At 41.3% G+C, this 72,089-nt stretch overlaps 4 protein-coding genes across 4 annotated transcripts in view; 3 read left to right on the top strand and 1 right to left on the bottom strand.

Annotated features, from left to right (window-relative positions):
• The first annotated feature begins 21,239 nt into the window (after positions 1-21,239).
• On the top strand, positions 21,240-29,167 carry wbp4 (WW domain binding protein 4). The gene is made up of 11 exons (XM_080720596.1): positions 21,240-21,344; positions 21,524-21,596; positions 21,690-21,752; positions 22,667-22,790; positions 24,348-24,575; positions 25,031-25,101; positions 25,439-25,514; positions 26,217-26,398; positions 27,527-27,619; positions 27,671-27,801; positions 28,842-29,167. Coding segments are annotated over exons 1-11 (1,248 nt in total). The 5' UTR covers positions 21,240-21,342; the 3' UTR covers positions 29,047-29,167.
• Positions 29,168-37,415: 8,248 nt separating this feature from the next.
• mtrf1 (mitochondrial translational release factor 1) lies at positions 37,416-43,240 on the top strand. Its single transcript, XM_080720292.1, has 6 exons — positions 37,416-37,516; positions 38,114-38,286; positions 40,102-40,219; positions 40,987-41,123; positions 42,251-42,349; positions 43,130-43,240. The coding sequence occupies exons 1-6, from the start codon at positions 37,438-37,440 to the stop codon at positions 43,229-43,231; spliced, it is 708 nt and encodes a 235-aa protein (XP_080576418.1). The 5' UTR covers positions 37,416-37,437; the 3' UTR covers positions 43,232-43,240.
• Positions 43,241-47,793: 4,553 nt separating this feature from the next.
• On the top strand, positions 47,794-58,440 carry rtraf (RNA transcription, translation and transport factor). The gene is made up of 8 exons (XM_080720186.1): positions 47,794-47,951; positions 48,556-48,680; positions 50,709-50,808; positions 53,437-53,520; positions 55,175-55,263; positions 56,045-56,113; positions 56,887-56,935; positions 57,633-58,440. Exons 1-8 carry the CDS (start codon positions 47,891-47,893, stop codon positions 57,785-57,787), a joined length of 732 nt encoding a protein of 243 aa, XP_080576312.1. The 5' UTR covers positions 47,794-47,890; the 3' UTR covers positions 57,788-58,440.
• Positions 58,441-65,708: 7,268 nt separating this feature from the next.
• Positions 65,709-72,089, bottom strand: part of nid2a (nidogen 2a (osteonidogen)) — a 99,126-nt gene continuing 92,745 nt past the window's right edge. Inside the window, exons 35-36 of the mRNA XM_080720865.1 lie at positions 71,280-71,392; positions 65,709-67,100 (exon numbers count right to left, since the gene is read on the bottom strand). Coding sequence (XP_080576991.1) covers positions 71,281-71,392 — 112 coding nt within the window. The 3' untranslated portion in view covers positions 65,709-67,100; position 71,280. The remainder of the gene's footprint in view (positions 67,101-71,279; positions 71,393-72,089) is intronic.

The following is a 72,089-nucleotide window of genomic DNA, read 5'->3' on the forward strand; positions in this document are numbered from 1 at the left end:
CTAGCGAGACCTACGGTCGCTTATCTCCCGATTAGGGAGTCTTACTGGTAAGATTGTTCTACTATACTCCATCCGCAGTCGCTCTGCTGCCCCTCATGCTCTGCAGCAAGTCCAAGTTCCAGTTGTCGACAACAAATCCTGCAACCATATCCATGAAGGATCACAGAAAACATGATCTGTGCTGGTTTGCTGGAGGGAGGCAAAGACTCATGTCAGGTATAATATGTATTTCAGATCCCAATCCAAATATAGTCAGGGGATATTAACCAGTAAGACTCCCTAATCGGGAGATAAGCGACCGTAGATCACTTATCTCCACAAATAGGGCAAAAATGTGTTTTTCCAAAATCTTCCTGATCCATGTTGATGACATGAGTGTAGACATAGTGTGTAGTGAGTTTCGTGATTTTAGGGCACAATGTGTAGGAGCAGTGTCCAAAAATGTGTTTTAAAAATCGGCCTGAAGGTGGCGCTAGAAGAGGGGCATGTGAGAAATGAGGGGTGGGGTCTCCGCGTTGCCTTGGCGGACGAATAGGTACCGGGCCCGGCTCTCCCGGACGCTCCTAGCCCGAGTTACGGCATTTTATGTGAGCTGCAGTGGAGGGGGTCCTCCACTGGGGGCTCCACCACTTTTGCATCCGTTCTGGAGCAGCAGGAGTGGGTGGTCCCCAGGAATTCCCCGTGAGCAGCCCCGTTGGGGTGGTCATTTGGTCATTTTTGCACATGTGGTCATTTTTTACACCTGGGGGTCCCCCAGGGACCTGGGGGTCCCTGGAGCTCTGGGGGTCCTTGGAGGTTGTAGTTTGGCAGGTAAGGAGTGTGTGTGCAAAATTTGGCATGGATGGGGGCAACGGTTGTGGAGATATGAGCAAGACAAAAGTGTGACGTGTGACTGACTGACGGACTGACTGACTCACTCACGGACAGCCCGTGGAGGTTTCGGTAGTAAATGCGACCTACGGTCGCAATAAAACCTGGGAATAAATTCCTTACCAAACAATTTCTTCACCAATGTGTTCCTAAAGGTGTCTAGTAACTTATCTAACGAAGTTTGAAATTCAAAATCCCTAGGAGAATCTTTGACAGCTTGGCTAACTTAGGGTCTTTTTCACTTAGGGTCTCTTTCACGATACATAAGCATCCCATGCACCACCAACAGGATGCTCAACAGTTTTTTTCCACACGTTTGTGAGATTGCTAAATAAGCAGTAGCGTAGGATGGCTGGATACATTGGACTCGAGTAGTGTATATTTATTTATTACTGTATCTTTTATCCTTTTATGGTTGTTAGGCTTAAATTAAGGTTTCGGGAGGTTTTGCACTGTTTTCATTTTAACTGCTGTTGTTGTTTTAAGCTGCACTACAATGTTTTTCACCCACTGTTTTACCTGTAATTCATGTGATAAAGCTCTATTCTATTCTATTCTATTCTATTCTATTCTATTCTATCTATACACTATACTATAAAGGAAAAAAATGACTCCCAAAAAATCTGCTTTAAGTAGGATGTGAGGGGTCAAACTAGGGTTTTTTAATTATTCTGAATCCATTGCAAGCATTTGTTTTGCACAAAAAACATTCCTGGTTAAAAACGACGGTTGGTTTAGTGATGAGTTAGTGATGAATCATCACTTTTCACAGTTTCGTGGGATCCATATTTAGCCCAATGCAATGGATTCAGAATAATTATAAACACCTAGTTTAAGCAGATTTTTTTTGAGTCATTTTTGCCTTTATAGTAATAGTAGTGAATGAATAAGTGAATGAGTAAGTGAATGAGACCAAAAGTTACCCTAGCTGTCAAAGATTTTGAATTTCAAACTTTGTTAAATATGTCACTAGACACCTTTACGAACACATTGGTGAAGAAATCGTTTGGTAAGGAATTTATTCCCATCTTTGACAGGTATTCTGATTGTATTCACTGACTAATAACCGAGTAGAACTGAAGAACATTTTTAATTTCTGTCTTATCAGGGCGATTCTGGAGGTCCAATGGTCAGCTGCAAGCAACCGGGGGAGGAATGGGTCCAGTCTGGAGTTGTGAGCTGGGGTTATGGCTGTGCTCGTCCCAGACTGCCCTGCGTCTACGCCAGAGTGGACCGGGTCGAGGAGTGGATCAGATCCAGGGACATGCTGGGCCCCTGATACAGCCCGGGAAAAAGAGTTGGAGAGGAGCTCATTGCGCGCTATAGAGAGAGATCTCTCTCTATAGCGCTGCTGCTACTCAAAGATTTGCCATTTCAGATCATGACAAGTGACAAGCCAGTGGGCCAATTACTGTACATGAGTTGTTTTGTATTTATCATTTTAAAAATGATTTAAACTAATGAAAACAGACGATCTACCAGCACACAACGCCTCGCACCTTGGAGATATGAGGTTTCAGTGACGATTTACTTTGTTGGCCGCCCAGCCCCCAAAATGGAACGAAGGCCGACATTTTATTTTTATTTTTTTTCCTAATGGCTGGCCTGGACCGGCCGGGAATGAACCGGCCGTTCAGGAGTTGTCCCGCTTTTCCCAATGGCCAGCAGGTCCCTGATCAGATCCATCGACGAAACTGGCCTGTGCTTCGTCCAGTTTGGTGGGAGCAACTCTACTCGCCCCGGCCTGCCAGTTGCCGTTGGCTCAGAGCCAGAAGGTGGGTTTGGAAAAATACAGTCCTAGACCAATGGTTCTCAAACCTTTTTAAACTGCAAGTGTAGGCCTACAAATGGAAAGTTTATTTGACACTCTCAGTGTACCTGATAAAGGTCAATTTGGATGCGATTTCAGTCTTTAACTCTCCCCACGCTTTGAACGATAACGCTCGCCCCATTTTTTACAGAACCTCGATGCCAATACGGCGCTCGTTCGGTTCGTTCGTCTGATGACTGTAAGCTGATGAGGGGTCGCGCGGCCGTTTACTGTAAACACATTTTCCGCTGTGATGGTGTAAAAAATCCATTATGCGTTAGATCAACGGAGAACAATTCACTTCCTTGTTGATTTCCTCTGGCCCGGAGGCTCTGTAGCCAGTGACTGCTCTGAATGTACGGCAACACATAGCAGGACAATTCACATTCATTCTCGCATGAGGCCGCCCTCTGCTGCCTGGCAGACCAAAGTGCACTATTGCACAACCAAAAAAAATAAAAATAAATAAATAAATGTCTGTCTGTCTATCTACTATAACGTCGCAAAGGTAAGCCGCTTTTTGATGGCGCCAGACCCAATAAATAAATAAATAATCTGGCAGTAGGAGAGTTAAAGAGGCGGTGCCATAGTTTTGTACTTTTTCTTGTTTTCATGTGTCTAGGAGTACTTCATTAGACCCCCTGGTGTGGTTGTTATGAGCAATTATGTATTCCTTTTGTATTTGGGGTTTCTTCCTGGAGGCTGACACCTTGTGGGTCAAAGAAGCGCCGATCCCAAAAACGCAGACAAAATGACATCATATAATGATCCCCTCCCCTTTTACCATTCACCAACAGTGTGGGTGTGGCTAATTTCAGCTGGATCACCACCCACCATGACAACCAGGCATACTTAATGAACTGGTGGGTGTGGCCACATAAAAAACGAATTTTAACTCTTTCTGTACACTTTTTTTTGGAAAAAATCTTCCTCCTAGTATAATCATAATACCTGATAATCATGGGGGGGGGGGGGCATGGGGGGCATTTCATCTTTAATAAACTCTGTCTGTAGTAATCTGCAGGACCATTATAGTGTTGTTTGTCTGTATGGTTTAAAGATCAAGCACAGTCAGTGAATCTCTGTACTTTTCTCTCGTCCTCAGAGCTGGCTGACCTTGATCCCCGGTATCTGGCGGACAGTGTGGAGGGGTAAATGGTGGGAGGCAAGGTAACCTTTTGCAATCTCATTCAATGTGTACACTTTCAGAGTAGGACTAACACTGATTCCAACCACACACACACACACACACACACACACACACACACACACACACACACAGCCCCCACCCAAATGGGTATTTTTTTCAATACATTTGTCTTGTTTTTCTGTTTCCAGATCATGGAGGAGAAGAGCCCGGCTTGACTAGTGCATATCTAGTCTCACGTGGCCAGACTGTTGACTCCACGATTTGGGAAATGCTACCGTCAATAGTCTGGGACACGTCAATAGAAACGATGAGTGCAAGATAAAGCGGATGTGACGCAACCGCTCCCTTGGTGCAGTAGCAATAACATGTCCTACTGGAAGCGTTATGTCTCCTTTCAATATTTCTGGGTGTATTTCTCTGGTGTTATTGGTGTTACCTCCATGATGTTTTCAAACGTTTTCTTAAACTATACACCCATAACAAGAATATGCCGCTCGAATGACTTTGTCTGAGCTATTGTGTTTCTGTTATGTTTCCAATGGGACTACAGTTCAGTGCAGCACTGGCTACTTCCGATACTCGCCGTTCGGGAGCTGCCGTTCCAGACTCTATGTAGCATTCGGAGATTGTGGAATAGTTATCTGGCTACGCGAGACTAGTGCATCTTCTCCAACATGTTCAGCACCAGGGATGTGCTGGCCATTGGGAAAAGCGGGACAACTCCCGAACGGCCGGTTCATTCCATTAGGAAAAAATTAAACTGTTTGCACAAAAGTAAAAATTAAACTGTTTTCACAAAAGTAGTGAAAACAGCCGATCTACAAGCACACAACGCCTCGCACCGCGAGCCGTTGTGTGCTTGTAGATCTGCTGTTTTCACTAGTTTAAATCATTTTTAAAATGATAAATACAAAAAAAAAAACGGTTTTGGACATACAAGGTTTCCACCCGACAACGACGAAATATAACTAATGTAATTGGCCCACTGGCTTGTCACTTGTCATGATCTGAAATGGCAAATCTTTGCAGCTACTATATCTCTCTCTATAGCGCGCCATGAGGGCCTCTCCAATTCTTTTTCCCGGGCTGAATCAGGGGCCCAGCACGTCCCTGTTCAGCACTCACTCCTCTGCTTGCTTTACATCAGCACCGGCTCCAAAGACCACAACCCAGTCCTCCAAGACCCTCAATGGCTTCCGCTCAAGAAACCTACAAGACCCTCAACAGCCTCCTCTCCCCTAACTACTTCTCCACCAGCATGTTAGCTGTTGCAAGCAGTGGTGCAAGTAATGAGATTTTTACTTGTAAATGTAGCAATGATACCACGTTGTAGACATACTCTGTTACAAATTCAAGTCCTGTTTTCAAAATATACCTAAAGTACCAAAAGTAAAAGTATGTAGTGACTCTCTTAATAATTCACCATGGTTCTTTAAGGGGATTGGAGCTTTGGGGGGGAAGAGGGGTGTGTGTGTTATGTCAGTGTTGGGGCGAGGTCGCGCCATCTGTCTTCGCCATATATGGATTATGTTAGTGTGGTTCCCCTAACAAGGAATACCCATATATGGAGTTTTTATTTATTTATGCTTCCTTCTATGCATGAACAATCCAAGTTACTTCTTTTCACCTGACAGGGGGGAGTTTCCCCAGCTGGATGTAGCGTGTGAAGGAACACCTTATTCCAACCAGTTCCTTTCCCCTCCATCAGGCGCCCCGGCTGGCCAGGAGGAGGCAGTATAGACACCAGGTTTACTGTATGTTTTTGGTGAGGGTACCTAACTTAGGAGAGATGGGGAGAACATGCAAACTCCACATAGAAAGGCCCTTTTGCCAACCCCACCTAGGGTATGGGCACTGATGACACGGAGGAGAGAACACGCCCCCAGCGCCCACAGTGTCCCCCGGTGGGAATCGAACCCAGGACCTTTTAGCTGTGAGGCGTCAGTGCTACCGACTCATCCACCGTAACCCCTATTTTATGATATTTTATAACTTCTTTTACTTTTTTTTTTATCCCACAATTTTGTAACCCATTTTCTCACCCAGTGCTAATTGCCTATGTATTCCTGGACTCTGCTCTCCCTCTGCCGCGCCTGGGGAGACAACGGACAGACCTCATGCTTCCTTCTATGCATGAGGAGTCCAAGTTGCTTCTTTTCACCTGACAGTGGAGATTTCCCTGGTTTGGACGTAGCGCGTGGAAGGAACACGTTATTCCATCCAGTTCCTTTCCCCTCCATCAGGCGCCCCGGCTGGCCAGGGGGAGGCATTATTAAGACCAGGATTATGTGCATGTTTTTGTGAGGGTATCAACCCTAGGAGACACGGGGAGAACATGCAAACTCCACACAGAAAAGCCCTATCGCCAACCCCACCTAGGGTGTGGGCGCTGATGACGCGGAGGAGGAACACGCCGCCAGCACCCAGAGCGTCCCCCGGCGGGAATCGAACCCAGGACCTTCTAGCTGTGAGGCGAAGCACTAACCACTGCGCCAAGGCCATCGCGTGTTTGTCGAGGTCGCGGCGACAGAAAATGATACGCTCCGCCAATCATAGTAAACCACACACACCGGACATTAAGATCGAGTCCAGACAGAGCCTTTATACCATAACGTACCATAACACATTAACATGAACGTGACATGAAGTAATACTGCCCTGTCCCTGTGATTCTTATATGCAAACTGCTATTAAAGTATTCAATCAAAAGAACGAGAGATGTATCTGGGTGACTTACAGTCCGTGCGCCACGGTGCGTGCATGAACGCTTCTTTCTGACAACCACCTAAATATTGTCCGGTTACCGTGTTAGCAGACGCAATTTATATCCGACATCAATTGATTAGACGTTTTCCTGGCCGGGACCCAAACTAGTGAAAACAGCAGATCTACAAGCTCACAATGCGTCTCGACTTGCTGTGAGCTGCTTGTAGATTGGCTATTTTCACTAGGCCTAGCTTACTTATTATTATTCTTTTTATATGTAATTTCTATGTGTTTGCTTGTTTGAAAAACATATGAATAGGCACATAATCATATAGGCTAGGCTATAGGATATGCGGTGACCATATAGCCTAAGCTTTTTATAGTCTTGAAATAAAATATATTTTGACAGACAACACTATAGCCTGCATGTAGGCCTACTGACCACTGTTATTGCTATCGGGGTTATATTTCTTGCAAAGGTTTATAAAAACAATGTCCATGGCGCGCCAGAGCGCCACAGCCACATAGGCGTGATGTTTAATTGATAGCATAAATAGAAAGGGACTAAGGGAGATACATACAAGAAAATAAATAGAGAGTTCACAGAATAAATACAAATTTGACTAAGAGTAGCCTAATTGTTTGAGAAATGACCATATAGGGTCTGGGAATTGAAGCAGCTCGGGCGATCAACATTAACCTCCAACCCACCTTTACTCTAGTTTTTTATTGTCTTGGTAGGCTGTCAGCCTATATTTTTCTTTATAGACTATAGACCTACTGTTACATTTCATAATGAAATGTTTGGCTATTTATAGGATATGGTTAAACCATGCGTGATCATTTGCATTTGTTGCGTTGCCTAATAGCCTAATAAAAACATTATTTCTGTTAAAAGCCGTTGTCATTGATTGTTCTTTAGATTCAGGAAACATCTATGAAGTGTCTTACTAGCTCAGAAATAAATCAAATAGTCTATGAAGTGTTTTGTAGCCTTATTCTATAGGTATTATTAACCGCAATCTACTTGCGTTCTGGAGTCACCGAAATGTCGGGTTGATGCGCTGCCGTCTCCAAATCTCTCCATGACCATGTGTCCAAAATAACAGATGTATAAGCTGTCGACACGCCATGACGCAATGCGTTGATATCTTGTAACTCTGTTTTTTTGTGTGTGGCGCGCCGCGCATTACGCATAGGGGGAGCAACACCGTCTATTCAATCATGCCTTGGTCAAGTAGCCTAAGTTGGTCGTTATGAAGCGATTTAAACAAAATTTAAACAAAATTCTCCTCATTTCTTTGAAAGCAGAGCATGACCAATGACTGTATTGTGTCCCTATTAAATCTGTAAATATTGAAACGTTGACATTTGAAAATAGCCATCTACCAGCTCTGCATGCAGTGTTGCGCTCCAAATGGAAATTCCCCGACATTGATTCTCAAAGCTCTGAGCTTTGCTTGCCTTTATATAAAACCATAATTGATATAATATAAATTATAACTATCTTCTAACAAATACTTGTTATAGAAAACGTTTGTAATCAGGTCTTTATTTGCTGTGCAATGAATTAATCAAACTGAAAGAGTGAAGGAATCAATCAATGGCAATGCTTTGCTAATCATTTCTTTGAATAGAATTGACACAAGGAGGAACTGACACTATCACTTCTGCTAATTACAGTATATAGGTATTCTAGGTAGGCTATTATTATTAACTGAATGAGTGGTTGGTTTGATTTATTTATTTGTAATGAAATTGAAGGCAAAAACAAGCATTAATTAATGAATTAATCATTTAATCATGCACCAGCCGAAATCGCGCAATAAAGGAAACCCGGCATGTGGAGTTATTAATCTATAAATAAAGTGTTTGTGCTTCTTCTCAAACAGACTACACAAATAAAATAACTGGAGCATTTATAAGCAGCAGGAATGATTAATTCCAGGGGTGATGTTTCAACCAGACAGTGTTTTAGATGCAATACGCGACATGCAGCAGCAGCAGCAGTCCATAATCAAAGCGATCGGCTGTAAGCCTGTAACATTAATGATCAGTCAATCAAATTGAATATTAAAATGATTCCCACGCAGTCTGTGTAGTTTGGCAGGTCCGGTGCATCACATAGGCCTACTGTTGCAGGCCATGACAACAAATGAGAATTGGCTTGTAAATAACATTTCCTCGTTGCAATGAACAGCCAAATGATTTCTAAATAGGGTCACGTTAAAAACCACAGTAACTAGACCATAGAATGACAAAAGAACAAGCTGACAAAGTGTAAAAATCTATCAAAATCAAACGTTATCTTGTATTTATTCCTTGGCTGGCTTCTGCGTCCAGGAACGCAGAAGAATGGCTGTCTGAGTGAGTGTCTGTTGATTCTGGAGGTGGAGGGGCTTGCTTGATTGCTGGTAATCCCGCAGCTGGTCCGTTTTCCAGCAAAGTCCAGGGAAACAACGATCGCGCAGCCGAGATTGGCCGTTTTGTCAGACGCGCGAGAGATTTGACTGGTCCGTTTTACAGCACATTCCAGGGAAACGGGGACCGCGATTGGCCCGCCAACAGTCACAGCAGGCGCCACCGTGCCCCCAATATATTTTATAACTTCTACTGCAAATATTATGCTTTTTACTCCACTACATATGATAACTTTAGCTACTAGAGCTACTTTGTGGATTTGTATCATTATTTAATATGAAACATAAATGAATAACCACTTAAGCCCTCTTTTATACTTTGGCCATTTGAAAAGTATTTCTGCATTGCGGTATTAATACTTTTACTTACTGTACTGTAAGTCAGTGGTTCTCAAACCTTTTCATGACAAGGACCCTCAAAATGTACACATATTAAGGGTTATTAATTGAAGGGGATGGGAGTGGATGGTAGCGTCCATTGTGGACACTACGATCCGCTTCTTCTCTTTTTAACATCTGTTTATTGTTTTTTTTTTTTTTTTTTTTTCATTTTTTACAAGTACTGGAATATCAAAAGTATAGAATTATCACTACCATCCGCTTCTATTGAGAAATGTCACTAATGATGATGACATGAGTTAGCTAGACCAATGAAACACTTCTATTCTGTTGATTTGTCCATGATGTCATAGGCACAGAGGCACCCAATTGGTTCACCCTGATTTAGAACGCGTTTAGGCCGGAGAGAATACGTCATAAAAAACGATGTCATAGACACGGAGGCACCCGATTGGTTCACCCTTTAGGCCAGAGAAAATAATCAAATGCTTACTTGTGATTATGAATTGACCAAACTGAACAGACCAATGAATTTGAATTTCAAAATTGTATTAAATGAATATCACCATAAGCAGAGAAAATAACCACACTTTTAGACAGACTGTGGATAATTTCACAGGTTATAAATGATAGGCAGCTAATACAAGTTTAAAATACAAATAAACAGCCTTTGAAAAACCTCTTCGGTGTTAGTCTTGGCTTTGAGCTCTAGAGGCAAATAAGGTCACATATCGTTGTGACTTGGTTGTCTAACTGACAACAAGGACCACCAGAGTCCTCAGGCTCTGGTAGCAGAGCTGGTCCAAACCTCTTATAAGGTCTCGGTGTAGATGCGATATTACTAATATATTCATCTTCTGGCCTCTTTGGTTCTCGAATGGTTTTGCCTTCAAATACTTCGGCTTTGCCGAAATAATTAGTATAGTGTCATAAACAAAATAAATACACTTTTAGATAGACTGTAGATAACTTCACAGGTTATATATGACAGGCAGCTAATACAGGTTTAAAATACAAATAAAGAGCCTTTGAAAAACCTCTTAGGCCTTGGTTTTGGTGTTGAGCTCAAGAGGTATGGCTCAAAGTATCTAATTATCCATCCATCCATCTTCAACTGTTTATCCGGAATCGGGTTGCGGCCTCGCGTGGATAACAGTTCCAACTGTGACTTCCAAAACCGGTCATGTTATAAATTGACCAAACTGAAAGACCATTGAATTTGAATTTCAAAATTTATTTATTAGATGAATATCACTCATAAGCAGAGAAAATAACCACACTTTTAAATGACAGGCAGCTAATACAAGTTTAAAATACAAATGAACAGCCTTTGAAAAACCTCTTGCTCTTGGCCTTAAGCTCTAGAAGCAAATAAGGTCATTTATTGTTGTGACCTGGTCGCCTAACTGACGACAAGACCACCAGAGCCTGAGCTGGTCCAAACTCAGGCTCTGGTCTCAAGCCAGACATTCCTTTCTGGCTTGGTTAAACGGTTGTAGGCCTACCACAGCTTGACGAAAAGGTCCTCGTGATATTACGTTTCTTCTCCTGTTCTGAGAAAGAGAGAGTGATGTCTTCTAAGACAGTTTCTGTATATCCTTCATAGTGATCTGCTGGAACAGGTTCCAATTCTCTTGTATTCCTCTGTACAGGTGGGTCTCTCCTTAGGTCCTGAAGTGATAGGTGCATCTTTTCTGTCGGTCAGACAGACATCTTTTCTGTCTGTCTGACCGTATGTCTGTAACTCCACATTTTGTCTATTGATCTCATCTCACTAAGGGTCTGTGAAATCTCATTACTATCTTTAGTTTTATACTAATTTCCTATACTAAGAGTCTGTGAAATCTCATTACTATCTTTAGTTTTATACTAATTTCCTATACTAAGAGTCTGTGAAATCTCATTACTATCTTTAGTTTTATACTAATTTCCTATACTGACAGTGATGTCATACTTGTCATACTCCTCCTCCTCATTAACCACATAAAATGACATCTGCCGTTGTTTTTGCACCGCTCACGGGTGTGATTTTTTATCTTTATCTTGGCCGGTGGGAATTACCCTTTAACCCGCGGAACCCCATTTGAAAAGAAAAGTTACAAACTAGAAAATATTGTTCCTTCGAAACAATTGTGGGCTCGCTTTAAGCCAAAAAACAATGGTATAATAGCTAGCAGCATTAACACTTGGGGAGCCAAACTCGTTCAGGGACGAGTTACGGCCACTAGGTGTCCCCCTGCCACAGGAAGTTATCTCGTTCACGGACGAGGCAACAAACAGTTAACTTTTTGAGACTGCAGCTTCCCTTTGCATGACCTGAATCCATTACGTCACCCAGTCAGTGCAGGAAGCCCCTCACGGAAGGACTTAACATGGCTTTAGATTCTACTTTGAAACATAAGAACGGCTTTATCTGAGAATGAGATGAAAACAGCCCCATGGAAGCAGAGAGCTGATTGTTTTCACGGCGACACTTTACCGCGATTTTTTACCGCGAGTTTCGCGAGCGTTTGTAAACAAATGGATTATCCTCCTCAATCTTCTCTGGACACGCACGTGCACACGCACAAAGCTTGCGGGGCTCGTCAAAACAAAGCGTAAGTCAATAGTGGCAGCAGCAACAGCTATAAATGTTATAAACCTTGGCCGCCCATGTGTTAAAGTGGCCAAGCCAGGATAAAGTAGGAAAGGAAAAAAGCAGCGGAAAAAAGCAGGAAAAGCAAGAAAAGTGGGAAAAGAAATCAAAGAAAAACTATAAGCAGTGTTCTTCTGAGAACAGATCTCCGGCAGGTCAGGTAGTTTTTTTTTGGCCTTCTGGTGGCGCTATAATAGGCCAATGTGAAGGGTGCCACATGTTCTTGGGCCTTTCACGGTAATCGGACACTGCATGCGGGATTTGAGGCATTTTGTTCCAAAAATCTGTTATGCAAAAGTTGACCCACTGGTGCCGCTATAACCAGTGTTGTACCCGAACACGTTCAATGAACAATCGTTCACGAACACGTTCATATTTTGGGCGAACGTGAACTGAACGTTCTTTGTTTCCGCTTGATGAACGCTATTGTCGAACGCGTTCATTCTGACGTCCATGAACGGCGCTCCTCAGCTCGTTCGCTCGTTCGGTCCGCAGTCTTCTGTCCTTGCGTCTTTCTTTTCATTCACATTTCATATTATGCTCCAATAACACCCAGCTTCAGACTTGAAGACCTTGCGAAAGTTGAGCGGACTGAGCGCCTCGGTGCGCTCACTGCGCTGGGTCTGGGTGCTTCTCTTCCTCGTTATGTCTCGCAACGCAAGTAAAGCCTGACTACTTCGCCGTATGACGTGTGTTACATGCCAAAAATAGCTGATCTGCAAGCTCACAACACGTCGCATCCACAAGACAACGTGAGCTTGTAGAGCAGCTATTTTAACCAACGCTTAAACATGCATATGGGTACGACGTTTAGAAACCTCTGACTTATAAGCCCCTTTTTGATTGCAGCTTTAGCACCACAACCCACCACACCACACTACACCACACCACACCACACCACACCACACCACACCACCCCACACCACACCACACCACACCACATAAAGAATATCTACATTTTCCATTACACAAACGTAGCCCTAAACAAATTGACCCTTAAATGTGATTATAATACAATATAAATTTGTATTACAACTATCCTAAATTATAATACACTATAATGGATTATAACTGTGATTATAATACACTATAAAGTATTAATATATTACTATGCTAATTATAATACACTATAATAGATTATGATAGTGGTTATAACACAATAGAATCTATTATCATGTATTACAACTATATCCTGGTGATCTAAATGAAAAGTCAGTGAGTGGTCAGTCATTATGAGGGTGCAGGAAGACTGGGCACTAGTGGTTGGCACCTAAATATTGTGGGCACTTCAATGTTGGATGAAATACGGTAATTGCTGTGTGTGGTTCTATTTGGGCTGTGTCAATAATTTTGACAAATAATAGCTTGCAGCAACGTAAAAAGAAAAGAAATACGGTAACATTTGAATAGCCAAAAGTATAAAAATATTATGGTTAAAAAAATAACTAAAAAGAACTAACTTAGTTCATTTTGGGGAACCATGAACTTTAGTTCAAAATGTAGAATTATGAACTAGGAAATTAACTAGTTCATTTTAGAAGTTTTGAACTTGAACTTGAACTAGTTAGTTTTGAAAGTGAACTTTCCCAACACTGGCTATAACAGGCCAATGTGAGAAAGGTGGCATCTGTTCCTTTACCTAGTGGGAATGTGCGTGCAAAGTTTCACACATAGCAGGCTGTTTTCATGATTTGAGGCGCTTTTGGCCACTTTATCGCTGCTTATTTTTGGCACTTCATAGGCATGTTAGATAAAGGTCCTTAGATTGTGTGTAGAATGTTTCATGCAAATTGCTCAAAAATCCCAGGATAAAAACGAGCGTTTCACAAACTGCTCAAAATTATAGAGCGCCCCCTTTGGCCAATTGGGGTAAGATTGGTTTCAGTGATATTTGGACTAATCCTCCTCAGTATAGAGCATCGCAGTTGAAGCCCCACCCCGTCCTCACTCTGGTGTCGGAAGCGTTTTCCGCATTCATTTCTTCCATAGACATTTCATAAAGTATTTATTTCAACGTTTTTAAGCCTTGGACAAAGCCACCTCGGCTGGAGAGGAATCATGACAATATTCACTTTTTTTTTAATGCAAAGATTAATTAGAAAGCTGAAAAAAAGGGCAGGGTACAAGACTGTGTACATCATTATTTTTAAAATTGCGGAAACTACACTCCCAGAATGCATTGCGAATGACAGTCTTGTTTCCTGAAATATAGCCCTTAAATCACGCTCAGTTTAGTTATCCAGGCCAGCATATGGCCTGAAATGTAGTGATTGTCATCTCCGTGGACGCTCTTCTCGTCATCCATAGCATAGTGCATCATATTTGTAAAAGAAAGACAATCGCTCACGGAGTTCTGCTGAAGTGCAACAATCCACCGGGAAGACAGGGGGCAGTAGCTACTTCCGCGGTAACCGCAAGATATGTAAAAGAAGAAGAAGCTAGACCAATCACAGACGTCGATTTCACCGGATGTACATGTTTAGCAGTATGGGTAATGCAGTTCTTCTCCGTGCGATCTTGATTAAAACATGTTTTTACTAAAACTAGAGTGATTGCATACATACTCGGGGGTTCTACAGGAGCATATAGAACCATTTTACAACCACCAGCCTAGTGGTAAGTGTACATTGAATTGCTACGACTTTGTGGCTGATAATGAAAAACCCTATGGTAAGAAATTAAGAATGAATGGCGAGCTTGCTTCCGACACCTCACTGCAATGCTCTATTCATCATGAAAATGTGACTTTGCATGTATGTTTTAGAAGCAGAAAAAATATTTGCATAAAACTGCAATATTCATTGAATTATTAAAAAAGAATATTTCAATTAAAAAAAAACTCCGATCTGACAGATCTTTAGATATTGGTCCAGAGTTCTTGTAAAAAAGGTTCAGTGCACGTAACACGAAAATCCCAGGATAAAAACAGGTTTAAGCGTTTTACAAACTGCTCAAAATGGCAGAAGATCTAAGGGCGGAGCTTACTTAATTAACAAAGACACAGAGGTCTTCCGCTTGAGTCAAGGCACGCTTGTAAGCAAGTTGCATGGGTTCAAACGCTTCATATAGAGCCCCCCTTTGGCCAATTGGAATAAGATTGGTTTCAGTGATATTTGGACTAACCCTCTACATCTTTGCCAAATGCCATGAACGTGTGACTTTGCATGTATGATTTAGAGGCAGAAGAATAATTTGCATAAAACTGCAATATTCATTGAATTATTAGTTATTAGTTTCACTTTAAAAATAATCCGACCAGACAGTTTGACCAAATTGGTCCAAAGTTCATGTGGAAAAAGTTCTGTGCGCGTGACGCGAAAATCCCAGGAGATATATTTTTACGTTTTTTCATATAATTCACAATTACTTTAACTTGTAATTCACAATTACAATTGACACATTTAGTAAACGTTCTTATCCAGAGAAGTGTGGGAGTAAGCATGAACTCTATTCGATAAACAATAAACAACCTTTTCATGTCAAGGACCCCCAAATTGACACTTAATAGCCCGCGGACCCCCATTTGAAAACACTAGAGTTGTGCATAAGGGGAGTCACCTGGATCATCGCGTAGGGTGAAGTGTGGAGATGATGGATTGTCATCAGAATATGTAACTGATTGAAGCTTTTATGTGGTGTGGACATGCTGGTGCTTCTTCCGGGTACCTAACTGACTGAAACCCTTGTCACACTGTTTACACACAAATGTTTTTTCTCCAGTGTGGACACGTCGGTGTGTCTTCAGGTGGTCTAACTTACGGAAACCCTTGTCACACTGTTTACACACAAAGGGTTTTTCTCCAGTGTGGATGCGCTGGTGTGTCTTCAGAGTCCCTAACTGACTGAAACTCTTGCCACACTGTTTACACACAAAGGGTTTTTCTCCAGTGTGGATACGCTGGTGGATCTTCAGATTCCCTAACTGACTGAAACCCTTGTCACACTGTTTACACACAAAGGGTTTTTCTCCAGTGTGGATACGCTGGTGCTTCTTCAGAGTCCCTAACTGACTGAAACTATTGCCACACTGTTTACACACAAAGGGTTTTTCTCCAGTGTGGATACGCTGGTGCTTCTTCAGAGTCCCTACATCACTGAAACTCTTGTCACACTGTTTACACACAAAGGGTTTTTCTCTGGTGTGGACACGCTGATGCTTCTTCAGAGTCCCTAACTCACTGAAACTCTTGTCACACTGTTTACACACAAAGGGTTTTTCTCCAGTGTGGACACGCTGATGCTTCTTCAGAGTCCATAACTTACTGAAACCCTTGTCACACTGTTTACACACAAAGGGTTTTTCTCCACTGTGGACACGCCGGTGTGTCTTCAGGTCACCTAACCGACTGAAACCCTTGTCCTCAATGAAACTCTTATCACATATGAGGTTTTCTTTCCTGTGTAGGTCATCAAATGTTTCTTTACTTCTCCAGGCTGCATTGAAGTCCAATATCTCGGTTTGTCTTTGTCTCCTTGTTGCTGGCTGGTTACACAGCTGGTGATCGTCGGACAGGAAGATGAGGGCAGCTGTCCATTGCTCATCATTGGACAGTAGAGGTTGTTGTGGCTCCTCTTCATGTCTTCATGGAGGAGGACCTGAGACGTGAAGGCGTGTGGACACTCAGAACAGGACACCTGTGTCTTGGAAGATTGGTTCATGGACACCGCTTCTGCTACTTGGACTGTAAATTGGAAAGCGTTTCTTTGTTGCTTGCGGGTTGGATATTCTCTGTCAATGTCTTTGTGTATGTCTCTGTCTAAATGTCCCTAACTCTCTGACTCTCACAGTACACTCTGTCTACAAAGGCTTTCTCACGGTCGTACTCAGAATAAATGTGATGTTTAGAAACTGCGTCACATCTTATTCAGGTCCACCAGAGCTCTGGCCTGACGTCACACAACACAAACCATGACATCATTCCAAATAACACCAATTTGCACATCTGACAGTTGCAATTCATCCATCTGTGAATTTAGTTGAATCATTGAATCAAGTTGACCAAACCCGAAAGTAGGCTCAAAGCTTATCGACTATATGCCAGTTTAGGCCCATCTGGTTATAGACGGTTCCTCTGGTGGCCGTTATATACGTATGCCTCGGTATCATGACGTCCCCGTTTGTATGATACAGGATCAAGAATGCTGGCTTTCATACCAAAACAATACATTTAATTATTTTGGTACCAATACTTTTGTTATTTTACTCAAGTACATTTTTAATACAAGACTTCTACTTGTAACATAGTATTTCTACATTGCAGTAGGCCTATTGATACTTCAGTAAAGAATGTGATTGTTTTTACTCACCACTGAGTAAATGTTAAGCCATAAGGGGATAAGAGTCATGGCTTTGAGGATACATTTTCTGCCATTGTCTCAGGTTATGAAGGCACGTTTTGTTTATTATGATGTATGCATTATGTGTGTATTTTGTATTTTATTTACAAAAGAAAAGCCTTCCATTGAATGTCATCATCATGTATTTATTAGATTTCAGCCTACAATTAATTGTGGTTATACAGTGATGCAGCCGCAAATTGCAACACTAGATTCTTTTGAATCTGATGAATCTAGGGTTTCAATACCTCCCATAGGGAATGCATCAAAACGTTTGATCGGATTGTATTAAACAACGTCAAACTAACCAATATTGCAGCTCTATTGCAGCTCTATCCTACCTCTAGCTATTGAGGTGGGGAGTTTCTCAGCTGTACCAGAAGAGAATAGGATATGTAATGTATGTGACCTGAAAGATGTTGAAAATGAATTTCCTTTCATGTTTTATTGTACTCTATATGATGATTTGAGGGTCCCTTTGTTTGCAAAAACGAAAACCTGAGCTGTTCTGGGAAGATGATGGACAGAAGTTAGAATGGTTGTTTAATTATGAAGTCTTTAAGACGGCACATTTTGTTTCCCTAGCCTGGAGTAGAAGACAGTCTCAGCTCTTCAAATAGTAGCTTGAGTGTTAAAGTTGGTTATGTGTTTGATCATTGTTTGTGTGAATTGTTATGTCCGTGAATTGTTTTTGTTAAATGAAATGTAAAAGTGTCCTGTAAGTCCATATGGGCTGGGCTTCCTTGGAAGCATGACACTAAAATAAAGAAAAATCAATCAATCAAATCTATGGAAAGCTTGAATTATGCTCTTTCTATCTGCAAAGTGTTTGTTTCAGGAAAAATCCACCATAGACATGTTATGAGCTACTTTCTGTCAAGAAATTCAGTTCAGTTGATTATTTTTTCTAAGTATTGGAGTTTGGAAGCGCTCGTGGGAAATCACTCAATGGTCCTGTACCACCTGGTTGTCACATAATGCAGGAGGCAGCAGGACGTTGCGGTATTAAAGACAAGCGCTTTCAAAGTTCAACAAAAAAGTAAAGACATGTCTGCTCGGATTTCTTGACAGAAAGTAACTCATAACATATCTATGGTGGATTTTTATGAAACAAACACTTTGCAGATAGAAAGAGCATAATTCAAGCTATCCATAGATCCACAATATTGCTGAGTTTGACGGGAGCGTGTCGCTATTTCTACAAGTCATCTTTTCAACAACCAAACCTAACCCTAACCCTAACCTTAACCCTAACCTTAACCTCCGTGGGGTGAGTTGCGATACCTGCCGACGCTCCGTTGTCGAAATGATGTTCGTAAAAAAAAAAATAATATATATATATATATATATATATATAGTATATATATATATATCCTGATGCTGTTTAAGCTATGTTGTTGCTGCGCTCTATCTGCCATTCTTGTCAATAAAGTATAATTTAACCTAAAGAACGCTCCCCTGAAATATAGTTTGACGTTGTTTGATACAATCAGATAGCAAAGAAAAATGCATGATCATCATAGGATTGCAATACCTCCCATAGGGATTCAATGATGAATCCCTATGGGAGGTATTGCAATCCTAGATCAGATTAAAAAAGATCTAGTGTTGCAATTTGCGGCTAACAGTGAGTGATGATACCTTAGGCTTGTTTGCTTAAGAGTATTTTTTTTATAGCTTGGCTTCACCCTGGAGAAAGATTTACCAGCCGCCACTGGTGCACAGTATCTGAGGGATTGAATGTATAGGAGTGTTCCATATGGTTTTCCATGTTGGAGTGCTCGTTGGGTAGATCTTTATGCCCATACATGATGTTCCGTGTCCAGGCCAGTCTGTATGACGTCAGCGTACAGCATGCAGACAGGCGGTTACCATGGTGGCAAAACTGTATCAGTGATGTCAGCATGCAGATGGTCGGACGGACGGACGGACGGACGGACGGACGGACGGACGGACGGACGGACGGACGGACGGACGGACGGACGGACGGACGGACGGACAGACAGACAGACAGACAGACAGACAGACAGACAGACGGACAGACGGACAGACAGACAGACAGACAGACAGACAGACAGACAGACATTAGCTAAATGAAGAGTTAGATATCAAGTTACCCATATGGAGATCGCTGATACCATATATGGAGATCTATGTATATGGAGATATGGGCATATTGTTTAGACTGACCTGTATAGTCTACTCTATGGGTTAGACTGACATGTACTGAGTGCATCTCTCCACTCCGACATGTCTCCTTTCCGACATGTCTCCATTCCGACACTAACCCTAACCCTAAACCGAACCCCCATGGGAGTGTCGCCACTCCGACAATAAGAAGTCAATTTCGGAGGGAGTGGTGACATGTCGGAATGGAGAGAGCCTCCCTGTATATATTGGCATTCACAGATATGGGCTTACTATTGATGACATCAGGGATCTCCATATATGGGCATAAAAGGGATTCTGTTAGTGTTGTTCCCCTAACAGGACTTCATTTGTGAATGCCCATATATGGAGGCCACATCGGCTGCATACAATCCCTTTTATGCCCATATAATGGAGATCCCTTTTATCACCAGTGAATAAAACCCAACTGGAAAAATGTGCTCCTCAGAGCACAGGCCAGGTAGCAGAAGTCAATCTTAGCAAATCAAAAAGTTCTATAATAAAATGGACAGGTCTGTCTTGATGACATGTCTAGAGATAGCTACTGTGTAATATGCATGATGTTTGGACGAAACTGTACTCCTGGTGGCACTATAACAGGCCAATTATGAATTTTCACAGCAATTTGTTCAAAGCGATCCACCCCTTGAAACCTTTAGACCCAATCTTATCAATCCGTATGGAATATGAAAAAGCTGGCAAAATGTAACTGTTTGATGCTAAACTTGATTTTTGAAATACAAGTTATCTCAGGCGAGAATCCGATCATCCCCATTTTGAATCTCACATGGCCTCCGACGGAATTCCTCCCAACGGTTTTCCACAGGTCTGGCGGCGCAACCTAAGACTTGTGTCGGTGCAATCACACTGAATTTTCCAGATCTTGATCTCATGAACTGTAGGCCTATCCTAATAAAACACATTTTAAATGTGTAAAACGTCCACTGTAAAGCTACAGTCAACAATACATTTTTATTAACAAACACAAACAGCACAGAAAGTAGGCTACACAGACAAAAGAAACCCACAAACATAGCTATGTGTGTGTGTGTGTGTGTGTGTGTGTGTGTGTGTGTGTGTGTGTGTGTGTGTGTGGGGACATACAATGGCCCTTTTCATCATCAATACCGTCTAGAAAAAGAGTAGTTCCCATACCGGGAGTCGAACCCGGGCCGCCTGGGTGAAAACCAGGAATCCTAACCGCTAGACCATATGGGAGGTCTGTTGCTGCAGTGGTTATTTTACAATATTATACGTTTGAACCATGGGTGTATTATACTGTAAATAAGACTATAGGCCTACAGCACTTGATGTACTAAGAATGCGAATGTTTGTTTATTATTGTTTTGTTTCTAGGTAGGCTACGAATGTTTAGTTTTTGTACATTTTTGTATGACACGCTGTTCCCTTGCGTTGCCGCGACCTGGCGTTTCCCAACGGACCTGAGCACAACGGTGGGGGCCAGTGGTGGGCAATGAGGTAGGGAGCGCTTCGCTGTGTTCACTTGGACCGCGCGGAGGAGCCGAAAGTCGCCAAGACGACACAAAACTCGGTAACGGCGCTAAGTCGGCTCATGCGACCGTCGCTACGCTCGCGAGCGAGTCACGCTCGCTTGGCGTCGGCGGTGTCTCACGTGGCCCATGGTCGCCTGAGACGGCGCGCCTCCGTCGTCATCATAAAAAAAACAAGCGCTCCTTTCCCTTGCAGCCCCCCGCGCCCCCACCGTCGCGCTTAGAGTAATTGGGAAAAACGTGGACGCAGCGTTGCCGGGCAGTGGCGACTGCTGATTGCGTCATCGGGAAAGGACGGTGTTGTTGTTCCTGAAATAAGCTCGCACACCAACGTTGCTCGTTTCCATTTAGTTTATGTATTTATAATAATCAATCTTTACAATCAAGATCTCACCATGTAAGTAGACTACTCATCCCTACACACATTATGTGAACGTTCAGTATAAATCAGATTAGCCCAGGATTCGGCAGCCATGTAAAATACATCACCATTCAAACCCAGTGAAACTCAAAATTAACGCTAGCATATTGTTATCGTTGCAATTCTTGCATTTCGTTCTCATTTGCGCTTTTCAGGGCCGATTATTGGAAATCGCAGCCAAAGAAGTTTTGCCAATACTGCAAGTGCTGGATAGCAGACAACAAGCCTGTGAGTATAGCTCAACAAACACAATACATGAGTGAATCGTTTCTAAGAATGTAGCTGTTTATTCATTGTGATGCCCCTTCATTTTCTCTGCAGAGTGTTGAGTTTCACGAAAGAGGGAAGAATCACAAGGAAAATGTTGCTGCTAAAATCTCAGAGGTATTCTGTCCATGTTTAATGTGAGGCTTATGATTCAAATCTGTTGTTGATTTTGAGCTGAAATACTGCAAATGTTCATTCATTTCAAAGGTAAACTCATAGTTTGACTTATGAATGATGCATGTTTATTTTTAATTTTTTTCCTAAAGTTTTGGTTCCCTTTTCACTTCAAACTGATCATCATTGGAATAATTCAGAGAAAACGGATAAAAAATGGACAAACCAGAATCGGTTCCATCACATTTGGAACAGTTTCTGCCCAGAACTGGTTTTATTACACCATCAGTGGTTGTCAAACATTTTTCAAGGACCACCATAACTTTGAGAGTGTGCAAATGGAACCAAATGGACTCTTATGGGTTCATTTGGTTTCATTTGTACACAATTAGAGTTACAGACCTATAAGTGTCCATTTGGAGCCCCCTCGATATGTGCAAATAATACCTGTACCTCACTTTGAGAACCACACATGTAAAATCTATTGGGAATCGTTAACGGAAAACATTTAGGAATCAAGCGCTGGGGGCGCTTTGAGAACCACTGACATAGTAGTCTCTCAAGAACAGACTAACTGAGCTTCAGTTAAGTGAAAAGGACCCTTTCTTTGACGATGGCCAGCCAGATTGCTGACATAGAAACATTTTTTTTTCAAGAAACCTTAGAAGGATTCAAAAGACACTTATAGAATCGGGTCAAAATTATAATGTTCACGATTTTTCAAAAATAGCAGATATACAAGCTCGCAGCGCGCTGTGAGCTTGTATATCTGCTATTTTTCAATAGTTAAAGCATAAAATAATGATACACAATAATGTGTACCCGTTCTAGGAACTAGAATTGTTGAAATACAGAAGGACGATTAGTTGGTTGGTTGCTAACACCTGTCAATCACCTTCCCTTCTGTCTTTGTGCAGATTAAAAAGAAGAGTATGGACAAGGCAAAGCAGGACGAAAAAAACTCCAAAGAGTTTGCAGCGATGGAGGAGGCAGCGATGAAGGCATACGAGGAAGACCTGAAGAGGATGCAGATGGAGTCAGGTGAGGGAGCTGATTGTGTTATTGTGGGTCCGGCCGTGGACCACCAGGCCAGGGGGTCATACCTGTCTCTAGCTCTGGTCCATAGCGTTAGTGGAGTTCTCCCTAACGCTATGTTCCTCTACCTCCGTATTCCTTGGCAAAACCAGAAAACCCCTCCATCTGGTCCGAAAATAACAAAAACTGTTTCGCCCCTCACCAAACCAAAGGTATCAGCGGACAGTTGAAAGCTTACTCTACTTAGTGGACGCGGTCTGAGCCCCCCACCACACGATTAAAATACATTTCTAGGGCAAAATGAAAAATATTCCACCGGGTGGAGGCACTCTTCCTGGTTGAAGACTGGTTTTACGAAACATCGCTTCCAACATTGCAGAGCTGAATAACACCCAACAAGACTAATGCTCTGACTCTGTTAATGCAGTGCATTTCGATCCTCTGACCTGCGCAGCAGTAGTGAGTTGGTGCCGTGATGGTGACGACAAATAGTAAAAAAGCTGAAGAAATGGAGTCTCCATCCGGTGGATTATTTTTCATTTCGCCCTAGAAATGTATTTTAATCGTGTGGTGGGGGGCCCAGACCGCGTCCACTAAGTAGAGTAAGCTTTCAACTGTCCACTGATACCTTTGGTTTGGTGAGGGGCGAAACAGTTTTTGTTATTTTGGACCAGACGGCGGGGTTTTCCGGTTTTGCCAAGAAATACGGAGGTAGAGGAACATAACGTTAGGGAGAACTCCACTAACGCTATGGACCAGAGCTAACCTGTCTGTAACTCTGAGAGTGTACACATGGAACCAAATGGTTAAATGAACCCGGGACCCCAGAGATATTTTGTTAAATAATATAAAATGGGAGTGTCTAATGCATATCAAACCGGGGGTTCTTGAAATGAAAAAGGTTGATGATTACTTGTTTATTATTTATTGAAAATTGTGGGTATTTGGTTTGTCTGAACACCTTCACACATGTTTGTGTTCCTCAACCATTGGGTTGGGTTCTGAAAGTGTTTATGGAAAAAGCTTTTCGCAAATAAATTGGATAAAAGCATGAAAAACACGGTTTTAACACGGTGCTGCTTGTGTTGACTATTAGGTAGGGGTGGGCGATATGGAAAAATACAATATCACGATATTTTCCCAAGCTGTATCACGATACACGATTTTATCACAATTCTTTTTCACGTTGGTTTTAATGGTTATTTTTCAAGTTACTTGACAAAAACTAGACTCTCTGGGTTCTTTTAGGGATGTCTAAATTGAACTTTACAAGTATGTAACTCTGACAGTATACAAATGGACCCTTACGGGTCCATTTGGTTTCATTTGTATACTGTCAGAGTTAAGTGGAGACCTTGACATTTTAAAGTTTGAGAACTTCTGATTTAGACCAAAATGTAGGTTTAAATTGAATTCTGCAATGAACCTCTGTATTAACAGGATTTTTTACAAGGCTCCCTCAATTGTATCACGATATATACGATACGTCTAAGAAGGCATATCGTGGAGACATTGTATCGCCTCAACGATAATTATCACCATATCGCCCACCTCTCCTATTAGGAACGGAAGTCCCCACAACGACCCCGCTTCCGTCCGAGCCCAAGTCTCAACCTCGGTCTCAACCACAGTCTAAACATCAGTCTCAGCCTCAGTCTGAGCCTCACCGAAGAGAAAAGAAGGGAAAGCGAGCGGAACAAAGTCGGTCTGAAGAGTCCAGAACGTCGCCGGTTTGGGTGGAGGGGAAGTCGGACGACGGGCACACGTATTACTACAACACGCTAACTGGAGGTAAGTTCAATTTTGGGCATGTCATTGGAACATTTTCCAAGAGTCTTCAGAAATGTCAAAAATAGCAGTTTTATAAAAACAAAAATACCAATTTTTTTACAAGCTCACAACGCGTCATATGCGACGCGTTATGAGCTTGTAGAACGGCTATTTTTTGGCAAAGATATTCGATAGAAAGTGGAAAAAAGACTATCAAGTACGCATATTATAAGTACCTTTAACCAATAGAGGGTTTAAATGGTACCGGATATGCAACTCTGCAAATAAAAGGTGAATTGATCCCAGTGCATGACGGAGGACGATATCACGATAAATTAAATCTCCATGATACGATTATCGTGAATGTTTTTTATCATGATAAACGATAATATCGCATATCGTCCCATCCTAATGAACTCACAACACTGTGGTTGTGCGCTACTGAATGTGTGTCTCTACATGTCCTACTTTGACAGAGTCTCAGTGGGAGAAGCCAGAGGGCTTCCAGGGAGAGAGCTCAGACTCCACTCAGTCCCGGCAGAGTGAGGTACGCTCCACGAAACCATTCTGTAGGTTAGCTATCGACTGACACAGCATTGAGTGTCTAGAGCTATTCTATAGAAACATAACCATCCACAAGTGCAATCCACTTCATTTTGAATTTTAAAACATTAAAAAACGTATTTGCTCTGATGAAGTCTCATAGCCGTACGTTCGTTTGTTGGCATGTGCCAAAAAGTACATTTTCAATTCCTACTTTTTATGTTTATTAAAAAACATGTTTCTTGATTATTCAATGTATTATTCAAAAAACATAATCAATACAATCATCATTAAGAAAACAATCAATAGTTGCAGCTCTAATTTGCAGTGTGTCTGTGTAGAACTCCTCGGGCGGTTGCTGGAAGGAAACAGTCAGTCCTGAAGGCCATACTTACTATTACAACACGGCGACTGGAGGTAAGTTACAATTACGTTGATTATTCTTGTAGAAGCTACTGTATTTTTACAGACCACTTTTTATAAGAAAATATAACATTACTGTTATGTTTTCCATTTTATGTGATCATGAGATTATGTACACAAACATTGTCGAGCCTTTTATTTAATGTATGCTTCCTTTTTGGGATTGGTTGATTCTAAATTGTATTATTACAGAGCATGCATATTTAACTCTCTTAATGCCAAAAGCGTACTAAACGTCTTGTTTAATAATGGTTAGATGAGCCAAAAGACTCACAATAATCCTATCGAGGAGAGATTTAATTTATCGTGAAATCGTCCTTCGTCATAGACTGGGTTCAATTCACCTTTTATTTGCCGAGCTGCATATCCAGTACCACCTCAAACCTCTATAACTGGTAAAAGGTACTAATAATATACTGTACGTACTTGATACAATCTTTTTTTCACTCTCTATCAAACGTGACGCGCTGTGAGCTTGTAGATCGGCTATTTTTTGGCAAATGTTCCGCCCCAGGATAATGGATTATTTTTGATTATCGCGATAATATTTTAAATCGTGATTTCTTTTGCCACAATAATCGTGATATGACATGTTCATATCGTCCCATCCCTATTTGGGGCCCCAGAAAAAGGTGAAATTAAACAAATAGGCTGGCACCAGGGGCCATCAATCGCTCTCCTCTATGCCTGTCACAGAATCGAGTTGGGAGCGTCCAGCTGATCTCTCCTCCGTGGACACATCTGGGCGTGGTCCAGAAGATGGATCTCACTCCCAGCCAGAGCCTCCTGGGACCTCCAGCTCGGCCCCTGCCCCCGAGGAGTCTGAAGGCAACGGACAAGACAACCAACAGCCCAAAGTCCCCAAGATCAGCTTCAGGGTGAGAAGATGCAACGTGTCATTTAATTACATAATAATTACATAATTAAACCAAGTGAGGGGGCACAGTGACGTAGTGTTTAGCGTTGTCGCCTCACCGCTTCACAGCAGCTTTCTGTGTGGAGTTTGCATGTTCTCCCCGTGTCTCCTAGGGTAGATACCCTCACAAAAACATGCAGTAATCCTGGTCTCTATGATGCCTCCCCCTGGCCAGCCGGGGCGCCTGGTGGAGGGGAAAGGAACTGGTTGGAATAACGTGTTCCTTCCACGCGCGAGTCCAAACCGGGGAAATCCCCACTGTCAGGTGAAAAGAAGCAACTTGGACTCCACATGCATAGAAGGAAGCATGAGGTCAGTCCGTTGTCTCCCCAGGTGCGACAGAGGGAGAGCAAAGCCCAGGATTACATAGGCAATTGGCACTGGGTGAAAATGGGTTACAAAATCGTGGGATAAAGATTATAAAAAAATAAATAAAATAAAAAGGCCTGTCTGAACAGGTGTGTTTTCAGATGCCTCTCAAAGGAAGCCTCTGAGGTGGCCGTTTTTAGGTCCAGGGGGAGGGCGTTCCAGAGCTTTGGCGCTATCGCCAATATCACAATATTTTCCCAAGCTGTATCACTATACACGATTTCATCACGATTCTTTTTTCACGTTGGTTTTTATGGTTATTTTTCAAGTTACTTGACAACAACTAGACTCTCTGGGCCCCTTTTGGGAGGTCTAAATTGAACTTTACAAGTATGTGACTCTGACAGTGTACCAATGAAAACAAATTTGTTTTCATTTGTATACTGTCAGAGTTAAGTGGAGACCTTGACATTTTAAAGTTTGAGAACTACTGATTCAGACCAAAATGCAGGTTTAAATTGAATTCTGCATTGAATCTCTGTATTAACGATTAAACAGGACTTTTTACAAGGCTCCCTCAATTGTATCACGATATATACGATACCTCTGAAAAGGTATATCGTTGAGACAATGTATCGTCTCAAAGATAATTATCACCATATCGCCCAACCCTACCTCAAAGGCTCGCCCTTTGTTATTAAGTTGGTTCAAAGGACCTTAAGGAGGTGCTGAAATGATAATTAGAACGATACTGACCACAATCCTACCGTGCTTTTGTCAGAAAAGGAAAGCAGAGTCCGCCGAAAAAGAGGAAGACAAATCCGGCAGCGAAAACGAGAAAGAGGACGACGTCGTGGAGAACGAACCGGGAGAGGCTCCAAATGCTGCGCCTCTACCTGAGGAAGAGGAGGAGAGGAAGGCAAAGGAGGAGGAGGAGAGGAAGGCAAAGGAGGAGGAGGCACGTGCCAAGAAGGAGGAGGGAGCACGGGCCAAGAAGCAGAGGAAGACCACCCCGTACGGTGTCTGGGAACAGATTCAGGAAGAGGAGGATCCATAGTAAGTTAGACCAGTGGTTTTCAACCTGTGGGTTAATTATTTTGGGGGGGGTCCCCAGATGATTAACTTAATGTGCAACATTGTTTTCTCACTCAACACTGAACAAACGGACACAATGTTTCTAAGTGTATAGACGGTATCAACACATTTCTAACGTGACAATTTACAGACTTTTTAATACGTCTAAAATGACAATTGAAACATTGGCCAAATTGTCAAATATTAGAGGCAGAGATTGTGAAAATAGAAGATCTACATGCTGCGAGGCGTTGAGAGCATGTAGATCTGCTATTTTCACAATAGAACTGTGTTACAAAATGTAATGCCTCAACTCTTAGTGCTTGTCAGGGTGGGGGGGTTCCCAGTTAAAATGTGATTATTTTGGGGTTCGCGGCCTGAAAAGGTTGAGAACCACTTTTTTTGGTTCCCTACTTATGAATTCATTATTTCAAAAGATTTAAGGAAGTTTAAACAAGAGTCATAACTTTTCATCGATTTAAAATGATTCCAACAATTTTCTAAAATATTTAATAAATACATTTAAAAATGTGAACAATCACCATAAAAGAAAAACGTTGCGAAAATAGTAGATATACAAACTTGTGATTCATTGCAAGATTGTATTGTAGAACTGTTGTTTTCACTAGTTTGGGTCCTGGGCAAACGTCTAATTTCTCTTTTGAGTCTTAATCTAAACCAGGGGTCTTCAACAGGGGGTCCGGGACCCCTAGGGAGTCCTCAGAGTTACTACAGGGGGTCCTCCAAATATTTGTGTGATAGAAGCTTTTTTTTTTTTTTTTCCATACTAACCACTTGAACCCTAGCGTCCATATTCTGGGAACTTTAGCCAAAAATAGCAGATGTGTTGTGAGCTTGTAGACTAGCCTAGCTCAGCTGTGTTTAGCCATTAGCTTACTATGCCTAACTCTAACCCTAACCCTAACCCAGCAGGACAAGCGCTCCTGTTCTCAATTTCACTGAAACTCAAAAAAAAACTGTAACATATATATAAAAACTTGAGATGATGTTCTCTTTTCCAGTGACAACGTGGACCTGCAGTTGCCCCAGGCGGAGGGTTTCGCAGCCGGAGGTCTGGACGAGCTTCCCCCGGAGCCGAAGCCCAAGTTCAAGGAGCGCACCGTCACGTCCCTGGGAGAGGGAGGAGGCCCTGCCTCCTTCAAGAAGACCAGAGCGCTCAACGGCAAATCCAGAAGCCTCAGACAGCGGGGCAGAGAAGACGACTGACCTCCTAAAAACAATACTCTACAGACTCCCCCTCACATTTCAACCACAGACACTCATACGTTTCCTGGAACGCATTATTACTTCAACCATTATCTTATGCTTAGGCCTAGAATTATTGAATGCTTTAACCAGTGAAAAATAACAGATATACAAGCTCAAAGCGAGCTTGTAGATCTGCTATTTTGAAAAATCATGAATATGTGTGCAAATCTTGAATATCTCGTTTTTAAAGTGAACATTTGTAACTCAAATATTTGCTTCTGGGCGGGTCCCTGACACAAAATATTTTGAGACGGGGGTTCGACGGCCAAATACATTTAATTCTAGGGGTCCTTGATACTGACGTAGACAAGTGTTTTTCAAAAACCCTTAAAAGGATCTAGAACACACTTATAGAATTGGGTCAAGATCGGGTCAAAATTCAAATGTTCGCGATTCTTCAAAAATAGCAGATCTACAAGCTCACAGCGCAGCACTCGGTGCCGCGCTGTGAGCTTGTATATCTGCGACGTAGCAGATCTACAAGCTCGCAGCGCGGTGCCGCACTGTGAGCTTGTAGATCTGCTATTTTCTAATAGTTAAAGCATAACATTCTTTGAACATGTTGAATATGTTTGACATGATTCTATGCATGTCTTCTAAATCCTTCTTCTTCGTTCTCAAACTTTTTCATGTCAAGGACCCCCAAAATTACATGTATTTGGCCACGGACCCCATCTCAAAATATGTTGTTCCAGCCTCAGGGACCACCCAGACGCAAAGATTTGAGTTACAAATGTTCTCTTAAAAAAAAGATCCATTCAAAGATTTGCAAAAAAAAGATAACGATTTTTCAAAATATCTCGCAGCGCAGCATTTGGTGCCACGCTGTGAAGTTGTATATCTGCTATTTTGTAATAGTTAAAGCATTGATTAATGGTTGAAGTGGTTCCAGGTCTTAATGGGTTAACTCACAGCTGTACAGTGAAGCCTTAGTTATAATTGGTTGCGCGTGGGTGTCACATACTGACAATAACTGATCTACAAGCTTGGGCATTTTCGATGTGTGACACCTGTGTGTAACTAAGTATAATGGCCCTTTACCACTGGCAGCGATGACGATTTAAAAAAGTGGGTTTTCAATTGAAGTGGATCGGCAGCATCCACTCAACACCGATACAGACAACGATAGCCGACAACTACATTGTTAGGATCAACAACGATGTGGTTAAGATCACAGTGATATGGAACTGGGTCTCTGAAAAACAGCTCGAGGTGCGCTCTGCTCTTCTTCTTCACATTGATGTCCGGTAACTTTATCGGACATCAATGTGAAGGCATAATTATCGCTGTGATATTTTATGGCTATCGCCATCGTTATCGCTGCCGGTGGAAAAGGGCCTTAAATCAGGCCTAAGACGACGATACCTTCCAGAGATTTTATTTTATATTTTTATCTAATGATGTGAAACCTGTGCAGCGTAGTGACGTTGCTTTAGTTTTTTTTACAACATACTGTTGTAAAAACTGTAGGATTTTGATATTAAATGTTCATGTCCAGTGGTCTTAAAGGGATATTCCACTTTCAAAAAAACCTTTGGACATTTTATCGTCTAATCAGGTCGCAAGAGGAGATCTGGGTCTGGAGGTTATCCTGCAGGGGAGAACGATGAAAATGTGATTCCACATGTCAGTGTAACATCAGCTCAAGGCTATCAAAAACGCAGAAAACCGTAGAACACAGTCAAGGAAGGCTTCTTGTGTCTGTTCACTGCATTTTCCCCCTTCCCCTTTTACTGTTAAATATTGGAATGCTGGATATTTTATGTATTGGAAAGAATGCATCTTTTTTTATTGTATTTCTCTGGATATTCTAGTTTTATTAGGTTAGGTGATATATACGGAAAATGCCACAACCATTGCTGTTTTATGAACACCCTGAACAGTTTTTAATTTGCTTGATTCAATATTTAGATAATTGATGTAAATGCTATCAGGCCTTCCAGGCCCAGGGCCTCTCCCCATTCACACCCATTGTAACTTCAAACTCCAAAATGATAGATTCATTAAAAACAGCCATTATTTTTTTCTGGTGACTCATACTACCCTCCTAATACGTGAGCAGGCCGTGTTTTTTCAATAACTTTTTTTTAATTTATTTTTAATAATTCTTTGGGAAAATGGAAAAGAAATTCAATTTAATAAAAGATTATTACAAATAAATGACAAAAGTTGTTGAAACAAACACGGCCTGCTCACTTATTAGGAGGGTAGTATGAGTCACCAGGAAAAATAATTTGTTTTTAATGAATCTATCATGGTTAATATGGAGTTTGAAGTTACAATACACACCCAGTGGCCCTGGAGGAGGAGGAGGGCCTGATAACATTTACATCAAATATCTAAATATTGAATCAAGCAAATTAAAAACTGTCCAGGGTGTTCATAAAAGCCTGATTAGACGATAAAATGACAAAGTTGTTTTGAAAGTGAAATATCCCTTTATGTGAATATTTTCAGTTCTTACAAAAACATTTGTTAAACATTCTCTTCTAGTACGTCATCGGTCTCTTGAGTGGATACATGCATGGCCAAAAGCTACTGTAGAGGAAAGGCCCAGTTATTGTTTTCTCTGATGTTGATTTCTTTCATTTGTGTAATTTATGTGAAGATATCAAGGCATTTTTACAGATGTTTTATAATACCAATATTATATTTGTAATATAAAGGACTCTGACAAGTATGAGGATTGAACAAGTAATTGACATTGTCATCACATGCATTGTGGTGTAAGTGTTGGTAAAAACAAATGTATAACATGGAAGTACAATTAATGTTAAGAAAGAAATTCAAACATTGTCAAAACATCTTTTAATAAAGGTAGCATTTCAATGAAACTGCACCAGAATCCAGAAATGGATAAAACACTCTCCAAATAAAACATTTATTTTGAATAGTATCTATATTGTATTACAATTATTACCTGTGTATATATAATAATATTATAGTGTATTATAGAGTGCGCTTTTTGTAAACTTTTTGTCTTGGAAAGGCATACCAAAAGAGTAGACAATTAAAGTAATACAATACTATGCTGTAAAAGAATTGGACATGATGACATTGAGTAAATTAAAACACACACACAAAAGAAATACAATTCCCAGAGTTCACGGCAAACCATTTTTCCGTACACGTCACTTCCTGTTCGACACCCACGAGAGTACATGTGATGCACTGATATTGGTGACCTATCTAATTTCGCATAACTATGTAAAACCAACTCTATCAGGAACGATTCACAATTTCACCACACCAGTGTCAGAATATGTGACTGGCTTGACATAATTCTTCTTAAATACCAAATATTATGTTCAGAATTCAGAAGAAAACACCACGTGAACCGCAAGATACAATGGGTCACCAAGGTCGGTGTAACGCATACCGGTTTCGTTATCAAAGACGAATGTACAAGTGCTGTTGCGGGATTTTAGCATCAGTCTGTGTAAAAAAGTAACCAAATTATTATTATAAATGCTTTCTCATCGCTGGAATCGAGTGTGTATTCTCTGCAACAGTTTAATTTACTGTAACAGAGGGGCATCAAAGGAATGGAGGAAGGTCAGTGGACACAAGTATGCTCGATATGTTCCAGAGATGAAGGCTGTACCCAGTGGCGTCAGTTCAGAAAAGGCTAAGGTATGGCAAGGTATGGCAACATGACTGGTGTCTTTGCCATGCCTTAGCAACAGGCATGATACATTTATTTAAAGAAGTAAATTCTATTTTCTCTTCCGTTTCTACGGTTTCTTGGGCTGGATATGGCAGCCTGGAACGGTTGTTCAAGTGCAGCTAAACTTGTCATGTTAGTAAACGTGCCACAATTAACAATAATGCATTGCACCTGTGTGGCTGACCTGCGGAACATGGGAATTTACCATTTTGTCAAGATGGGGAGAATACAAGTGTGGAGAATATAATTATAATACCTTGTTAAAGTGACCATTTTGTTACATTTTGCATTTGTAGTTATTTTACTGTAATTTAACAACATAATAACCAGAACAGATAGACAAAGAGACATTCTTGGATTTTTATTTAAACGTAACTTTTATTTTCCCCCCTGGACCCAGGGTATGGCACCAAGGCGCAGCATGCACAGCGCATCGGGGGATACCATGATGTACAACAACAAGTCTGTCCAAAGATACCTACAGCAGATCATGACAGAATATGGAGATGTCACTAGAAGATTACAGCACGCTGCAGCTCTCAGCGACCCGGAGAGGAAAGACTTGAACAAGAGACAAATAGAGCTGTTGCCAATAGCGAATGTGTTTCAGAATATCCAACATGCCTTGAAGGACCTTGAAGAACTTCTGTCCCTCTTGCAAGGTAAGCAGAATGAATGGAGAAGCCTGCAGTGGTGGAAATCAACTAAGTACATTTACTTTAATTTGCAGGTATTTGTACTTAAGTATTTCCCATTTCCAATACTTTTACCCCACCACATCTCGGATCCAAATATGTACTTTTACTAATTACTCCACTACATTTATTTGAAAACTTAAGTTACTAGTTAAATTGATTATTATTACAAAACATACATTAACCAACCGCACGCATTGTGAGCTTGTATATCTACTATTTTCAAAATATGTCTATACATTTCAAAACTTGAAATGGGACACATTAGACAAGTACATTTTGAATTCTGGAATTTTACTTGTAACAGAGTATTTCCACATGGCAGTAATCATACTTTTAAGGGTGCGTTCGGAAATGCGCACTAAACGCACTGGTGTGCCATGTTGTCGTTCGTTTATTCGGTGCACTTGGTGCGTTGTCGTTCGGAAATCCAGTGCGCGGCGCACTTGTGTGTTGAGTGCACGCACTCACCAACCCTACTCAGAAGATGGGGTTTATCGGTGTGGTGGTGTGGTGCAGTGTTTTGATTGGTTGGTTTTCATGGCCGTGTCTCGAATGCTTCTCAGCTGTGAATAATGGAGGAAATTACCGCAAAATACAGCACTTGCAGCTTAATTGGTCGTTTGGGCTTGATAGTTTCACACTAGTGTTGCGCGGGTGAGGTTTTTTTCATAACCCGCACGACCCACAGCCCGCACGGAACGTAACCCACCCGCGCCGCAGAACAATATACAAATCAACGAATCCGCCCGCCCCGCAAACCGCATTTTAAAAAAAAGATGGTATATCATCTCCACAATAGCTCATCTTTATATACGGCTCTTCTAAGTACCCAAAGTCGCTTTACAGAAAGGTTTACAGTAGCACAATATTGTCATGGGCTAAATAAACAAACATGTTGTTCAAATTGGGGTTTAGCCTAAAAGACATTCATTCAAAGACGTTCATTCTCTCTAATCGCCGGGCATCGTCGGGGTAAGAATGGCGGTTTTATGTAAATCATATTTATACAGCGCCTCGCACTTTAAACAGACAGCAAAAGACGGACAATATTAAATTAAATCCTGTTGGTTATTGATTAATCACCAGATTGGAGAGATGGGAGCGACTCGAGGTGAGCGTGGTTGGTTGGTTCATTCAGTCAAAAAATCCGCCTCACTTGTGAAAGTTGCATTTCAAATCGTATCCGTTGACTGGCTGGTTATATAACTTAACCGACACAAAGCATTTAGCTATAAACGGACTTGTGTGGATGACAGAGAGTCAGAGCTCAGAGACATTTAAGTGAAATCCTGATTAGCGACACGCGCTGAATTGTTTGTGCATCTTCTCTGCTGTGCTCACGTTGTGTCAAATGTTGGCAAGATGTGGTTCGCGGCCCCAATTGGGACGGTCCAAGGAGCGGAGGAGAAACCTCGTTCCTCTCTGGCGCATTTTAAAACTCGCTCGCTCGTGCTCGTATTCAAACGTTGTATTCTTATTCTTATAGGCCTACTATTCTTATTAAGAATAAAAGGCAAATAAGAACAGGTGATTATTCTTATTTATTTTTTGCACGTGAGAGTGGTGATAACCCGCCGCCCGCCTGAAAAGGTCTGAAACCTTGACCCACCCACCCGCTGGCGGGCGGGTTGGCGGGCGGGTGCCGGGTGGGGGCACCGGGTCGGCCCGCGCACCACTATTTCACACACATCAACATGTAAACTAACAGCAGGCATGCCAATGTTATGAATTACATCTCCTTTCAATAGCAACGTTACGTTAGCATACTTAGCAACTGCTGCTTTTCAGAAAGTTTACCTTCAGTGTTAAGAGTGAAAAAGCACACAGCTGCCTGTTAAAATTGGTCGTTCGTAAATAAGCCACACTGAACGCACTCTCCAACGTCACGCCCACTGCACTCACTACACCGAGCACACACTCGGTGCGGGTTTCCGAACACACCCTAAGGGTGCGTTGTTAAAACATTTGAGTACTTTTTCCACCACTGGTAGACTGACTATGCAATGCATAATCAAAATACGTTCAGGAAATTAATTCATTTATTGGATAGATGGATGAACCCCAAACCAATTATCCAAAAGGATTCAGATTATATTACATTTTAAATTGTAAACCTCTACGAATTATGGCAGTAATTACAAAAAAATAACATGTCATTTGTATTACTGAATACATTTAAAAGTAATCTCACCCAACCCCTCCTGCATGTAAGGAATTAGATTTAGACAAATTTAAATGTCTGCCTGGCAGTTCAAACAAGCTGTTATTTTGTTATTTCTCGCCTCATTAGTCTCCCTAATTGCAACATTATGTTTATGTAATGATGGTAATGATTATCTCCAAATCATTTATATGATGAATGAAGGTACCAGAGAAGAAGAGGACAAGCAAATGGAGCAACTGTTGAAGGAGGAACAAGTCCAGATCTCGCATAGACTCTTAGCGCTGAAAAAACATGTAAGACAGGAAACCAGGGGTCTTCAACAGGGGGTCCGGGACCCCTAGGGGGTCCTCAGAGTTACTAAAGGGGGTCCTCCAAATCTCTCTGTGATAGAAACCTTTTTTTCTCACTTGAACCCTAGTGTCCATATTGGGAGAACTTTAGCCAAAAATAGCAGATTGGCTATTTTCTGCAACGAGCTTTGGAGTAGAGGGGAAAAAGAGCAGACTAAGTATAGAGTGAAAGGTCAAGTTTTATATGTATTGACGGCTCAAGTGGTTAAATATCTGAAAACACAAATTGACATTAATCCAAAATACACTGACGATTGTGCTGTCAAACGACGACACTATGGAATCAATGAAAAAATGTTGTGGGGCTCCCTGATTCATCTCTCTCTCAATTAAGGGGTTTCCTGAAAACGTTGAAGACCCCTGCAGTAGACGCATGCATCTTGAGTGACCCACTCACATACTTTGACTGTGAATGCACGTCTGAGTAATATGAACATGTGAGTGTTTCTTTCCCCTAGTTGATCAAAACTCTGGTACCCAGCGACCCACTTGACTCCAATAATGTTCTTCTAGAGGTGGTTTCTGGACGTACAACAGGAGGCAAGTATTCACAGTTTACCTGATTTTGACTAACCCTCTACATCTTTGCCAAATGCCATGAACGCGTAACTTTGCATGTATGATTTAGAGGCGAAAGAATAATTTGCATAAAACCACAATATTCATTGAATTATAAAAAATAATGTTTCACTTAAAAAAAATCTGGTTGATCAGTTTGACCGTATTGGTCCAAAGTTCATGTAAAAAAAGTTTTGTGCGCGTAACGCAACAATCCCAGGAGGAGATAGATTTTTACTGTTTTTCATATAATTAAAAATTTTGGGGGATCTAAAGGTCAGAGGTTAAAAGTCAGAGCGTTAAAGTTGTTCGGCATGAGGAGACGCATACATGTATACAGGTTTCATGGCTGTACCTCAAACACAGAGCATGAGCAGTTCGCACTTTCGAAGGCTTCCTACAGCGCCACCATTTGGCCGATTGCTGTAAAAAGTGATAGCAGATCATAGTACACGTCGCCACAGTAAGCTGAACACATTGATGTTTTTATTTTCATTTTCTGTCTAAGTATGTAGGAGTAGAAAGGTGACAAAGTTTTGAGGAGAACTTGATATAGTATAGTATGCCTGCCTGATAGATAAATAATGACAATATCTAAAGTGTGCTCGCCTTACAGGCGAGCCCACAATAACATTAAAATAACATTGATAGTGGGAATAGCCGATCTACAAGAAGATTGCTTCTTGATTGCTTAAAGATCTGCTATTTCCACTATTTTTTTAAATGTTTGAAAATATATTTAAAAAAATCAACATGGAAACGATTATGAGGATTATGCAAAATAATTGCGATTACCTCAAATAATTGTGATTAGACGATTATGTAATAACTGTGACAGCCCTATATGTTAGTTCATCTTCTTCACCCTAATGTGTGTGCTCAGGTGACATCTGTCAGCAGTTTACCAGTGAGATGTTTGACATGTACCAGGGCTACGCCAGCTACAAGAACTGGGACTTTGAAGTATTCAATTACACACATGCAGATTATGGTAAGGTCTTTTCTGGACGCGAGGAGGCCTTGTGAAGATAACCCCATCCTAAGCACCTTCGAAATGCTCACATTGTATTGTGTATGAATCATGTGATTATTGAGACCATTTAATAAAATTACGTGCATGGGACGATAAGCGATTTTATCGTATATCGTGATAAAAAGCACTCCTGATAATCGTATCGCGGAGATTTAATTTATCTTGATATCGTCCTCCGTCATGCACTGGGATCAATTCACCTTTTATTTGCCCAGCTGCATATCTTCTACCACTTAAACCCTCTATAATTGGTAAAAGGTACTTATACAAACTTGACACAGTCAGATTTCCTTCATTCTCTATCAAATGTCTTTGCCAAAAAATAGCCGATCTACAAGCTCACAACGCGTCGTAACGCGACGCGTTGTGAGCTTGTAGATCTGCTATTTTTTGGCAAATGTTCCGCCCCAGGATAATGATAATAATTTGATCATCGCGATAATATTGTAAATCACGATTTCTTTTGTTACAATAATCGTGAGATCTAATTTTCATATTGTCCCATCCCTAACGTGCTTGTGGTTTTGGGATGGTGTCTTTCCTTTTGTCCCACAGGGGGCTTGCACCACGCCGCCGTGCGTATAGCAGGGGACAACGTCTATGGGTGTCTGAAGATGGAGGGGGGGACGCACAGGGTGCAGCGCATCCCAGAGGTGGGCTTGTCTTCCAGGATGCAGAGGATCCACACGGGAACCATGACTGTTATCGTTCTTCCTCAGCCCACCGAGGTCAGTCAGTCAGTCAGTCAGTCAGTCAGTCTAGCTGCAAATTGCAACACTAGATTTCTTTGCTTTTTTTAAAAAAAATCGGTTGAATCTAGGGTTGCAATATTTCCCATAGGCAGCCAATGCATCAAAACAGTTTTTTGCTATCTGATTGTATTACACCAGTGGTTCTCAACCTTTTCAGGCCGCAACCCCCAAAATAATCATATTTTAACTGGGGACCCCCCACCCTGACGAGCACTAAGAGTTGAGGAATTACATTTTGTACAAAACGGTTCTATTGTGAAAATAGCAGATCTACATGCTCTCAACGCCTCACGTTGCAAGGCATTGAGAGCATGTAGATTGGCTATTTTCACAATTTCTGCCTCTAATATTTGACGATTTGGCCAATGTTTAATTTGTCATTTTAGAGGTATTACATTGACTTAAATTGTCACTTTAGAAATGTGCATAAACCCTCTATACACTTAAACTTTATGTTGGTTTGTTTACAGTTGAGGGAGAAAACAATGTTGCACATTAAGTTAATCACCTGGGGACCCCTCAAAATAATTTGGGGACCTCTCTGGGGGTCCCGACCCACAGGTTGAGAACCACTGTATTAAACGATGTAAAACTCACCAATAGTGGGACTGTATGGAAAGCTTGAAGTATCCTCTTTCTATCTGCAAAGTGTTTGTTTCAGAAAAACCCAGCGTATACATGTTATGAGTTACTATCTGTCAATAAATCCGAGCAGACAAGTGTTGAACTTTGGAATCGCTCGTCTTCTATGACGCAACATCCCGCTGCCTCCCTCATTATGTGATATTTAGAACCAGCTGGTACACAGGACCGTCCCACGAGCGCTTCCAAACTCCAGCACTTAAAAAAAATAATCATCTGAACTGAATTTCTTGATAGAAAGTAGCTCATAACATGTCTACGGTGGATTTTTATGAACCAAACACTTTGCAGATAGAATGAGGAAACTTCAAGCTTTCCATACAGCCCCAAGATTGGTGAGTTTGACGTTGTTTAATACAATCAGATAGCAAAAAACTGTTTTGATGCATTGGCTGCCTATGGGAGGTATTGCAACCCTAGATTCAATCGATTAAAAAAATAAATCTAGTGTTGCAATTTGCGGATACAGTCAGTCAATCAGTCCAGCACTCATCAGCTTCAGTTTCTTTCTTGTGCCTTAGTTTCTGTGGCCCTCTGTTTTTATACTGAAGTTATGTTTTTGTTGTCCTGGAATAAGTAAAAACAGGGTTCCCACGGTCATGAAATTCCTGGAAATATTTTGAAATTAGAAAAATATTTTTCCAGTACTGGAAAAGTTTTGGAATTGATCAAGGGTCCTGGAAGTTCCTGGAAAAAATAGCTATGCATTGTCTTTGGTTATTTATTTTGTTAATACCTCTGAAATGACAAATTAAACATTGGCCAAATTGTCAAATATTAGAGGCAAAAATTGTGAAAATAGCCGATCTACATGCTACAACGCCTCGCGTTGCGAGGCGTTGTGAGCATGTAGATCTGCTATTTTCACAATAGAAACGACAATAGATTCCTCAACTCTTAGTGCTCATCAGTTAAAATATGATTATTTCGGGGGTCACAGCCTGAAAAGGTTGAGAACCACTGGCATACACTACCTGTCTTTAGGCATTGCGCATAGGAGTAAGCGACTTGTTATTGAGCTGAATATTTGTTATATAGTCCTGGAAATTGGGTTAAATATTCTGGAAAGGTTTTGGAAAAGTTTTGGAAATTAATGGGTAAAAATGTGTGGGAACCCTGTAAAAAGAAAAAACTGTGTTTGCACTACAGATTGATGTCAGCATCGATCCCAAAGACCTGCGCATTGACACTTTCAGGTCACAAGGTCCTGGCGGGCAGAGTGTAAATACAACAGACAGTGCTGTACGCATTGTCCATCTTCCCACAGGTAAAACATATATCCTGAAACAGGTCGATTATTCTCTGTACATGTGGGATATGTTATTGTGGTGGTAGAGTCACCGGCATTTTAATTTCAATCTCCATCTTTCATAAGTCCAGTCAGACTCAGTATAATGGAAGGCCTTTGAGCATCAAAGCCTGATTCTGATACAGCACATCTGTATTTGTGTGTGTATTATGTTTGCTGGTTGTCTGTATGGCTACAGTAGGTCTACTACCTGTGTGTTTGAAATGGTTTTAATTTAGTATCTTTTAAGTAAGGGTGGGCCATATGGAAAAATACAATATCACGATATTTTCCCAAGCTGTATCACGATACACGTTTTTATCACGCTTCTTTTTCACGTTGGTTTTTATGGTTATTTTTCAAGTTACTTGACAAAAACTAGACTCTCTGGGTTCCTTTTGGGAGGTCTAAATTGAACTTTACAAGTATGTAACTCTGACGGTATACAAATGAAACCAAATGGACCCGTAAGGGTCCATTTGGTTTCATTTGTATACCGTCAGAGTTAAGTGGAGACCTTGACATTTTAAAGTTTGAGAACTACTGATTTTGACCAAAATGCAGGGTTACGGTAAATTGAATTCTGCAATGAATCTCTGTATTAACGATTAAACAGGATTTTGTTTTACAAGTCTCACTCAATTGTATCACGATATATACGATACATCTGAAAAGGCATATCGTGGAGACATTGTATACTACTTTTAAGTTTCTCTGTGTGAAAGCACTGTGTTATATTGTTACAGGTACTGCGGTGGAATGTCAGCAGACACGCTCCCAGCTCCAGAACCGAGATAGGGCCATGCGCATGCTGAGAGCCCGCCTCTACCAGAGCATGATGGGTAAAGAAAACGAGCAGAGGCATACGGCACGGAAACAACAGGTGACGCTAAACCTCCACACACCATAGTCCATGGGCCATATGAGATGATTAACTTTACTATACAGTAGGGCATTCACGAATAGTGATTTTTAGTATTCGAATTATTCGACCTCAATGTATTTGAATAGTCGAATATTCGACAGGACTGGCCAAACTGTCAAATATTAAGTAAGCAAGAGACGGACATTGTGAAAATATTCGATCTACATGCTCACAACCCCTCGCGTTGCGAGGCGTTGTGAGCATGTAGATCAGCTATTTTCACAATATTTATCTGCAGAACCGAGTGCTTGTCAGGGTGGGGGTCCCCAGTTCAAATATGTTTATTTTGGGGGTCACGGCCTAAAACGGTTTGAGAATCCCTGGTATAGAGCATTAACAAATTCATCCACCAGGGGCATTGACAACTCTTATGACTTCCTATCTTGCCAAGCTTTATAAACTATATATTTTTTAAAGAGAAATCAATAAAAATAAAAAGAATAAGCGAATACTCGAACTCGACTTTGGTGAACAAAGTAGAATAGTGACTTTGATATTCGAATATTTGGTGAATGCCCTACTATACAGGGAAAAAAAGCAAAAAATGTATCTGCTTTAAGTAACAGATGAGGGGTCAAACTAGGGTTTTGTCATGATTCTGATTCCATTGCAAGCATCTGTTTTGCACAAAAAAAAAACATTCCTTGGGCTAAAACGGCCCACTCAAACGTGTGAAAAGTGATGACTGCTCCACAAAAGTGTGAAAAGTGATGACTTGTGCAAAACAGATGCTTGCAATGGATTCAGAATCATGAAAAACACTTAGTTTTGACCCCTCATATGCTACTTAAAGCAGATTAATTTTTTCCTTTTTTTTCCCTGTATAGTAAAGTGTGTGTGCATGGGACACCAACTCTAGCGGCTGATAACACCAATTTAGCTGTGTCTCAGAAAGGGTTATCATACCAAAATAGAGCTTTTCAAAAATGCATGGTAACCTCTGCCACCTTTCAGATACCGACATCTCGTATGGCCCATGGACTACCATTCTCATCCCTAGAACAAGGCGTGTCTGAAAACTACCACTTCATACTAAATATCCGTAGTTGATTACTGCTTGTCCCACCACCATACTGCAACTTCAGGTGGGCACACGTTCCCAGTCAGAGAGGATTCGTTCCTACAATTTCAGCCAAGACCGTGTCACGGACCACAGGACAGGATACGTGGCCAGGGACATAAAGGTACAAAGACTGGGAGTGTATGTTGTATCAGCAAATCTCCCAAAATGACCATTACACTGCATGGCATTTGTCACATCCCTAGGTCATAAATGAAACACCAGGAAACCTAATGGGGCTTCAATTTAATAACACACTGGGGGGGGGGGGGGTTCCAGAATCTACATATAGCATTCGGAGATTGTGGAATAGTTGTCTGGCTACGCAAGACCAGTGTCTAAGTGTCTTGCTCATGGAAACCTTGACGCATAGCTGTCACGATTATGACATTTTACATGACGATTAATTGTCACTCAAATAATTCCGATTAACGATTTAATTGTGTTTTGTCGTTGACAATTACATTTCTGTTTGGCTTTTAGGTTTTGAAGTTGCACATGGTGGATATGCCACATAACCTAAATATACAAAGAAATGACTGACATATTTGACAACTTTATACTTAAAAAAGAACATTGCTAGTGGAAATAGCCGATCTACAAGCTTGTAGATCTGCCATTTCCACTATTCTTTACTTAAAAAAAAATATATGAACATTTTTCAACATGGAAACGATTATGACGATTGTGAAAAATAATCGCGTTTATGTAAAATAATTGCGATTAGACGATTATGTAATAATTGTGACAGTCCTACCTGGGACCTTCTTTTTTCCCAGGCGGCCTCTCTACCCACGTGGGCAGAATCCTCAGAGTCAATCTGTAGTGCATGGACTTGGTAAGGGGATCTGATTGTTTTGAATACGTGTGCGTGTGTGTGTGTGTGCTCTCATCCATGTTGTAGGAGTTCATGAGAGGCGGCGAGGCCCTCGACGAACTGATCACCGATCTCCTGGAGCATGGAGAGAGAGAGGCTCTTCTGGAGCTGGTGCAGAACAGCAGGTGAAGGCAACCCGTCAGGGTCTCTGGAGGCTGGCCAGTCTGTGGACTGAGACCAGAGAAGAACCTGCTGGTCGACCCTGACTGCCCGGTGGCATTGACACTCTGAACCCAGGACATGTGTTGTCTGAGTGCCAAGACACCGCTCAGAGTCTGGGACTACCGGCAACTTGCGTCACTCCAACATGGCAGTAGCACTCAGGGGCGTCACAAGGGGGGGAGTGGGACTGAGTTACTAGGGCCCAAAGTGGAGGGGGCCTTAATTATTTAGCTGTTGAAAAATAGCAGATATACAAGCTCAAAGCGAGCTTGTAGATCTGCTATTTTTCAAAAGTCATGAAAATGTGTGCAAATTATTGAATATATGTATTTTTTTAATCGAACATTTGTTACTCAAATTTTGCTTCTGGGGGGTCCCTGGAACTAAATATTTTGAGATGGGGGTCCGTGGCCAAATACATATAATTTTGGGGGTCCTTCACATGAAAAGGTTTGAGCACCACTGACATAGAAACATAGGTTTTTCAAAAAACCTTAGAAGGATTTGTAATATTCAAAGATTTGCGCACATTTTCAAGATTCTTCAAAAAATAGCAGATCTACAAGCTCGCAGTGCGGCACTCGGTGCCGCGCTGTGAGCTTGTATATCTGCTATTTTTCAATAGTTAAAGTACCCCCGGCCCAGAATTTGGTGTGACACCCCAGCAGTACCACTGCACCGTCCAGCGGTGATGTTATAAAAGGAAGATCTGTGCTTCAACCAATGTCCACTATGTCAGCCAGCTTCCGGTTGTGGCTAGAAATGCTGCCTCCTTTGCTCTTGTTGTACCCACAGCTCCTGTTATATGAAAGGCACATGTCATTACCTCCCCTCTGTGTTGTGTGGGTAAAACAAAATGGAATGGTAGCCTAGGCCAGGGTTTCCCAAACTTTATTGTCTCAGGGCACCCCATAAATATTTTTTTTAATCCGAGGCACCCCTACATTATAATTTGCACTCCCAGCACCTTATATTTATAGCATATTGCCGTTGTTGTTGTCCAAAACCATCTGTTTTGTATTTATCATCTATAAAATGTACGCGCTGTGTGCTTGTAGATCAGCTGTTTTTTTTGGAGCGGTGAAAGCGCTCCCAATAGACAGGTATGTCCGTGGGTATGTGGGTGGCTGGCTGGCCGTGTCTGTCCGTCCGTCCGTAGCCTGGCAATACCTTGAGTGGCCACACACAACACACTAGTTAAAGGAGGGGCGCTGTTTTGTGCAGGCCAGGCACACTCACCACTCACTCACTCACTCACACACACACACACACACACACACACACACACACACACACACACACACACACACAGGGTATAGCTGCTCAGATTCACCGCTCCACTTCGAACCGAGGTTTGATTTTTTGCTTTACCAAAAGACGTACACATTTGAATCTTGGAGATACAAGGTTTCTGCCCGACAGTGACGATATTTTAGTGATTATGTTGCGAGGAAAACGTTGGGATAATAGCCATTATGGTTAGAACTGAGTGAAAATATCTTTGTACTTCAAGTTTAAAATGGTACTAAATATTTTTTCAAGTGTCCAAATAAATTCCAAATATTATCAAATCATCTTGCGGCACCCCTGGACTGCCGTCACGGCACCCCAGGGTGCCCCGTCACCCACTTTGAAAACCTGGCCTAGGCTAATGGAAGTTTGCTAATGCACAAAAGAAGCAATGGGTCACCAATATAAGTGTAACACGAGCACAGCCTTGATTGCATTTATTTGTTAAAAGTGTTATTTTTAAATCTGTTTCTGACGATATTTCAACTTTTAACCATGTGCAATATCATGATGCCTTTTTGTGAGCAAACTAAAGACAATTAAAATTTGCATTGTTTTCCTTTATGAATCAAACATTGCTTGTAGGCCTATATAGTTTATTGATTAAAACAGTTTCATATACAGTATAATCATACTGACTGCAACCAGGTTGCGTTCATATTATTTTAATTAAAGACGGATCCTATTATACTGTATGCCTACTGCTATTAAAAACAGAGAACAAATCTTGTCTGGGGTCCCCTGGCACAAAGTATTTTCAGATGGGTGTCTGCAGTCAAATTCATACATTTGAGGGTCCTTGCCATGAAAATGTTTGAGATCCACACATATATATTTTTGAATATGGTCATTCTTCATTGATAATCGTTAATGGGAAAGGACTATTACCTAGTAGGTCTACTGCTTATAACTAAACAAAAACCTGGATACCGAGGCTAGCATTAGCCAATCACTGCGGGAGGGACGCCTCCAGGCTATGGGAGCGTCAGGAGCGTCCCCCCAGGCTGTGGGATGCCGAAGCACTCGGTATGCGCAGGCGCAGTGCTGTAGAGATGGGATTTATGGCTCTTTGAAGTGAGCCGGATCTCTGGGATCCATTCCTTTCATTAAGAGCCGTTCAAAAGACTGGCTCATTCTAGTTACGATTTACTTTGTAGATTTTGATTATAATTACAAATTCACTTCAACCCTATATATTTCAGCCATATATATAATATAGGCTACATTTCCGCCATTTGAAAATAGCCGATCTGCTATTTTCAAATTTATTTTTCTACATTTTCTACATTAGAAAAACAGTGACATGGGACATTCTGCATTAGTGATGCGCGGGTCAGGTTTTTTTCATAACCCGCACGACCCACAGCCCGCACGAAACGTAACCCGCCCGCGCCCGCCCCGCAGAACAATATACAAATCAACGAATCCGCCCGCCCCGCAACCCGCATTTAAAAAAAGATGGTATATCATCTCCAGAATAGCTCATCTGTATACGGCTCTTCTAAGTACCCAACGTCGCTTTACAGAAAGGTTTACAGTAGCACAATATTGTCATGGGCTAAATAAACAAACGTGTTGTTCAAATTGGGGTTTAGCCTAAAAGACATTCATTCAAAGACGTTCATTCTCTCTGGGGCATCGTCGGGGAAGAATGGCGTTTCAGGTTTTATGTCAATCATATTTATACAGCGCAGACAGCAAAAGACGGACAATATTACATTCTGTTGGTTATTGATTCACCAGATTGGAGAGATGGGAATGGGATCATGGGAGCGACTCGAGGTGGGCGCATGGTGATTTTCCGATGGCCTTAAAGTCCGAGTGACTTAAAGTCCGAAAGGCTGTTCAATTTAGTAGCCTATGAGAGCGGAGACACACAGGAGGAGGAGAGAAAGAGGAGGAGAGGCGGCTGACTTTGGATGCGCAGCATGTGATGTTTAAGATGTTAAACTTGGTCTCACACATCACACATAGGCCTATGAGTGATTACTTTGTTTGATTTGAAAGCATGATGGATAATAAAGACCTGGATGTTACCTCTTATTGTGTGATCCAGGATGGATGCAGTCAATTTGAAGAAATAATAATCCAGCATGGACAATAAGAAAGCACTGGCCTACGTTTTCATTCACTTCTTGGCTGAAAATCTATTCTATATAGCCTATATGTCATTTTATAACCTAGTTTAAACTAAGGGAGGCGGGAGCTGCTCGACTCTTTTCAGACGAGCGCTGACACAATTGAGTGCGAGAGCTTAATTGAAATGACCTACATAATATATGCGCAGTGAACTGGAATTATATAATTAATTATTTGGGAGCAGGTGTGTAAAGATTCTAATCTATAAACATCTCAAATAGCTTTTATACTTTTTTTAATTCTCGAGGCGAGCGTGGTTGGTTCATTCAGTCAAAAAATCCGTCTCACTTGCGAAAGTTGTGTTTCAAATCGTATCCGTTGACTGGCTGGTTATAGTCTATAACTTACCCGACACAAAGTATTTAGCTATAAACGGACTTGTGTGGATGACAGAGACACATACGGTAAGTGAAATCCTGCTGAATTGTTTGTGCATTCTTCTGCTGTGCTCACGTTGTGTCAAATGTTGGCAAAATGCGGTTCGCGGGCCCAACAGGAGCGGAATTGGGACGGTCCTCGCACCAAGGAGCGGAGGAGAAACCTCGCTCCTCTCTGGCGCATTTTAAAACATGCTCGCTCGCTCATGCTCGTATTCAAACGTTATATTCTTATTCTTATAGGACTACTCTTATTAAGAATAAAAGGCAAATAAGAACAGGTGATTATTCTTATTTATTTTTTGCACATGAGAGTGGTGATAACCCGCCCGCCCGCCGCCCGCCAATATTGAGTCTCAAACCTTGACCCACCCACCCGCACGCGGGCGGGTTGGCGGGCGGGTGGGGGCACCGGGTCGGCCCGCGCATCACTATTCTGCATAGTGACTATTTTCTACTATTGGTATTATAAGTTAATTTTTTGTACTTTTACTCAAGTACATTTTAATTCCAAACTTCTACTTGTGTCTTGTTGTGGCAGAGTATTTCCACATTGCAGTATTGATTTGATACTTTTACATATTAAGTAAAGAATGTCAGTACTTTTTCCCACCACTGTTCATTTACAAAAGGAACGGCTTCCTACTGCGAACCGGATCCCACCGTTCATTTCAAAGAGCCGTTCAAAAGACTCGAGTCGTTCGCGAACGTCCCATATCTACAGTGCTGACAGCGCTGCAGCCAAAGTAAGAGCAGAGCAGGGTCCAGTATAGCAGCCACGTCCCTGTTTGAAGCACTAAACAATTATTATTCCTAAATAATGTTCCGGAGAAAACTCACTGCCCTGGACTATCACAACCCGGTTGGATTTGACTGTGCAGGTACGATCTGAAGCGTTTCAATGAGGCAAAACAGCTAGCTAGCGTGCTAATGCTAACGAGAGGCTGTTCCATCTCTGTGCAGCCACAGACGGCATGCTTTTATGCTTAGTTATGTATTCTCATACATTATGCACACTACAAAGACAAAGTATGATTCCTGTTTAGTTGTTTTAACCATCGGTTAATCACATCTATGGTTTGAAACCTGTGGAAATAGCTGTCAGCAATAGCCATAAATCACAACTCTTGTAGAGTAGATAGATAGATAGATAGATAGATACCCCTATTATCCCAAGGGGGGAAATCAGTTGCCCAGAGGCAGCACAGCAGTATAAGGTTATGTACAAAGTTACAGAGAAGAAGTAAGAAAAATATTTAAAATATATATATATATATATATATATATATACATAAAGTGTCCTTAAGCACAACTATCATATGTTTATTTAAAATATAAAATAAAAACACTCTACAAGAGTTATGATTTATGGCTAACACAGCACAGCAGCCTCTGTCTGTTATTTGTGTAATATTACAAATGGATGTGGATTTTGACGGTGACCTGTCTAGTCTGTCTAATGAACACAATTGTGCCGGTGTCCAGATGAGACAGAGTTCAGGAACTGCATTGTGTGGCTGGAAGACCAAAAGATTCGTCACTACAAGATCGAGGACAGGGGCAACCTCAGGAACATTCCCAGTTCAGAATGGCCTGCTGCCTACCAGAAGGTGAGACCCGTGCATAATCGGGACCGTACCTATGTTCCCCAGGTTCTATGTTCCCCACTTCCCCCCCCAAAAAAAGGTTCTATGTTCCTCACCCACCCTCCCCACAAAAAGGTTCTATGTTCCCCAGGTTCTATGCCCAGTCATAACAAAAGTATGGTGCCCAGGTGTCCGTAGTGCCCCCTGTCCCACTAGTATTTGTAATTTCTCCACATTATTGTGTGTTTTGAGTTATTAATAATTAGAAATGAATGTTAATTAATGTAAATTAATGTAACCCTAACCCTAACCCTGCATTTTGGATGAGTGGGGAACATAGAACCTTTTTTAAGCTGAGCGGGGAACATACTATAGCACCTTTTTTTGCGGGGGGAAGTGGGGAACATAGAACCTTTTTGTGTGGGGGTAAATGGGGAACATAAGTACGGTCCCCATATGATGTTAGGAAGGAGAGGGTGCATACAGCGAGGAGCATGGACAACCACTCACACCCCCTCCACGTGGAGATTGTGGGTTAGGGGAGTTTTTAACAGGAGAGGAAATGAATGATAGATTCATCCACCCCAAGAGGACACACTATAGAATCAGACTGGGTATGGCTGGGTGCCGTGACGGCAGTCCAGGGGTGCCGCGAGATCATTTGATAATATTTGGAATTTATTTGGACACTATATTTAGTATCATTTTAAACTTGAAGTACATTTATTTTCAGTCAGTTCTAACCAAAATGGCTATTATCTCAACGGATTCCTCGCAACATAATCACTAAAATATCATCACTGTCGGGCAGAAACCTTGTATCTCCAAGTTTCAAATGTGTACGTCTTTTGGTAAAGCAAAGCCCTGCTTCATCATACAAGACTGTCGCACAAAACGAGTGAAAACAGCGGAAATACAAGCACACAACACCTCGGCGTTCTGTGCTTGTAGATCTGCTGTTTTCACACATTTTATAGATGATAAATACAAAACTAACGGTTTTGGACATACAAGGTTTCCACCCGACAACGACGATATGCTATAAATATAAGGTGCTGGGAGTTAAACTTATAATGTAGGCGTGCCTCGGATTAAAAAAAGATTCATGGGGTGCCCTGAGACAAAGAAGCTTGGGAGCCCCTGATCTATATGACTATATACCTTCACTATGCTTAGTAAAAACAGACCTGATTTGCACTGTACTTGATGATTTATTTTTCCATCTGCGGCCAACTCTCTTCACCAAAAATAGCAGATCTACAAGCTCACAACGCATCACGCTGTGACGCTTTGTGAGCTGGTAGATCGGCTATTTTTGGTGAACCTTCCCCCCCCCCAGAACATAGGGATGCTGGGGTTGAAGTGGTTAAACTTCAAGTATAAAGTTATTTTCAGTCAGTTATGATGGAAGTTTAAAAAAATTAAACGGTGTAATTCAGGCGTACCGTTGATGAAAAAGTTATTTACCAGGGTCAAAAAGTTTGAAAACCCCTGGTCTATGGTATGCCCATAATAGAGCATCGCAGCGGAAGTGGTTTACTGGTGCCACTTAAAAATCGTCATGCATTTTCCCCATTGACTTTTACAAAAATATTTATAACAATTATGTTAAGCCTAGAAACAAGCCATCCATGATTGCAGTGAATCATGACCATGCAACCTTTGTTTCTATGAAAAGAACATTTTGAAAATTGCTAAACAACGGGTATTTATTAAATGTAGTTACAAATAATGTAATATTCAAATATATTTTCACATACAATCAAAGGTTGTATGGTCACTGCCATCCTGGATGGCCTGGTTCTAGGCTTAACACAATTGTTATAAATACTTTTGTAAAAGTCTATTTTAGAAAATGAATGACGATTTTTAAGTGGCACCAGTAAACCACTTCCGCTGCAATGCTCTATGGGGATACTAGATTTCATGTGGTTAAAGTGGCGCTGAGCTTTTTAAAAAATGTGTACCTAACTGAGATGAAACTGAAGTGAGTTGAATGATGGTTCCAGTACTTGAAATATTTAAATCCCTTTCTTCTTCCTGGCTCTTTAGTACCTGCAGGACCTGAACTGTCCATTCAGCGCTCAAGAGAGACAAGAGGCCATTGATTGGTTGATGGGACTGGCTGTGCGCTACGAGTATGGTGACAATGGTAAGAACTGTTCTGTTGGCTCTCTGTAATCATACAAGCAACTTGCTATTCATTATGACAGATGATTGATTCTCAAACTGCTTAATTTCAAAGACCCCCTTAACTTGAGGCGACTGCAGTTTTCCCGGTGAACCTGAGCGCAACGGTGGGGGCCGATGGGCAAGGAGGGTCACGAGCTTATGAGAAACAACTAAAATAAGACCTTAAAACCTGGCGAAAACAGTTGCGTGCATTAGCGCAAGATGACGATAAAGGAAATCATTAAATGGAAAATATTAAATTAACTTCTGGAAAGCCTACTGGCCTTAAAACCTGGCGAAAACAGTTGCAATAGCGCAAGATTAGATGAGGATAAAGGAAATCATTAAATGGAAAACATTACATTAACTTCTGAACAGGCTTCTAAGCCTACTAGTAAAACTATTGGAACCACGATCTTGCCACACGTGAATAATTGTGGTTGTAAACAATAACACAGACAATATAAATCCTTAGTCTAGTAGTAGGAAGAAGAGGTTATCATCATGGCCCCAAGTAACTTTTAAATATCTTGCAATTGGCGACGAGTCTCTTGCGAACTTGGCAAGAATGCCTCATAAAGTTATGGGGCTGTTAAGTATGACATCATTTTGTAGGCAGAGGAGAATTTCTGCCCCCAGTTTCCATGAATCTTTTTACTATTTTTACTATTTACACATTTTTCTTCTCTTTGTTCGTTGTTGAAAGGAAAGTGTTAGAATTATACTTTAGTCGTTATTTTGGTCTTGGATCTGTTGAAATAGCGAGGGACAGAAAATGCTCTGGGGGCAGAGTTCTCCTCTGCCTACAAAATGTGTCACGGCTTAAAAGCCCCATATAACCTCTCCATCATCTGCAATAGTCAGTTGTGTGTGTTCCCCACACTCCCGCGCCCCCACCGTTGCACTAAGGTTCACCGGGAGAACCGTGGTCGCTAACTTGAGGGTGTACACATGGAACCAAATGGACCCATTTGTACATTCTCAGAGTTAACCCCCTCAAGGAACCCTGAGGGTCCTTGGATTCCACTTTGAGAACCACTGGATAAGGAATGAACTCTCAGATGGTGTCTTTTCGTGGACAACAAAAATGTTATTTCATGGAAGTAAAAGTGACATTTTATTTATCCTGTCATTGGAGGCACTACACATTAAATGTGTAGTGTCTCCAAACAGCATTCAGGTATACTTGAATGATTCAATATTAAGGCTGGCCACTAGAGGTCACTAGTATAAAAGGAATATATCTTGCTGCTGCCAGCTAAAGTACCATGCATAGTAGTACTTAAGGACCGCAGGAATACACAAGCAACGGAGGGTGAGAGAACTTTACTCCGTTTGGTCCGGTTTGACTCCCAGTACGTAACACTCCGGATGATTTATCTCCGTATACGGACCCTTACGGACAGCACCCAACTGGACGGACACAACGTACAGTATCCGTACAAGATGTATCCGTAGCAAGAAGTACCCACGGCCACCGTTGTCAAACATAGGCGCAGTAGTGAGGAAAATTACTTTTCCTCTGCTCTATGACAGCGGTTCTCAAACTATGTGTCCCAATGAGAAATATATTGTATCAAGAAACGGTAAAACATTAACGTCGCAACAGGACGGCTTGACACACACACACACACACACACACACACACACCGCCTATCCTCCTCCAACAGATGCCAAGACAAGGCACACAAGAAGAGCTGATTATTAGCTGCTCATCATATACTTGGGAATTATATGCGGGTGTGTTTTGTTTGTTATAATCACATCCATGTGGTTAAATCTGTACCCTCGCGGAGTTTTACATTTACCGCAAATCCGCGAAACACCTTTTCCGACAGACAGCAGAACCTGCAGTCCAGACTGTTACCACTTATAACATCACGTCGTCGGGTCGCCTCTCCTCCAAAAGCGAGATGGGTGCAGTGCACTGTGTTTTATTATTATTACTCAGTCCGGGTGGTTAAATCTGTACCCTCGCGGAGTTGCATTTACCGCGATAATGTTGCCGATAGACAGCAGCTGCAGAACCAGTCCAGACTCCAGACTGTTACCACGTATTTATACCAAACATCACGGCGGGTCAAAAATCTGTGGTTCTACATATTTTGTCTAAATGCTAAGGTTTTTACACGTGTGAGAATCACCTTCATGTGGCGCGCGGCCAAAACGGGAGCAGAATTGGAGCGGAGAGCGGGTCGGAACATAAATAACGTGCATGTCTACTATGCATGGGGCTGTAATTACCGTACGTAGTTCCTCACCCAAAACGTACACAAAATCAACCATACGTAACTATAAATGGCCCTTAACCCAGTCTCTTCACTCAACTTCAGGAAGACCATTTCCTTTAAGTGGTCATTGTATTATGCAAATACAATAAATGATCTTGTTATATTTGGAGTGTGGCTGTACTCACTACCCGTGTCGGTTGTTTATTTTGTGTGTGTGTGTGTGTGTGTGTGTGTGTGTGTGTGTGTGTGTGTGTGTGTGTGTGTGTGTGTGTGTGTGTGTGTGTGTGTGTGTGTGTGTGTGTGTGTGTGTGTGTGTGTGTGTGTGTGTGTGTGTGTGTGTGTGTGTGTGTGTGTGTGTGTGTGTTGTCACTGTCCAGTGGAGAAGTACAAGAACTGCCAGCCACTGTCCACCTCCTCCAACAACGGCGACAAACCCGCCGATCCCCTCGTCAACCTGGACAGTAAGCTGCTGCATTGACCCTTTCACACGGCCGCCATCTTGCTCTCAAACTGTTCTCTGCCAGCTATAAAATCTAGATCAGGGGTTCCCAAACTTTTTTGTCTCAGAGCACCCCGTGAATATTTGTTTTAATCCGAGGCACATTATAATTTTCACTCCCAGCACCTTATATTTATTAGCATATCGTCTTTGTCGGGTGGAAACCTTGTACGTCCAAAACTGTTCGTTTTGTATTTATCATCTAAAAAATAAACTAAGCTAGTGAAAACAGCAGATCTACAAGCACACAACGCCTCGCATCGCAAGGCGTTGTGTGCTTGTAGATCATCAGTTTTCACTAGTTTTGTGCGACAGTCTTGTATGATGAAGCAGGGCTTTAGCAAAAGACGTACACATTTGAAACTTGGAGATACAAGGTTTCTGCCCGACAGTGACGATATTTTAGTGATTATGTTGCGAGGAAAACGTTGAGATAACAGCCATTTTGGTTAGAACTGACTGAAAATAACTTTGTACTTCAAGTTTAAAATGTACAAGTGTCCAAATAGATTCCAAATATTATCAAATGATCTCGCGGCACCCCTGGACTGCCGTCGCGGCACCCCAGGGTGCCCCGTCACCCACTTTGAAAACCCCTGATCTAGAGCATTGATTGATTATTTTATTAGACAAAAATGGAGAACAGTACAAGTATAGTCAATACAGTTGAAATGTAGTACAGTACAAGTACAGTTAAATCACCCTGCCTAAAAGGAACATCTCAAATAAGATCTTTTACAGTGTTTTCTTTTTTACATTGAAAGCCCTCTGTATTTAATTCATGGGCATACTAAATAGCAAGCAAAGAATGCTCACTTCTCGCCTGTCTATCAGCAAAGTGGGAAGGAACCCACTTTGCTCTAGATTTTGTAGCGGGCATAGAACAGTTTGAGAGCAAAATGGTGGCCCCTTAAAGCAAAAATGAGGAACATTTTAGCCCTATCTTATTTTCGGTAACGGCAGATTTTATTTTATTTTTATTTATTTTTTTTGGCAAATTGACAATGTTGAATATTCTTATGTTTTGGGTGTCCCTGGCACAAAGTATTTTCAAACAGTGTTCCACAGCCAAATGCATATCCTTTTGGGGGTCCACTGGTCTAGGGCAAGGGTCTAGGGCAGGGGTTTTCAAAGTAGGTGACGGGGCACCCTGGGGTGCCGCGATGGCAGTCCAGAGGTGCAGTGAGATAATTTGATAATATTTGTAGTTATTTTCAAATATAATCACTAAAATATCGTCACTGTTGGGCAGAAACCTCGTATCTCCAAGTTTCAAATGTGTATGTCTTTTGGTAAAGCAAAGCCCTGCCTCATCATACAAGACTGTCGCACAAAACTAGTGAAAACAGCCGATCTACAAGCACACAACGCCTCGCATCGCAAGGCGTTTTACATTTTATAGATGATGAATACAAAACGAACGGTTTTGGACATACAAGGTTTCCAACACGACAATGACGATATGCTATAAAGGTGCTGGGAGTGAAAATTATAATGTATGGGTGCCTCGGATTAAAAAAATATTTATGGGGTGCCCTGAGACAAAACAGTTTGGGAACCCCTGGTCTAGGGAGCATCACCTAGTTGAGATCTGTGCCTGTGTGCATGTTTTTCAGGTAGTAATCCAGATTTCAAGGCTGGAGTGATGGCTCTGGCAAACATCCTGAAGATACAAAGACATGACGACTACCTGGTCATGCTAAAGGTCAGTGTTCGTCTATCACTGTCTGTTAACTGGTATATTTTGGGTATGTTGGTATTGTTCACCGTTTTAAGAATAATTTGCATAAAACGGCAATATTCATTGAATTATTTTAAAAAAAAATGGTATATATCCCAGGAGGAGTAGGATTTTAACTGTTTTTCATATTTTTCAAAATGGTGGGAGATCTAAAGGTCAGAGTGGCAAAGTCGTTCGGCATGAGGAGATGCATATGTGTATACAGGTTTAATGGCTGTATGTCAAACAGGGCATGAGCTATACCTGTTCAGAGTATGCACTTTAAAAGGCGTGCTACTGCGCCACCCTTTGGCCAATTGTTGCGAGCTTCGTGTTCTCACCGTTTGCTACAGCCCTCTACCATATTGCAGAGTTTCGTAAAAAGCCAGGACAGAAAAAGTGCCGGAAGAATAATAATGAGAAGAAAAACTACAATCTCAATAGTGGCTTACAAGCCCCTTACAGGGCTTGGCCACTAATTAACTTGAAGCAGGGACCCCCACAACCTGTTCATAGATTCCATATAGTTTCATTATTTGACAGCACAATCAACAAGTGTATTTTGGATTCATGTCAATTTGTATTTTTCAGATATTTAACCACTTGAACCATCCATACTTAATAAACTTGGCCATTCCCTGACCCCCTGTTGAATACTCTTGTTTTATTGTATCTTCTAAAAATGTATTTACTCTTCTTAATTGTCTTATGGTGTTTCAATATGAGGCTTCCTCAGTGTTCTGGTTTGTGTGTCTTACTCTTACAGGCCATTCGTATTCTGATCCAGGATAGACTGAGTCCAGAGGCCATCTCTAAAGCCAGCCAGGTGAAAGAGGTACAGAGCTGGACATGATGTTCTTCTCATTTGTGATCTAACGTGTGATCTAATAATTGATTTAATCTCTTTCAACCTGACGTCCCTGGTTATTCTACTTATTCCGATCTTGCTCTTGTATTTGCTCTGGATTGGATGGAGTGTCTGCAAAATGCCTAAATTGTAAATTCATCCTATTTCTAAAATATCCCAAATAAAATATCTAAAAGCTCACAACAAATGGCGATACCTTGTGAGTAGGACTGTCACGATTATGACATTTTACATCACTCAAATAATTGTGATTTCATTGTGTTTTTGTTGTTGACAATTACATTCCTGTTTGGCTTTTAGGCTTTGAAGTTGCACATGGCAGATATGACACATAACCTAAATATACAAAAAAATGACTGACACATTTGACAACTTTATACTTAAAAAAGAACATTGACAATCTACAAGCTCACAACGCGTCGCGATGCGACACGTTGTGAGCTTGTGGATCTGCTATTTCCACTATTTAAAAGAAATATATATATAATGCATTTTTCAACATGGAAACGATTATAGCGATTATGAAAAATAATCGTGATTATGTCAAATAATAAGCATTAGACGATTATGTAATAATTGTGACAGCCCTACTTGTGGGCTTGTATATTGTATATTTTGTCTTATTTGTTATACAACAAAGTATGTGGGGCTTTAGTGTCTAATCTCTTTCTCATCTCTACTTTTGTCTCCCTTCCTTTATTCCTCCCCTCATTCTTTCTGTCCTCTCCATTCCGCTCCAGGGTCTTCCAGTTGCCTTGGACAAACACGTCTTGGGTTTTGACACTGGAGGTCAGAATGCTAGCAACCTGAGGAAGTAGCTAGGGCTGTCACGATTATGACATTTTACACGACGATTAATTGTCACTCAAATAATTGCGATTAACGATTTAATTGTGTTTTTGTCGTTGACAATTACATTTCTGTTTGGCTTGTAGGCTTTGAAGAAATAGCAGATCTACAAGCTCACAACGTGTCGCATCGTGACGTGTTGTCCAATAATTGCGCTTAGACGGTTATGTAAAACTTGTGACAGCCCTGGCTAGAAGTAGCTTTGGCTATTAGAATGAACCTGTCACAGCTGTGTGTGTGTGTGTGTGTGTGTGTGTGTGTGTGTGTGTGTGTGTGTGTGTGTGTGTGTGTGTGTTATAGATTGTAAAACACTATGTACACTGTTATTTATTGTTTTTTAAACATTCTGTGAAATCTTTGCATTTTGGCACAATAATAACAATTAAAATGACAGCTTTCTGATCAATCGACGATTGATCAATAAGGTGAATCAACTATCAATCAATTAATTAATCGAGCAATTGTATCCCTAAATCCAGTACTTTTAACAAGAGTACAAATTTGACTGTGCGACTTTCACTTGTAGTTGACTAATATCTGACCAGTAATATCTATACTCTGGACCAAGTACTTTGTCCACCAATGCAAATAAATATTTCTGGTGAACGCTAACCTTCGCCGCTCACCGCCCCTCCAGATGCGACGCTGAACGAGGCGGCTCAGATCCTGCGCCTGCTGCACATCGAGGAATTGCGCGAGCTTCAGACCAGGATCAACGAGGCCATAGTGGCCGTTCAGGCCATCATTGCAGACCCCAAGACAGACCACCGGCTGGGCAAGGTCGGCAGATGAGAGGAGGAGGATGAAGTTCAAAGAAGAAACATGTTTTGTTTTCATTTTGAAGATGGCGGTGGGGAAATGTCTCTTTTTTTTTATTTCATAAAAGCTTTTTTGTTTTTTAATGTTTCTAAGTACACACACTTGGCTGGAGTTTACTACAACTGATGCTTCTGAGAGTCCCTGGACAAGTAAAGCTCTGTAGATTAGGGGAGAGATGAAGGAAGACACTATATAGGACTAAAAAACCTTGCTATATTGTCAAATGTTTGACACAACAAAATGTCTCCGTAATCTTATCGTAGTCACAACTCTTATTTTTTTTCTACATTAAACTGAAAAATGTACTTTCCTGTAAATATTTCTTCAAAATCTAAAGCCAAGGTTCAGACCTAGATTTGGCTTTGATTTGGATATGATCCTCACATTTCTCTTAGCATCTAACAATACGGAGAGATGCACGTCCTCATTCAATAAGATGTATAGATCAACACTGACTCTTATGTCAATGCATAATGTGTTAAAAGCTTTTATGATTTTTTTTTTCTTTTTTAGGGAGACATTTTCAGAACTGAAGTTTTATTTTAACTTAAAGGTGTTTTCTTTTGTTCAGAATTGAGTTGGACAGTGGAATGGAAATGGAATGTATGTTGAAATATACATCAATCATCAAACACTACCTGTCTGCATCTTTTTGTTTGGTGTGCATGTTATGTTAGTTGACGAAGAAAAATATCCATTTCATTATCCTGTGACACAGCACCATGAGGCAATGTGGTTTGTTCTCTGTGTGCTGTTAGGCCTAGAAATATTGAATGCTTTAACCAGTGAAAAATAGCAGATATACAAGCTCACAGCGCGGCACCGAGTGCCGCGCTGCGAGCTTGTAGATCTGCTATTTTTGAAAAGTCGTGAAAATGTGTGCAAATCTTTGAATATATGTATTTTCAAAGCAAACGTTTGTAACTCAAATTTTGCTTCTGGGGGGTCCCTGGAACTAAATATTTTGAGATGGGGGTCCGTGGCCAAATAAATATCATTTTGGGGGTCCTTCACATGAAAAGGTTTGAGAACCACTGACATAGTAGTCTCTCTAGAACAGACCAACTGAACTCCATTTAAGTGAAAAGGACCTTTTCTTTGACGATGGCTGGCCAGATTGCTGACATGGAAACATATGTTTTTCAAAAGAATCATGGAAGGATTCAAAAGACACTTATAGAATCGGGTCAAAATTCAAATTTTCACGATTTTTCAAAAATAGCAGATCTACAAGCTCGCAGCGCGGCACTCGGTGCCGCGCTGTGAGCTTGTATATCTGCTATTTTTCAATAGTTAAAGCATAAAATAATGATACACAATAATGTGTACCCGTTCTAAATGGGTTAATGTCTGGACAGGTGAGGTAAATTTGTTTTGTCTGCATTCAAACCAATGTAATTTGACATGGGGCGTGCTTTCAGTGACAGGAGACTCCCCAGGTCGTCTTAGCCAACCGTGCAACTATTTTCATTTTCTGAAAGCCTAGATATTCTAGTGTTATTATGTGATGAAACCCACAACACGGCCAATAATTGCTTTCTCTGAAAGTCCTGTGTGATTGTGTGCCTTTAAATGCTTGTGGGTCGGCAGAGGCTTTGGGTTTGTGGGTAAAAGAAATGTACTTAGGAAGAGAGTTCAGACATCTATATTTGGTGGAATAACCCAGTTTTTGAAGCGGTGAAAACCGCTTCCAATGAGTGGCTTTGTGTGTCCCATGCCCATATATAGTCATTTCAGTCCAGAATTAACAGGTTTTTTTTTAGAACAAAATGTGTGTTTAATGTCCATATATGGTCATCTCAGTCCAGAATGAACAGGCTTTTTCAAAAACACAATGTATGTCACCTCATTCATGTCCATATATGGTCACTCCAGTCCAGAATGAACAGGTTTTTTCTGTCCCGTACGTCCAGAATATCAGTCCAGAATGAATAGGCTTTTTCAAAAAGCAAAATGTGTGTCCCATGTCCATATATGGCCATTTCAGTTCAGAATGAATAGGATTTATCTGTCCTGTACGTCCAGAATATGTGTGTAGTGTCCCTCCCGGTCTGATGAATGGATACTTTGAGGATTGGTCAAGCTTCACATGATAATTTGGCCCTCCATTCTTTATATATTCATTCAGAATATATAAAGAATGTAGAATTCAGAATATATAAAGAATGAATAGATCACAGAGTCCATAACTGTATAGATGTATAGATCACAGAGTTCATAACTCTAGAACACATAGAATAAAAGTTCACCGCTTCACTTCGAACCGAGGTTTGATTTTTATCTTACTGGCCTATAGTCTTTAAAGTGTTTTAGCCTATATAATAAGTGTACCAAAGCCTGTTTTTATAGTATGTTTTGTTTGGAGTAGTGTGGCATTTACTTGCAGAAAGGCATTGCCCTCTTTCTGTAGCTATTAAGGTGTTTTCATTGTTTTGTTAGATGGGGATGTTTATGGGCTACCAAAAACAATTAAAGGGGTATTTCATTTCCCCCCATTTTCCCCCTTCCAAGACCTTCCTATACAAACCCATTATAACTTCAAACTCCATTTTAACCATGATAGATTCAATTAAAACACCTGTCCTTTTTTCTGGTGACTCCTGACACCCTCTGATGTTAGCAGACCGTATCTTTCCGATAAAACTTTTCATTGATTTCTATACATTTTTTGGGGGAAATGAAAATGATTAAATACAATAAAAGATTATAAAAAAATAAATGAAAAAGGTTATCAAAAAAACACGGCCTGCTCACGTATTCAGAGGGTGTCAGGAAAAAAAGGACAGGTGTTTTCATTGAATCTATCAGGTTAAAATGGATGGAGTTTGAAGTTATAATGGGTTTGTATAGGAAGGTCCTGGGATGGAGCAAAATTGGGGAAATGAATATCAAATATCTAAATGCTGAATGAAGAAATTGAAAAACTGTCCTGGGTTTTCCCAAAAGCCTGATTAGACGATAAAATGATTTTTTTTTTTTTTTTTTTTTAAAGCTATACTGTGTAATATTGCTCAACTAGTGGTCTGTAGTATAGCAAACCGCGGTCGCGTCTGCTTTTTTCGGCCGTTTTTCGCCGCGGACCGGGCTTTCAGACCACCGCGTCCGCCTCGCCTCGCCGAGACGCATCCATCGAGGTCTCTCGTGTGCCTCTACGAGCAGCGGTTGGGGAGTTACATGCTAGACTTCTAGACCCAAGCCCCCAGAACCCTGGGGGCGCCCTGAAACCAAATGGACATGGTGGCCGTTTTGAGGTACTGCAGTTGGGTCTACTCACATGAACGCGCGTCTAGGCTTCTTTGTATTGGCGCGCGTTCATACCGGAAGTGCTCGTTCATGAAGCGCGTCCATGAACACAAACTATACGCAAAACGCGTCACAGTAGACCCACTACGTCACGGTTTTACTAGCCGGAAGGAGGGGTGAAAACGCCTCATGCGCTGGGTGAGCAACTCAATGCAAGTGAACGGGCGGGGATATCTGGTGTCCTCTCTATTCTTATTATAACTCTATGTTCTAGACCAGCGTAAACAAAGCTGTTGAAGCAAGCTATTTCCTGAAAAGACGCAAGATGCACTGTAATTGGCCGGTAGTGTATCATGTGTGTATGATCTGCGATGTGATTGGCCAACGTATACACAACGTATACAGATGATGCAGATTACGTCATTTTGCCGCGAAATCCCGCCACTGTCAAGGCTAAGTAGAAAACATAAAGAAAAGGCTTTTGGGGCTGAAATTAACGGAGTGGGGGTTCTAAAACTTTAGCGATTTAATAGTTAGGACAATTTTAAGATATGTTTTATAAAAAAAGTTACATAGTATAACTTTAAAGTTGTACCATGTAACTTTTTTTATAAAACAAATCTTAAAATTCTCCTAACTATTAAATCACAAAAGTTTTAGAAGATCCGCGCCGTGAATTTCAGCCTGTAAAGCCTTCTCTGTATGTAAACTGAGATCCTTGCCGTGGACCGGATCTCGCGCCAAAATTGCGTCATCACACTACCGGCCAATCACAGCGAGGGTTATACAACTGCCGGCCAATCACAGCGCATCTTGAAGCGGGGTCGCTATGGCAGCCATATTTGTTGTCGCCCGTTTGTACCATCCCTTCTCTAGGTAATTTCGCCTACCAGGCAGGGTGAAAGAGTCCGTATCTCTGGAATTACTGAACGCACAGGAACAAGGGACCCCTTAAAAGATAGATCTCAGCGAGGTGGAGGCAGACGGGGGGGTCTGAAGGTACGAAAAACGTCCGAAAGACGCGGACGCGACCGCGGTTTGCTATAGGGCTAATGACCACTAGTTGGGCATCTTACACAGTATGGCTTTAAGTGAAATATCCCTTTAAGTGTCTGATAGCTGCTGGTAGGCTATAGAGGGATATTATGTGTAGGAAGAATGTAATTGGCAATTTTGTTTAGTTATGTATGTTAACAAAGACAAAGGGCAAAGTTACGGGGTGTTTTTGTTTCACAGACAAAGAAAAAAGTGTTTCCGCCCGGTCTCGAACCGGGGACCTTTCGCGTGTTAGGCGAACGTGATAACCACTACACTACGGAAACGGGATGCCAGATTTAGTGGGAAATTGTGTTATAATCCTAACTGCCATTCATAACATGCCGTTTTGTCATGTCTGAGTGTTCTTTTAGTATGCTGGCTTTGATTTGGTCAAGTTAAACACTCCAGCATTGAACCACAGGACGACCAGGATTTGAACATACTGTAGACCTCTAGCCCTGAAACGATAACGACCGTCATGTTTCAGGGCTAGTAGACCTCATTGAAATGCTGGGAGTCCAATGATTACTGTCTCAGACAGTCACTCATAGCATAGTGTCTCTTACTCTTTAGTACTGATCAAGCGTTCTTTTTTATTTTATTTTAATTTTTTGCCTTGAAAAATACTCCAACGTTGCAGGAGAACAGCCTAGGATTTGATCATGGAATCTTTGTGGGGAGAGTCCGATAATTAGATCACATATAGGCTACCCTATCACTCAGAATCTTAAGGCTATGCCGCTTGCGTCTCTTTTAGCCCAAGCCACCCCCAGGGCTTGGCATTTTGAGGCACTTGCCCTCTGGACAAGTACATGTCCCATTCACAATTATACCATTTATCAACTTAAAATGTATAGTGTTCCAGTTCCAATTGTGTCTGCTTATTTATGTCGTCACCATATTCACTCTTCTATCTTGTATCCAGTATGAGTTCTCTGTCCTGAATTGTTATCCCGAATTGAAAATGTATAGCCTACTCTCATTTTAAAGAGCTGGAGAGAGCCAGTGCCCTGTTACTGAACACTGTGTATGAAATGGCTATAGGCTACATTGTATGGTACAGATAGAACCATCACTGAATTACTGTTATTGCTTAAACTGCTGTTCATGTACAATAGGCAGTTTGTTTAATTCAATTTAATAAAAATGAACATTATCATTAATTCATACAAGATTTATTCACCGTAACAGTTCCAGGACAGATTATGTTCTGTATGTTTCTGATAGAATGTTCCTATAGCATAGCCTATCTGACTGACTGGACTAAACCCCAGCAAACTTTGTTTGAGCTGAAGATACCAGAGCCAAAGGCCTCCATGCAGTGGTGTCAGTTCAGAAAAAGCTAAAGGTATGTTGCCATACCTTAGCAACAAGCATGATACATTTATTTTAAGAAGTACATTCTATTTTTTTCCCCCAAATTTTCAATGGTTTCTTGGGCTGGATATGGCAGTCAGGAACAGTTGTTCAAGTGCGGCTAAAGCTTGGCATAATATAGTAAACGTGCCACAATTAACAATAATGAATTGCACCTGTGCAGCTGACCTGCGGAACCTGGGAATATCCTATTCTGTCAAGATGGGGAGAATAAAAGTGTGGAGAATATAATTATAATACCTTGTTAAATTTTGCATTTGTAGTTATTTTAATGTAATTTAACAACATAACCAGCACAGATAGACAAAGAGACATTAATGGATTTATATTTTAAAGTAACTTGTATTCTCCCCCTGGACCCAGGGTATGGCAGCTGCATACCCCTGCCATACCCAATTGACGCCCCTGCCTCCATGTCCATTAGCCTGATTTATACCTCATTGTACCTTCTCCGTTTTTACTGTATGAATTATTGTGTGGACCCCAGGAAGACTAGCGACCACTTGTGGAAGCTAATGGGGATCCTAATAAAGAAAGAAAGAAAGGCGGTACAATAATCACGTTAACCCACAGCCACACCCTCTCGTCTAATATTGCTTAAGTGTAGAAGTTAGGCTGGGCAATATATCGGAAATGTATCAATATTGAGGTATCAACATGCAAGGTATGCATATCAATGAAGACGGCTTGAAATGAGGTATATGTGTCAAATTAATTTACAGACAACAAACGCAGTCCAACCAGGTGTGGTGATTTCAATAAAACCTACCTACCCTTTACTGTGCAGTGTGCATGCATGGATATGCTATTCATTTTATGGGTTAGGCAGAAAAAACATTTACTACACATTTTTTACGGTCTATGGGTTTGCCACTCTGACATCATGCTCTGTCACTGTGATGTCCGGCACATCTTGTCCACGTATCCGTGTATCTCTGAAGGTTACGACTGACACTGTGGTTCCCTTGACACACACGTGATATCACCTATGTAAAAGTCCATATTGGTACTCCCCAGAATCCCTTTCATGCCCATATTATGAAGATCCCTGATGTCATCAATATTACTGGCCAGATGGCCAAGACATGGCCCATATCTGTGTGGCTGGTTCAGATAGGGATCTCCATGTATGGGCATAAAAGATATTGTATGTTGTGATGTCATGGGAACCACTCTAACAGAATCCCTTTTATGCCCATATATGGAGATCCCTGATGTCATCAATATCACTGGCCAGATGGCCAAGACATGGCCCATATCTGTGTGGCTGGTTCAGATAGGGATCTCCATGTATGGGCATAAAATATATTGTATGGTGTGATGTCATGGGATTGGGAACCACTCTAACAGAATCCCTTTTATGCCCATATATGGAGATCCCTGATGTCATCAATATTAAGCCCATATATCTAATAGGACTTCATATGGGAATTCCCATATATGGAGGAAGACAGCCCATATCAGTGTGGCTGGTTCAGACAGGGATCTCCATGTATGGGCATAAAAGGGATGTACTACAGTACATGGATCTCCATACATGGGTAACTGGTCCGATATAGTATGTCCGAAGTGAAGCATCATGCAAGTAGGCTAACTCTGCAATAACACATACACTTATTGCCAAATCCTCATCTTCAAATTCAATCAGTAACTTTTGACTTGAAGATTGAAGTCCCGCCTGATGAATCAAGCCTCTACATTTGCTTCTACCATAATTATATAGTGGCCTTACTTCTGCGCGCACGCACACGCACGCACGCACGCACGCACGCACGCACGCACGCACGCACACACGCACACACACACACACACACACACTTTCACATTCAAGGTACTTGTTGTCATATCTTGTTTGAATTCAGTTTTAACTTATTGTTGTTTATTATTAGGTGAGAACCCTATGTGGGTTTCCTTTCTCACCTGCACTTATCTCCATGCCTTTTTAATAATGCTAACTTTCTACAGTTTTTTAAATAAATAAATCCAATCAAATCAAAAACTTGCACCTTGAAGGTCCCTATAGAACCCACTTTGAAAACCACAGACAGCTACGTCAGACAAAAGAAACACAAAATGCAAAGACTGTCAAGTCCTGAATCACATTTTATTGTCATAAATATCACCTCTTATAAAAAGATACAAAAAAGAAGACTTTAAAAGTAGTGATAAAAAATATTTGGCAAAAAAAAGGATTTGTCATTTCATGTGAAATACAGATTAGTAGTGCAGAGAAATGCGTCAGTACTGTAATCACTGATGTCATCTCTATCATGGTACACAGGGATGGGGAAACTAACCAGATTATCTGTAATCAGATCAAGGTAATCCGATGATCAAGCTGTAATCTGCTAGTCAATTAACAAAACAGCTATCATTTTCACTTTTTACTTCATTCCTTACTAACTAATTTTCAGGGCACGGTAAATCCACAAATAACTACAAGTGGATAAATCTGATCTTCAGGATTGACTGTCCACACTGTTATTTGCTAGTGTTCAAATGGTGATCAGTTTTGTGTCACCTATGTAGGCTACAACGGCTGCTGTCCTAACAATGTAATGACAGGTGCGAGTAATATTCAAATTATACTCCATCGTATGACACTGTCATTCACCGAAAATAGCAGATCTACAAGCCATTTTTGGCAAACAACACTGTTGTACAACAATGTATAATCAGGTTTCAGTGTCCAAAAGTCCAGATTGTGACAGAAAAAACACCTACTGTAGGCATATAGTTCACCAAAAACAGTTTCCATGTGTTTTCTTTTTTCCTGTTAATGAAGACTTAATATAATAATACAATCTGATTCCAATCTGGATAGGCCACAATTGATGTGCTCTGCCAGTGTGAACATCGCCTCTATGAATTCTACCAGTCTTTTTTTGCATTGTAGACCTAGATAACAGTCTTTCTTTTATTTTAAAAACCTACTTTTACTGTTCCATGTTTAGACTGGTGATGAAACACTGAATTCACAAGCCACAGTGGCCATGTGACTAAACATCCTGGCACCCATAATGCAATTGCACAGCTTCCAGAATGCCCTGGCACGGCTACCCAGAATGCCCTGGTACAGCTACCCAAATGGGAGTTTGGCTCGAACAGGAGGTGAACGTTTTAAAAACTCCTTTAGATTGACATAAAAACTAGACTCACATACAGCTTGAAACACTTTTCTTTTCTTTTTTCATCTTTGGATTGAATAGCAAAAAAAAACAAAAAAAAAAACAAGAAAACAATTCTCAAATACAAAAATACAGTAGAAACAAACCCGAAAAATAAAAATAAAAATGAGGTATAAAACACATTTACAAAACATTTATTTGGTGGTGTTGGTGGGGGAGGAGGGCAGGTCTTTGGGGGGAGAGGGGGGGGTTGCACAGTTGTGTGGGTGTGAAGGGGGAGGGTGTTTGGAGGGTTTGTAAATTCGCTCCGACGGCAGATGGCAGTGTCCTTTTCTCCTCTGAGGCACCCAGAGAAGGTTGTGTGTGTGTGTGTGTGTGTGTGTGTGTGTGTGTGTGTGTGTGTGTGTGTGTGTGCGTGCGTGTGCCCTCTCTTCAGGACGGGCACCACAATTATAGCACCAAAGGACTCCAATGACGCCGCTTCTGTAGTTAGTGGCTCCCTGCAATAACAAACAATAAATGACACACTTTAGCAAACCAAGAACTGTAAATGAACATTGGGGCCATCCGGCCGCACACGAATAGCTCAGCAACTTTGTATTTTACAGAGGATTGATCAAAGGATTAAGACGTCAAGTCAAGATCCCAGAAAATGATCTCTGATCTACAACTAATAACGTGATGCACTGTGAGCTTGCAGATCCTATTATTTTCACCTATTATGACATTTCCACTTTCCAGAATAGGGATACTGGGGGACTGGGGTTCATGTGGTCAAGGTAGTGTTAACACCAGTTAAAGGACAATTTGTTTTTTTACAACAAGGGTTCATATTTTAGATTGTTATTAAAGAATATAAAATATGAGAGTTAAAATGTTTTCATTTACTGTTATCGTTTTAGAGATTTGAATGATTTAGATTTCAGTGGCTGAGGGCATGCGTACAAGACTACAAGTGGCTAAATATGTCTTTTTACACAGAATAAGACCATTCCCAAGATGCACTGCAATCTTTCATGGACAGATATGACTTTTGGGGTTACTGTAAATAGAAATAAAGATTAGAAATTGCAGGCTTATTGTGTCTAAAAAGACATATTTAGCCACTTGTACACATGCCCCCATGCGTACGCATGCCCCACGTTTTCGCACGCTAAACGTGCTAAAACAATTAGAATGAAGTAAATGAAAACATTTTAACACTCACTTTTTCTTTTCTCTAATTACAATCTAAAATATGAACCCCTGTTGTAAAAAAAAAGAAATAAGTTGTCCTTTAAACCTAATCGTTCCTGTCAAGACAGCTGTGATCTCATCTGTGCTTCGTAGATTTAAGCAAACAAATTGGTGTTTCTGTTCTAGTAACTAGTCTAAAGGTGAACATGGTAAAGTAGCATCTCAACTTTGAGCGACGGGGATGAAAAGGCAAAGCGCACTAATGACAGAACAAACACTCACGACATCCTGGGCAGATCACTGCACTTGCGACGATAACAGCTTTTAAAGCCGCGTCGAAACGAGCACCCAAAGCCTTAACAAGTGTGTTTAAGAGCTGTCATCATTGTCACAATTACACCACACCGTACACACGGTGACATCTTTGAACCAAGCAGGTATTACTGCACTTCGTTCGGGGCTGACGTCGTTTTTTTCAATAACACACAACAGCTTTGGAGTTTAGATTTGAACCCACGTGGATCTGTCTCCCACACAAACTTACACTGTGTATTGGATAGATTTTCTTATTTTCTCACATACGTCAGGTGCGTATTTTCCTTTGTGCATGTACATACGATCGCTGTCTGGAGGAAACCTTGTGTGTATGTCCAAAACCGTTGCCTACTTTTTAACATTTATAAAACGCACAGACTGGCAGACTTAAAGGACAACTTTGTTTTTTTACAACAAGGGTTCATATTATAGATTGTAATTAGAGACAAGAAAAGGTGAGCGTTAAAATGTTTTCATTCGCTTCGTTCTATTGTTTTATTGCGTTAAATGTCTGCTAAATATGTCTTTTTAGACACAATAAGCCAGCAGTTTGTTTATTGCTATTTACAGTAACACTTCTAGCCCCCATAAATCACATCCAACCATGAAAGGTTGCGTTGTATCTTGGGAATGGGCTTATTCTGTGTAAAATGGCATATTTAGCCTCTTATACGCATGCCCCCAACCACTGAGATAAGAATCTCTAAAACAATAGAAAGAAGTAAATGAAATAATTTTAACACTTATCTTTAATATTCTTTATTTAGAATCTAAAATATGAACCCTTGTTGTAAGAAACTAAAGTTGTCCTTTAACCACTTTCAACCTGGTTTCCCTAATTAAGGAATAGCATTATAGGCAAAACAAAGCGCGAATAGCAGATCAGCTATTTTCACTGCTTTTGCGATAAAGTCTAAAACAGGGCATTCATATATGGAGATACAAGGTTTGAGCTCGACAGTGACGAAATGTACGTACGGTATAGGTGTGCAAGTTTGAGGATAACATTTTCCAGGGTTTCCAAGGTGCTAGTTTGAGGATTACCCTGGTGTTTAGTGGTCTACCTTTGTACTTTAAACACACTTAACACATGGCTTTTGAAGGATTTAATGCCATCTCCGACTCACAACAACACATCAAACATGACACACACACACACAGACAAAGAAATGAAGGTAGAGGCCTTTTACAGCTGTGTAATCATTGTTCTTTAGTCTCTCTCCCTCGCTCTCTCGCTCTCTCTCTCACACACACACACACACACACACACACACACACACACACACACACACACACACACACACACACACACACACACACACACACAAGGAAAAGGAGTAGACAAGATATAGACAGTTGTATAATCATTTCCCTTTAGTCTCCCTGTCACACCTGCATGCGCGTGTGCACCCACGCATGCGCGCGCGCACACACACACACACACACACACACACACACACACACACACACACACACACACACACACACACACACACACACACAGGTGTAGATGTGGAGTAAGGGTCTAGTCCAGCTGTGTGATGACTGTTCTTTAGAAGCAAAGTGATGAAACAGGACTGGTCTTCTCTTAGACAACAAAGGCTACATTTACACACACAAACACACGCACGCACATGCACACACGCACGCACACACGCACACATGCGCACAATAAGGGTCTTTAACCCGTGGGGGCCACAGTACTAAACACTGGTGGGTTGTGACCTTGTGGACTGGAGAAATTATTTTGGGAAGTGTGGAATTCTTTTGAAAATAATTGAAAAGATTTGCTCAAAACAGGGACACCATGTTAATCTAATAAACAAGAGTTCGTACAGTAAGTGTACATTTATAACCATAATCATAACTGGAAAGAAAGTACATTAACTTTTGAGTAGGGATGGAAAGATACACAATATTATCGTTTATCGTGATAAAAAAACACTCACGATAATCGTATTGTGGAGATTTAATTTATCGTGATATCGTCCTCCGTCATGCACTGGGATCAATTCACCTTTTATTTGCCAAGCTGTATATTCCAGTACCACTTAAATCCTTTGCTAAAATGTACTTATAATATACATACTTGATACAGTCTTTTTTTCCACTCTCTATCAAATGTCTTTGCCAAAAAATAGCCGATCTACAAGCTCACAACGCGTCGCCTTTGCGACGCGTTGTGAGCTTGTAGATCGGCTATTTTTTGGCAAATGTTCCATCCCGGGATAATGGATTTTGATTATCGCGATAATAGCGTGAATCGCGATTTATTTTGTCACAATAATCGTGATATGACATTTTCATATCGTCCCATCCGTACCTTTGAGTACGCTTTTATAACTCATAACACACACACACACACACACACACACACACACACACACACACACACTGGGGCCATTATTAAGACCTACGTCAACAGTCTGATTGGTTGACTGGTGTTGACTGACACCATGACGTCAGTCCCGGCAGGTCAGTGAGCTCGGGGTCTGTCATGTGTGTGTGTGTGTGTGTGTGTGTGCGTGCGTGTGCGTGCGTGCGTGTGTTAGGGCATTCACCAAATATTCGAATATTAAAGTCACTATTCGACACAGAGTCAAATATTCGCTTATTTTTATTGTTTTCTCTTTAAAAAAAGATATAGTTTATAAAGCTTGGCTAGATAGGAAGTCATACGAATGAGTTGTCAATGCCCCTGGTGGATGAATTTGTTAATGCTCTATGCCAGGGGTTCTCAAACCTTTTTAGGCCGTGACTCCCAAAATAAACACATTTGAACTGGGGACCCCCACCCTGACAAGCACTCGGTTCCGCAGATAAATATTGTGAAAATAGCCGATCTACATGCTCACAACGCCTCGCAACGCGAGGCGTTGTGAGCATGTAGATCGGCTATTTTCACAATGTTCCCCTCTTGCTTACTTAATATTTGCCAGTTTGGCCAGTCCTGTCGAATATTTGACTATTCGAATACTTTGAGGTCGAACAATTTGAATACTAAAAATCACTATTCGTGAATGCCCTAGTGTGTGTGTGTGTGTGTGTGTGTGTGTGTGTGTGTGTGTGTGTGTGTGTGTGTGTGTGCGTGCGTGCGTGCGTGCGTGCTTGCGTGCGTGCGTGCGTGCGTGCGTGCGTGCGCGCGTGTGTGTGTCAGAGGCACAAACACATCGCCAGCAGCAGCTCACCTCATAGACAGCGGGTGGTTGCGATGGCGATGCCGTACAGGTGAGACCGCTGGTCAGGAAGGTACTCGTCCGTGAACTGACTGCTGTCCCTGTTCACCGCTATCACGCCATCCCTGGAGAGACAGAGAGAGAGAGAGAGAGAGAGAGAGAGAGTGAGAGAGAGAGAGACATGGATATGAGTGTGAGACACACCAATAGACATCACCAATGGAAGTATATACTTTGTTTTGCCCACTTTAAGCCCTAGTCTCGCGTAGCCAGATGATCAGAGATCTGACATCATCTGAGGAAATCTAAATTCATTTAACAGGCTCGTGCGCCATAGAAAAACAACGCTGACATAACAACGGCCTGACACCATCACGTAAGAGGGAACGCCCTAAAGTCTACGCATTGGTTCTATGACGCTATTCTAATTTTGGAGCGGTGATCCTGGAAGGAGCTATGCTCCAACATCTGGTTTTGTCCGGCACGAAGCGTCCTGAAGCGTTGCCTACATCTGGCCTACCTCTTGGCACAGCGTCACACTGGCCAAGCTTTGCGGGACACTTAATGATATTAAAGGAGTAGTTCACCCCCAAAATCACTTTTTTTCTATTGATTACTCATGCCATGGACACTTGTGATCAATAATATGTTTGAGTTGTTGTTGCTTTCCTTAGACAATAATTTGATAACAATAAATGTACCCCCATTGATTCCGAATGGGGAACCAAATGCATTTGGGTCCCCATCTGGAATCAATGGGGGTAAATTTACTATAATAACATTTTTGTCTTGGGAATGCGACAAATACAAAAACATATTATT

Source organism: Nannobrachium achirus, assembly GCF_963921795.1.
Source record: "Nannobrachium achirus genome assembly, chromosome: 24".
NCBI classification, from domain to species: domain Eukaryota; kingdom Metazoa; phylum Chordata; class Actinopteri; order Myctophiformes; family Myctophidae; genus Nannobrachium; species Nannobrachium achirus.

Bases quoted from the DNA above. Each gene is read 5' to 3' on its own strand.
- rtraf (XM_080720186.1), top strand. From the start codon at position 47,891: ATGTTCCGGAGAAAACTCACTGCCCTGGACTATCACAACCCGGTTGGA. The intron at 47,952-48,555 runs GTACGATCTGAA...GCCGGTGTCCAG, and splicing joins GGTTGGATTTGACTGTGCAG to ATGAGACAGAGTTCAGGAAC. The intron at 56,936-57,632 runs GTCAGAATGCTA...CCGCCCCTCCAG, and splicing joins CTTGGGTTTTGACACTGGAG to ATGCGACGCTGAACGAGGCG.
- wbp4 (XM_080720596.1), top strand. The intron at 25,102-25,438 runs GTACGCTCCACG...GTGTCTGTGTAG, and splicing joins CTCAGTCCCGGCAGAGTGAG to AACTCCTCGGGCGGTTGCTG. The intron at 25,515-26,216 runs GTAAGTTACAAT...TGCCTGTCACAG, and splicing joins TTACAACACGGCGACTGGAG to AATCGAGTTGGGAGCGTCCA.
- mtrf1 (XM_080720292.1), top strand. From the start codon at position 37,438: ATGTTTGACATGTACCAGGGCTACGCCAGCTACAAGAACTGGGACTTT. The intron at 38,287-40,101 runs GTCAGTCAGTCA...TTTGCACTACAG, and splicing joins TTCTTCCTCAGCCCACCGAG to ATTGATGTCAGCATCGATCC. The intron at 41,124-42,250 runs GTGACGCTAAAC...CTGCAACTTCAG, and splicing joins ATACGGCACGGAAACAACAG to GTGGGCACACGTTCCCAGTC.